General features: G+C 45.3%; 2 protein-coding genes, 1 long non-coding RNA gene and 2 pseudogenes across 5 annotated transcripts; 2 read left to right on the forward strand and 3 right to left on the reverse strand.

Annotated features, from left to right (window-relative positions):
* Positions 1 to 4,369: 4,369 nt before the first annotated feature.
* LOC125516483 (protein H2A.6-like) lies at positions 4,370 to 5,145 on the forward strand (annotated as a pseudogene). Its single transcript, XR_015609397.1, has 2 exons — positions 4,370 to 4,562; positions 4,669 to 5,145. The product of XR_015609397.1 is annotated as a protein H2A.6-like (transcript).
* A 1,106-nt stretch (positions 5,146 to 6,251) lies between these two features.
* Positions 6,252 to 12,719, reverse strand: LOC147963764 (uncharacterized). The gene is made up of 5 exons (XM_087529690.1): positions 11,321 to 12,719; positions 9,765 to 10,274; positions 8,011 to 9,521; positions 6,675 to 6,705; positions 6,252 to 6,304 (listed from the first exon to the last, which is right to left on the reverse strand). Exons 1-5 carry the CDS (start codon positions 12,717 to 12,719, stop codon positions 6,252 to 6,254), a joined length of 3,504 nt encoding a protein of 1,167 aa, XP_087385816.1.
* A 5,344-nt stretch (positions 12,720 to 18,063) lies between these two features.
* LOC125516484 (F-box protein At5g03970-like) lies at positions 18,064 to 24,212 on the reverse strand (annotated as a pseudogene).
* A 1,390-nt stretch (positions 24,213 to 25,602) lies between these two features.
* On the reverse strand, positions 25,603 to 33,065 carry LOC125516113 (uncharacterized). 2 transcript variants are annotated; one of them, XR_015609399.1, is made up of 4 exons: positions 32,693 to 33,065; positions 31,711 to 31,890; positions 26,250 to 27,271; positions 25,603 to 25,993 (listed from the first exon to the last, which is right to left on the reverse strand). It is a non-coding gene; the product is annotated as an uncharacterized LOC125516113 (long non-coding RNA). The 2 variants fall into 2 exon arrangements; XR_007287237.2 differs by lacking the exon at positions 25,603 to 25,993 and having other exon boundaries at positions 26,058 to 27,271.
* On the forward strand, positions 27,278 to 31,329 carry LOC125516112 (wall-associated receptor kinase 5-like). The gene is made up of 3 exons (XM_087531183.1): positions 27,278 to 28,622; positions 28,932 to 29,081; positions 29,452 to 31,329. Exons 1-3 carry the CDS (start codon positions 27,755 to 27,757, stop codon positions 30,618 to 30,620), a joined length of 2,187 nt encoding a protein of 728 aa, XP_087387309.1. The 5' UTR covers positions 27,278 to 27,754; the 3' UTR covers positions 30,621 to 31,329.
* Positions 33,066 to 72,089: the final 39,024 nt, after the last annotated feature.

A 72,089-nucleotide genomic window follows, 5' to 3' on the forward strand; every position in this document is an offset into this window, starting at 1 on the left:
TCACATATTTTAAAAGCATTCTCGTGCATTTTTAAAAATGATAGTGAAATTTAAGCGGGGTGTACTTTAAATTTAAAAAGTTATTCACAAATTTTTTATGCATACAATTTAAAATGTATTCTTCTATGTACCAAAATTGTCCACGTATTTGAAAAAAAATGTTCACAAAGATTATTAATGTTCAAACATTTTTTAGAATACTTTATATCTAAAAAAAGTAAAAAATAAAAATTCTAAGAAAACGAAAGATGGAATAAAAGTTAAATAAAAATATAAGAAATTAACCGGGAAAAATTAAGATAGATTAAACTACAAAATAAAAAAATCTAGAGAGGATATACCGAAAAGAGAAAGCCAAAAAGGAAAATAAAATTAGGACATCATTGCCAAAGAAAAAAAAACATGAAGTGAACAAGTGGCCCGTGTGGTGCCGCTATGAGCATCATAATGCCATTGTCCACAATAATCGGCATGTGCTAGTTACAACCAACATCGATAGGTGAGACACAAAGGGTCGTACACACACCACTCGCGCCGGCCTGCAGTTGGGCACGTGGACTCAACAGTCCTCCACAACTAGGCGTCGCGCAAGACCTCACTAGCGAAGTGGATGGGACATTGCATGAGGAGCTCCTACCAGGAAGGAGCGTGCTCGGGTGCCGCCGCTAGCCTGGTGTCAGCATCCTGCTTGTGGGGCGCATAGAGAGGTCTCGTCGATCTGGGGCGAGATAGGCAAGACCGATGATCTCGACCTGGTCACCTCTTCCCTCTCCACCACAAGGACCACGCTCACGACATGGGGGCGGGTGCGATGTACAACATCATAAGCTCCTTGGGCCTTAGCACTACAAGGATCGGCAGGGAGGACCGATATTGCTTTAGATCTTAAAATGCCTGCTCGGCCTTCGGGGTCCACTTGAAAGGGTCCAATCTCTTGAGGACTTTGAACAAACGGAGACCCTCCTCCCTGAGTTTGGAGATGAATCACCCTAGAGCCACCATGTAGTCCGACAAAACATTGTACTTCCTTGAGACGCATCAGCGAGCGCCTCTGGTTGATGGCGTCACTCTTCTCAAGGTTAGCCTTGATACCCTTGCTTGACACGAGGAATCCGATGAGCTTCCTGGAGGGCATGCAAAAATGCACTTCTCGGGCTTCAACTTCACGCACATTTGTTGGAGGTCGTCGATGATAAAGTATGCTATGGTCAAGGTAGCGGCGTGCATGGGAGCTACGAGTGGTGCGGCGGTGGGAATGTCGGCAGGTGCCCCAAGAGAACCTCTGGCGGGTTGTTGCTCCACATCCCCATCCTCATGATCGACCATATTCTCTTTAGACAGTTAAGCCCAAATAAAGAGACAAAACTCTTACACCAACTGAAAGGATCAAGACGTTGAATAGGGGGGCGGGGGTGAATAGGAGAGTACAAATTTTGAGCTTTCTTGGGCAATGCAACTTCTCTAAATATGCAACTAGGTGAGAACAACATGTATGGAAGGCAAGCACAAATCAAAGTATGGTAGGTAACAATCTAATTAATGAACGGGACAACAAGCATACAAAGCAAGTAAAGGTGTAGGAAAGTATTAACCACAAGTGAATCGAGGACATGAATTTTATCCCAATGTCCACACTCTTTGCACAATGCTAATCTCTATTAGGGAGGTGACAAAACCAAAACTCTGAAGCACCACCAAGTGTCTCACCACGTTCTCCCTTCGAGTCATCCCCAACGAACGGGCCTCAAATTACGCGGGGTTGGTCTGAAAGGCGACCATGACACCTTTACAAACTTCCCGGAGCACATAAGAAGCAAGGAAGCTTTTGGGCCTTGACTCCTAATCGTCTAGGAGCCCAATCACCAAGAGTAACAACTATTGATGAAGAAGAGTGGGGAAGAATTGGTTTTGTGGAAGTGTAGATTGGGGTCTTGCTTTCTCAAATCCTAAAGTACCAACAAGTTTGGATGGAGGGATTAAGAATATTGAGCAAATAAAGGTGTAGCAATGGTGGAAGAAGGGGCTTTACATAGTTGAACCTAAAAATGTAACTGTTGATAGCCAGGAGAGCCCATGTGCACGGGCGATACCCATGTGCCCGGGGCCCTTGTGCACGTACGAACCCATGTGCACGGGCGATACCCATGTGCCCGGGGCCCTTGTGCACGTACGAACCCATGTGCACGGGATGTCCAGAGAATTTCAGACCTAGCCTCGTGTGCACGGAGACAAGAAGCCTGTGTGCACACAAATTTCCCCTAGATCCCCGTGCGCACATGGTAGGCTGTTTTGGACACAAATAAGGTGGACTTTGGCAATAATTTGGTGGATAAACATGAGAAGGCTGGTGTATGTGGTTTTCCATGTTTCCACACTTTTCATCCAAGCATCTCGACCCCTCTTATCAGCACAATTGTCCTATGACTGAAAGAAACCAAGAAAAAACTTTGAGTCGATGGAAAACCACACATTTCCCTTTTTGAAGTGGGGTCCGCCATCTCCTTAAAATAACATCTAAGGACCAATTACCTGAGATAAACTTAATAATTTTCATTAGTCACACTATAATCACATAATCATCACATCAAAATACCATTTAAAGACAAATGCACTTTCACCAAAGACGTGTTGCGTGCCGCACGGTGAGCCGAAGCGTGCAACATTGCCAGCCACACGATTCCGATGGTTTTCCACTCAATTCCAACCAGTACCTACAACCAAACAACAAAATTAGAATTCAAGGTCATTTCAATAAGTGGCGGAGCCAGGAAAGTGTGATGGGGGGGGGGGGGGGGCGAGTGATGCTAAAACATGTTGGGGAGAACCAAATCTTAGAAAAATGAGTGTTTAGCATCAAATAACCAGTAATGATGTAATGTTCATAAGCAAACTAGCATGAAATCCCTGTTATTAGGCTAGTCATAGTGGGAGTAACTTAGCTAGTAACATAGCGCACTTCGAGAAAATTATACTTATGTGACAAGTAATTAATGAGAGATAGTAACATTTACTGTAATATAGCGCTTCTCAAGACAAGATGAGTCTACGAGCTAATAAATAAAGCCATCTATGATACTACTATTATGTTACTTTGCATTATAAAGATAATAACTTAGACTAGTGTCATTTGCATGACACTAGTCTAAGTTACTTCCCACTATGACCAGCCTTAGGCTAGTCATAGTGGGAGTAACTTACCTAGTAACATAACACATCTCGAGACAAGTTTGCTTATGTGGCACCTAGTTAATGAGGAGAGAGGTGTTTGAAGTAACATATTATGTTACCATCACATAGCGCTTCCCAAGAAATGTTGAGTGTATAAGCTAATAAATGCAACCATATATGATACTATTTCTATGACACTTTGCACTATGAAAGTAGTAACATAGACTATGACACTAGTCTAAGTTACTCCCCACTATGACCAGCCTTGCATCTCCAACAGTTGTAAGATAGGTGTTGGTAAATTTGTCACCTAGGACATAGTGATGATGTGTCATGTATTAAATATGGAGAGAGAGCAAAGTTGTATGTAGATTAACCAACAACCTTTGCACAAGCTTCAAGGTGAAATAGAGAGCAGTCACATTTAATTTCTCACCATCTATTGAATAGCTTACATACAACCCATTGGAGTAGTTGTATGAAAGCTTGTTGGTTGATGACATGGACACTTTACCAACAAGACTTACATACAATCTGTTGGAGATGCCCTTAGGGGGGCCTGCTGGTCCCCCTGCCTCCACCACTGATTTCAATACATAGGTCAATTTAATTACAAACCAAATTCAATTCCAAGCCTCAGAGGGTGCTTGGATCCAAGGGACTATTTTTAGTCTGACTAAAAATAGTCTCTTTTAGAGGCTAAAGTTCCAAGCACTCCTGACTAAAGAGAGACTAGGACTAGTCTTGAGGCTAAAATTTTTTAGTCATAGGAAACCTACTAAAATATGTATTAGCCCTCTCTCTCATCATTTAATGCCTTTCCTTTAACACATGCGAGTTCTGAATTGGACGGTTTGGAGGATAATAAATGCTCAATAACTTGATTTTAGTCTTTTTAGTATTTGGATTCAAGCATGTGTGAGGCTAGTAAGTTTTAGTCCCACTACTTTTAGTCATGCGACTCTCATCCCACCCATCAACGACGAAGTTGATGAGGTGTGTTGTATAGCAAATCCCCGCGCTCTGATCGGTCCATCAAGTGCTCCCACGGATCGCTCCCCCTCGAGCGAAGCTCCCGTCTCCAATAAAAGCCGCGCCACCGGCGCCGTTCAAACCCACAAACTCATAGAGCAGCGCGCATCACCCCCGATCCAGCACCCCTGTTCCCCACACCTCGAGAGGGACACCCCGTCGCCGGAGAAGCAGCAAGAAGAAGATGGCCGGAAGGAAAGGGCGGCGAGAGGAAGAAGGCGGTGACCCGCTCTGTGAAGGCCGGGCTCCAGTTCCCCGTGGGCCGCATCGGGCGCTACCTCAAGAAGGGCCGCTACGCCCAGCGCGTCGGCTCCGGCGCCCCCGTCTACCTCGCCGCCGTCCTCGAGTACCTCGCCGCCGAGGTAGCCGCAGATCTTCGCTCGCTGCCCTCGAGCCTCTGTTCTGCTGCTCTGTTCCTCTTGTGCTTGACAGTTAACTGATTCCGTTCTTGGTTGATATGAATCGCAGGTCCTGGAGCTGGCCGGCAACGCGGCCAAGGACAACAAGAAGACGCGCATCATCCCGCGCCACCTGCTGCTCGCCGTCCGCAACGACCAGGAGCTCGGCAGGCTGCTCGCCGGCGTCACCATCGCCCACGGCGGCGTCATCCCCAACATCAACTCCGTGCTGCTCCCCAAGAAGTCCCCCGCCGCCGCCGAGAAGGAGTCCACCAAGTCGCCCAAGAAGAAGACCGCCGCCAAGTCCCCCAAGAAGAAGACCGCAGCCACCAAGGAGTAGCCGTCCCCATCCCCAAGTCTAGCCAGTGCGTACTCTGTTCCATTTCTCATGGACAACATGAGTAGTCTGTAGGTAGTTGCCCTTTCGTCAGATTCGTCGAGCAAGAGCGCCATTGTATCTCTGATTTCATGTGGGAATCTTAGTAATTCTCTTGTTCTACGTATGGCTGTCCGCAATTGATCTTGTGAATGCTTGCCACCTGCTGAACGTTTGCTACTGGTACTAAATAAGTTTCATCTGTACGAAATTCTCTCTTCTATGTCTGAAAATTTCCCTTGCTCTTTGCTCACTGAAACAGGGTACTCAATTTCAGCCACTCGTCTTATGTTCCTATCAAGCCGCAGGAAACTGAATCTCTGCTATATGACGGTGGCGCTAAATTAGACAAGGAAAAGTTGGAAGGTAATGAGCAAGATTCTTCAGAAGTCTTGCAGAAAAACATGTCAAATTATAGCTTGACAATGCTCAAAATATTCTTGCAGACCACAAACCTGAGGAACATTTGGCTGCTATGCAAACAAAAACTAAGCTAACTAGCCAGATGAGGTACTACTTATTTTGGATTCACCTATGGCAGAAACATATGTTAGTAAGGGCAGATTAAACAGAGTTGATTTTGTTTCTGCGGACAATGTTTCTTTCTTCCTCTTCCTCTTTTTTTTTGGGTTGCAAAAGTCATTCAGTTTTGTTTCTGCATCAACACATGCCACATCTTCATAATTAAGGGATTGTTTAGCTATATATAGAGTCGCGGAGGGTAAAACAGTACTACTTCCAGGCAGCTTACAACCTTCTGAATGTAATCCCAGTGAAATAATTCATGTCGAAACAGAACACAAACTTTCCGCATCCTCAGCGACAAACAAAAGTCCAACACAACGCGCATCTTGGGCATTCTGGTAACAACACAAGGGTAATGAGAACAACTGTGTGTGTGTGTGTGTTGATCATGGTACAAACTCAATCCATAATACCATCACTGCAGCATCGCTATCTTTTTGACACACAAATTTATATCTAATAGTACGAACCCAAGCGTATGCACACACACGCAAAAAAAGAAGTGATGCACACACGCAAAAAAAGAAGTAACATCACAGGACAAAGCTTAAGCAGAGATTACAAGTTGCGATCTCGACCAGACACAACATAGGACATAAGACTTCAGCTTGCCTCAGCGTTTGCAAGCATAAATGTAAGGGGAGATTAACAGACAGGCCAATGCAAATCATTAATCCAAATAAGTCATGGTGTCTTCATGCCAGCTGACTAATGTCTATAGAAGACCTGCATAGCATATAAACTGGATGAACCTACAGCAGAAAAGCCATTTCTGCATCTGCCACAGGAATGTAATTCCAGACTCCTGCAGAGCAATCAATTTCATCAGTCAAACCAATTTATACAGGTCATTCATCCGAAAGCTATTAAAGTTACATCACCCAATTTATGTACAACTCAAACAGTAAATGTTGGCTTCATTAGTATTGTGGACTTCTACCAGAACCTCCAAATTTGGATCCTCTCAGCATTAACACAATGCCAACAATACAAACATAGAGAACCAATAGGTGATTTGTAGAACAGTGCGTTGTTTAAAGAACCCCATCAAAGTCCAATTCTGAACAGGCTAGCTTATCAAATCATTTAAAACATTTTTGTTTTGTTTTGATATGCATATGAGGGGTCATGGGGTAGAAAAGGAGAAACGTCTTGTTTCCAGCTCATAGTCATACTTGTCTTATCAGTAGATACACCAGTAGAAACCTGAATAAGGGACCGTGCAACGTGCATCATCTTATTAGTAGACACACTCCAATTTATATTCTATAATATGCCATTTTTTCTAAATCTGTACAGCATCAAAACAATAGTTTGGCCAACACTTTTAATGATAAATCTCTACTTTTAATGGACGAGTTGGTTTTTTTTGTCTGGTTTTTTTTTGTCTCATGTCCCATCACCCTCCCACTAAAAACCAAATCAATTTCCACAACCCTTACTCTGCTTTTTCCATCTTGGCACTTGTATTTCCCCATTATCGTACGATTCTTTCCATCTTGGGGTAAAGATCTCTGTCTTACTGATTTTCATTCAAATAATCAAGCGTGGATGTGGCCTACACTTCCCAAAACACAAAACAATCATGCCAAAAATCTTAACTTTCCTTGCTTAGACCCACACTTTCCAAATCACAAAACAGTCTAAAATCTTTCCTTGCGGTCCGGGCTAGCGTGAGAGACTCATAGATGGCAGGCGGCCACTCGATAACCTCTCATCGCTCGTCCCCGCTCGACGTTGACCCCTTCCCGCTCCTCTTCTCCGTAGCCGAAAAATTGTGACTCATAGATCAGTCTCCCTCCCAGTAACCCTAGCCGCCGCTTATCTCCCCTCCCATGGCCGCAGTTGCACGCCATCCCTTTCCCCTTCGATCGACGTGAGCAGTGCAAGTCCAATGAAGAGTTGCACAGGGGTCAGCTGGAGGTGCTCCTGCCGTTCTGCGTGTCGAAGAACCGGCGGCGGCGGCGTCCTGCATCAATGGTGCGACGAGGAATCAGAGGAGATATGGGAGGAGGAAGGAGGGAACCGAAAAGGGGCTCACCGACGTGGCGGCGTTCGCCGGAGGTTGGCTGGCAGCGGGTTCCCACAGCAATGGCGGCGCGCGCGTGGCGCCCTGCGCCCTCCCTGGTGGCGCTAGCAGCAAGGAGGAGGAGGCGTTAGAGCTGCTGGTCCCTTGGGAGAGCTGACCTCGACGTCAACTTCTACTTCACGTAGTACAACACTCTGTACCAGAGAAGGTGCGTGATGCAAATGCCTTCTCCTTCACTCTGGTTTGTCAGTTTCATCTCATCGTACTGTTGTGATATCCACATTGTGGGTTAGCTTACATCACATTATTAGACGTAGGATTTGTGGGAACTGGCTCAACCCTCTAGGGGTGTCCTATCACATATATTTATAATGATACATGATACATATTACACAGTTGGGCTATGTTACAAAGTCTAACACCCTCCCTCAATCTCAACTCACTCCTGATGCATCTAGGAGGTTGAGATTGCGCCTACAGACCTCAAACATGGGAGAAGGTAGAGGCTTGGTGAAGATGTCGGCAAGTTGATCCTTTGAGGAGATAAACTTGATCTGTAGTAGCTTCTGTGCAACACGTTCCCTCACAAAATGATAGTCAATCTCAATGTGCTTGGTTCGTGCATGGAACACCGGGTTTGTCGAAAGAAACGTAGCACCGATGTTGTCACACCAAAGAACTGGAGGATGTGACTGGGAGATTCCCAGCTCTCGAAGCAAAGACTCAATCCAGATAAGCTCAGCAGTCGCATTGGCAACTGCTTTGTACTCAGCCTCTGTGCTGCTGCGAGAAACAGTGGCTTGCTTGCGCGCACTCCAGGCGATCAAATTAGGACCCAGAAATACAGCATGTCCCCCCGTGGATCGCCTGTCATCTGGACACCCAGCCCAATCAGCATCTGAGAATGCAGAGAGAACAGTAGAGGAACTAGGTCGCAGATGAAGACCATAGGAGACAGTGAGACGCACATAACGAAGAACACGCTTCACAGCAGACCAGTGCACATCTGTAGGAGCATGAAGATACTGACATACCCTGTTAACCGCAAATGAAAGATCATGACGGGTGATAGTCAGATACTGCAAGCCACCAACAATACTCCGATACTCCGTAGCATCCGTAGAAGAAAGAGGAGAACCAGCAGTGGCCGAGAGCTTATCCGTAGAGGACATGGGCGAGGGTGATGGCTTACACTTGAGCATACCAGCACGGCGCAAGAGATCAAGGGAGTACTTTTTCTGGGTGAGAGCCAAGCTGCCACGAGACTGATGTGCAACCTCAATGCCCAGAAAGAAGTGTAGCTGTCCCAAGTCTTTAACCGCAAAATCTCTGCCAAGAGCAGTCACAAGAGCATCAGCAGCCGTGACAGAAGAACTGACCAGAATAATATCGTCCACGTACACAAGCAAATACACAGTCAGACTGGGGCGCTGAAATAAGAACAGCGAACTGTCAGCTGTCGACGGAACGAATCCATGAGTACGAAGAGCCGAAGCAAGACGAGCATGCCAGGCACGAGGTGCCTGTTTCAGTCCGTAGAGCGCCTTCGTCAAACGACAGAGATGATGAGGCTGATCTGGATCAACAAACCCTGGTGGCTGCTGCATGTAAACCTCCTCTTCAAGCAACCCATAGAGAAAAGCATTCTGCACATCAAGCTGTCGAAGAGACCAACCACGAGAGACTGCAAGAGACAAAAGAAGCCGGATGGTAGTAGGTTTAACAACCGGGTTGAACGTGTCCTCGTAGTCCAGACCCTGTCGCTGCTTAAACCCTCTAGCCACGAGACGCGCCTTGTAGCGCTCAATAGACCCGTCCGCATGTCTCTTGACTTTGAAAACCCACTTCGAATCAATAACGTTGACACGAGGCGGAGGAGGAACCAATGTCCATGTCTCATTATGAAGAAGAGCGTTGTACTCTTGCTCCATAGCTGCCCGCCAGTGAGGAATACTCATAGCAACCTCATAGTGGCGTGGTTCATCAGTGGGATCTGCAACAGAATGAGCAAGACAGGTAGCCAAATATGTGACAGTACCATCATGACGCTGCTTGGGCTGGACAATACCGCTGCGGCTTCGAGTATGCGGGCGTTGCGGTGCAACGGGAATGGGAGCCGGCGGCGCCAACATGGGAGAGGATGACGGCAGAGCGGGCGACGGGAGCCTAGGCGAGGACTCAGGCGAGTCGACGGTAGGCCCAGCCGACCCAGGCGAAAGGGGCGGCAGGGACATACGAGCGGTCGACGAAGGCGACGACGGAGGCGAGTCCAGGCGTGGAGGCGGGGACGGAGACCGCTCGAGCCGCCCAGGGGAGAGCGGCGGGGTCATGGGCCACGCCTCAACTGTCGTGGACCGTGCCTCGGATGACACCAGCCCAGTGTCGGAGACCAGCGCCGGTCCAGTTGCATGGACGGGCACGGCGCCAGAGGCGGGGTCGACGACGGGTGCATGCACGTGCACTGACCGGTCAACATGCGCGACAGGAGTTGTATCCGGAAGAAGTTCCAGGCGAGCACCACGTCCAACACCTGCACCATGGTGAGGTAACAACACAGGCGAGTATGCAACATCTTCAAATTGGCCAAGCATAAGAGGAGATGAATGCATAGATGGTGGTGTGGAAGGTTGCTGCGGCATGGAGAAAAAGGGGAAGACGTTCTCATCAAAGACAACATCACGAGATATATAGACACGATTTGTTGGCACATGAAGGCACTTGTAGCCTTTATGAAGAGAGCTATAACCTAGAAACACACATTTCTTAGACCGAAATTCAAGCTTTCTAGAATTATAGGGACGAAGATGAGGCCAACAAGCACACCCGAACACCTTAAAGAAGGTATAATCAGGAATTTCATGTAAAAGGAGCTCAATAGGAGTTTTCATATTAATGATACGCGTAGGTAGACGATTAATAAGAAAACATGCTGTAGCAAAGGCATCACTCCAAAAACGAAAAGGTACAGACGCATGAGCCAGGAGTGTGAGTCCGGTCTCAACTATATGTCGATGCTTGCGCTCAACAGCGCCGTTCTGCTGATGTGTATGAGGACATGATAAACGATGAGAGATCCCAAGCTTATTAAAGAAAGCATTGAGGTTGCGATATTCGCCCCCCCAATCAGACTGGACATGAATAATCTTATGCTTGAGAAGACGTTCTACATGCACTTGAAACTGGATGAATATATCAAACACATCAGATTTTCGCTTAAGAAGATAAAGCCAGGTAAACCGACTATAGGCATCAATAAAGCTAACATAATAGTTGTGACCACTCACAGAAGTTTGAGCGGGACCCCACACATCAGAGAACACAAGTTCAAGAGGACTCATTACTTGACGAGTAGAAGAAACAAATGGTAACTGATGACTTTTGCCTTGTTGACAGGCATCACACACGGACATCTCCTTATTACTAGACTCAATAGGCAGCTCATGACGGTGAAGTATATGACGAACTATGGGAGTGGCAGGGTGACCAAGGCGAGAGTGCCACTGAGACGGCGACACACGAACACCACTGAAGACGCGCGGGGCGGATGAATCCTCCAAGCGGTATAAGCCATGGCTGAGATGACCACTAAGCAGAATTTCCCGGGTGGCTCGATCCTTAACAAAAAGATCAAACGGGTGAATTCACATAGGACATTGTTATCAAGAGTGAGTTTTGGAACAGATAACAGATTAAGAGTCACTGAGGGGACCCGTAAAATATTACGAAGATGAAGCTGCCTAGATGGATGACTAGTTAAGAGAGATGCTTGACCAACATGAGAGATGGGCATACCTACACCGTTGGCGGTGTTAACCTTGTCGGGACCGTAATATGGCTGATGGGTGGACAGCTTGGTGAGCTCGTTCGTCATATGATCCGTGGCGCCAGTGTCCATATACCATGCAGGATCAATCGGATATGATGATTTATAGCCGGGGTCGACGCGTGTATCCTTGCTCTTGGCAGCAACATGAGCAGCAGGAGGGCCAGAGTCCGCCATGGCAAACTGTCGCTCATTACCTTTTCCATCGTTGCCAATACCCAGGAAGCTCCTCTGAAACCTCTTGTGGCACCTGGAGGCGACATGCCCCTCACACCCGCAAAGCTGACAGCGTACAGGGCCTCCGCCCGAGGATGGCGCTGGCGGGTTGGTGACGCGGGCAGGGGGCGAAGACGCAGTGGAGCGCTGGCCACGCGAGGCCCAGAAGGCCGCGGGCTGGTCGGCGATGGAGTTGGTGGAGCGGCGAGCTTCGATGCGTTGCTCAGTGAAGAGCAGCCGGGAGAAGAGCTCGTGCGGCGGAAGTGGCGGCTTGGAGTTGTGGACGGCCTCAGCAAGGTTGTCGTAGTCCGCATCAAGGCCCTTAATCACATAGCCGGCGAACTCCTCATCACTCAATGGTCGACCGATAGAGGTCAATGTATCCGCGAGGACCTTGAGTTTGTTGAAGTATGTTGTGGCCGAGGAGTCCAGTTTCTTGACATCATCAAGCTTGCTGCGAAGAGCCATCGCGTGAGCAGTGGAGGTCTGGGCAAACGCATGTTCCAGAGTCGTCCACACATCCAAGGAGGAGGTAGCAAAGAGACAAAGGCCAGCGACCCCGTATCCAAGGGAACCCTGGATGGCGGAGAGGATCGCTTGGTCCTGTTGCACCCACAGATGGTGCGCCGGGTTGATGGCCGGGCCGTGGATGATGTGAAGGACCTGCGGCGGACACGGCAGAGAGCCGTCGACATAGCCAAGGAGGGAGCGGCTGCGGAGCAGCGGTAGAACCTTGGCGCGCCAAAACATGTAGTTGTCCGGCGTGAGATGAGTCGTGATGAGGTTGTCGAAGTGGAACGGCCCGGAGTTCAGGGCAGCGTCGGTGGCAGCTACCGCGGAGACCGCCGGGGTTGGGGGTGTCACACCCGCACGCTGATCGTCAGAGCCCCCCGAGGCCGCCGGCATGATGGCGAGTGTCGGGGACGAGCCAGCGGTAGCCGCCGGTGGCGCGAACATCGCGGCGGGGGAGGCCGCCACGGTCGACGGCGCAGGAGACGGCGGGATCGGGGCGGAAAACAGCGAACCCACCGCCGCGGTGCCGAAGAAGTGCGGCGTCGGCGAGGCACCAGTGCGGGCAGGAAGATTCAGCAGGACGGCCAGCATTGCGGGTATGGTCCCGGAGCTGGCAGAGTTGGAGGCGGAAGCAGTCATTGCAGCGGCGACGGCGGCGGCCCTAGGGTTTGGGGCGCGGCGGCGGCGGCGGCTGAGACGGAGGTGGAGTAGGTCCTAGGTTTAGGCTGATACCATATTAGACGTAGGATTTGTGGGAACTGGCTCAACCCTCTAGGGGTGGCCTATCACATATATTTATAATGATACATGATACATATTACACAGTTGGGCTACGTTACAAAGTCTAACACACATAATTATGTCATAAGATGATTAGTCACGTGTAATTCTTTCTGTCATAGGAATCTCAAATTCACAGGTTTTTAATTTGTTGCTATGTTCAACTCAGTTATGGTGTTAAAATATTATTTTATTAACCATCATGCACTCGTCCTACTCCAGGACATAATGAGGCAAAGCCCAGACCATAATATTGCACCTGCTGTTGCTCATTTCTTGATTGTTTCTTTGGCAAAGTTTTGGACTGCGGGCTGCCTGCTGGCAAAACCCATCTGTTCCTAAAAGTAGTACTGGCAGCCTGCAGTATGCTATCCAATCACAAGCAATCCTTTGACGTTGCTATGCACTGTGGAACTTTATCTGGAGCTTAGTTTACTACTCCATCTGTTCCTAAATATATGAAGTTTTGGTAGTTCAAATTAAACTACCAAAATATCATACATTTAGGAACAGAGGGAGTATTTTAATCTTTTGTTGGTATACATTTAGAAATCAAGTCAGTCAGCTTCTTCAAGAAAGGGTCAATCTGCATATTCCCGGCTAACATCTGACGGAGTTTGGTCTGATACTCGTGAAACATAAATACCAAGTATGGGCAGTTACTATTTCTTTACGTTTTCAGTTTTTTTATCAAACACTATGGCTAACAGACTTCGTTTTTTTTGTTTGAAGTGTCAGATGATGCGAGGGTTGGGGCTAAAAGAGATACAGTTCTCCACAACCTTTGCCAAAAGGTTTGCTACGTTCAGACTTACATTATAATTATATTTGTCGGGTGATGCTTGGTTTGGTCTTGATAAAGAGAAAATTTTATGTTGTTATGAGTTTCCGTTGCTCTTCTCATCACTTTCTCTTTTACAAAATGTTGGCCTGTTTTTAGAATCATGCTCCACGTAGTATATAGTGCCTCTCAAAATTATGGTGCCATCTTATTTGTTTGACATACCAAATATTCTTCATTTAATAGGTTGGAACCAGATGTTAAGCACTCAGTTCCTACCTGTACTGATGCAAAGAAGCTTATGGAAGCCGGGAAAATCCGGATGGCTGAGGTATATAAATTTCGTATACCGTTTGTTCTAACTGACTTGTATACCTATTTAATATTTCAATGTATGAATTTTGCAAATTCTTGTTCATGCATTTCAAGGAACCCTAAATGAGGCCTATCCGCCTATGCACTATTTTCTTGAAGCTTTTTCCCTACTTCAACAGGTATAATACATCTATCTTAGCATGAGAATCCTCCGAACTTCTGTTATTTACTCCTGATCAATGCGTATTGCAGATCAATGGTCCCATGCACAAGGATGATGCGAACTATTATCGGTAACGTACAAACTTACTCATACATGATTTATTATTTGTATTTTCTTTTACCAGGAAATTTCATATGTTGAGATCCTAAACCCTCTTGAACACAATTTTCAGATTTGTGTTGACCATGCTTACTATAAATGTATTGTTTGAAATGTTTCTTAGATAAACCAGTACGAGAGACATTATTAAGAATATATTGCAATATCATATGTCTGTCTGCAAATATGCGAGTTACTATGAAGATGAGTAGATAAGAAGATTTCCTATGAAACGACATTCCTAATTGAAACAACTTATCTGCTTTGTTACTGTGAACGTATTAACAATTTCTTTTTGCGAACAAACTTCTATTGAAATCCTTCTCTTTATGCGTATTGTTTTGCCTCAAGTACCTTTGCTATGGTTTTGTACCATACGGGCGACCCAGCAAGAGCAATTGTGCAGCAACACAGAGAGCGTAACATAAATGAGCGATGCCTTGGTCTATACCGTCCAGATAGAGGCATGTACTTTGATTAAGTTTATTTGTGCTTGTTCTTTGTAATGGCCGTCGATTCATGTTGCCATTAAATGAACTTATTTTTCAATTTGAAACCAAAAATTGAAAAGCAAGAGTGGAAGGCCCAATTTCTTGGTTAAAAAGCAATAGCCTTTTGAAAATCTAACTTTGGATGTTACATTTATGAGTTGTCTACTTTTTTGTAGCAGTAGTTCTATCATGGGTTCAATCAAACCGAACTTGCGCTGCGACACATGTCCCGTACATTTCTGGTGCTGAGTTTAGCATTAGGTCCTGATCATCTAGATGTTGCAGCACCTCTTATAAATGTGGTGATGATGTACCAGGATGCGAGCAATATGAGTACTGCTCTTAGGTATCTTTAGGAAGCACTTAAGAATGATGAGTTCCTTTTAGGCCCAGGTCATGTTCAAACAACAGTTTGCAATCATGCTCTTGCCATTGTATTCAGCTGTATGGGTGCATACAAGCTTTCAGTTCAAGTAGAATGAAATAGGAGAAGTTTAAGGAAGAGGGCGGCTAATCATGTCTTTGTCTTAGTTTGATTTTCTAATATATATACACATTGTAGGTGTTCTTATTTATGTTTCTTGCTGTCACAAAAAACACTATCTTTGTTGTAGCAAAATAATAAGTTGTTGCATATTTTTTAGCTGTGCTGGTCTCGTCGCATCTAATAGAAAACATACAACTTATACATTCTGTAGGATGCATATCTTTTTCCCGGAAGTCGTACACTTAGAGAGATGATGGTAAGCCGGGGAACATTTATTTTTTTTAATTGCAGGTTTGCTCAGCAGTGTTGGTGACGTATGATATTTCCTAGGGGCAAGTTTAGATAGTATGCCTCTTTTTCAGATAGCTAAAGACAATTTTGCTGGCCCTTATTTCTTGGAGATCATCTCTTTTGTGTTGTGGAATATTTGGAAATAGGTGAATGCTTGGATTTTTTTTAAGGGAAGCAAGCATCTTTGTCTGGATGGCTCTGGTCACATAGAGTTAAACCAAAGTCCATTCTGAGTGCTTGGATTTCCTCTATGTCTTGAGCTCTTGATCCTTATACTATAATTTTCCTTTTTCTTTTAGGGGTATCCTCTACCCCTATGTAATTATGTAACTTTGTACATTCATCCCCTTTTCCCTCCTTCATTTTAGTGAAAATTACACAGTAGGGGGTTCCCCTACTGTTTGCCATCTTTTTTTTTGAAGAAACATCACTAAAAAGTCTTAACTTTTATTTCATTTAATTTCCTTAGTCATGTGTGGAAATGTTGGGAGGTTAAAGTTTATGCTCAGTTTACACACCGTGGAGGGAACCATGGCAGAGTCATAGAGGGGCATCCAGATAATGTGAGACACTCATTGTATATATGGTCACAAAATATATAACCAGGTTTTGTATACAATGCATGATGAGTATTCTATGTTGGACATTCATACATCTTCCACATGAAATTTTCATGCTAATTATATATATTGCTCGTGCAGCATGGTTATGAATTGAGAATGAAAATTTTACTATACTTGTAGAAGTACCATCCGGGCGAAGCAAAAGACAATATTCCCGACGTTTTATAGGAATTTGTCAAGCAACAAGTAGATCTTAGTTTATAGTAGATTCTCCCTCGGCAAAGAAATAAAAGAGAGTGTAGATCACAAAACGTTACGACGGGAGTAATTATTAGTGCTTTCTTTGTATACATCGTCAAATTACATTGTAAGTGGAGTGGATTTCAATTTTTTTTATACATGTGAAATTATATATTTATCACTCAGATGGAATACTATGGCGGGCTTCCACATTTGTAGGTGCAATCATAAAGGGAAAAAGCCCGTGGCAACGTGCGGGCGTTCTACTAGTGTTAGTAAAGATGCAGTTCATGATGAAAGTAAAATTTATGATGAATCTGGCCATTTTGATCATGCATTTAATATGAAGTATTGGACATTTAACATGACCAAATGTGGAGAAAATATACTGCCAACAAAACATAGCTACTACAAATAGTGATAATGCACATGCCAGTTAGACAAACATTGACAGATATTCTGAGAAAATATTTAAGCAAACCAGTTAGCATTAGAACAATCATCCATAAAACTGCAATAACTGCAAGCAAAATGATAAATAGTACTACCTCTGTTCCTAAATGTAAGACGTTTCTGCAGTTCAATTTGAACTGAAAAAAAATCTTACATTTAGGAACAGAGGGTGTAGTATTTACTGAAAGCATGCTCTTCAATTACTGTAGTAGTCATTATTTCACTAGGTACCGCAATGATCGCAAATATCATATCCAATGTGAAATGGGAAAATGGCATAGCTATAAATACATATAAATAAAGAAAGTATAAATCAAATGAGAGGGAACAACATACAAATCAAATTAGGACTTGATATATCCATAACCATGAAAATAACCAAATGCAATGTAGCAAATGGTAGAAGAAAAACAAAAGAGCCTCAATGAAGCACATGAAACATGATGTATTTAGTTATGTTACCACTAAACATGGCATCATTCTCATCTATGAGCAGGCACAAACATATGCACAAAAAGGGGAAGGGTCCTAAGTCATCAGTCAGCAGAGGAGCTAGAAGGAGAACCTGCACTAACAGAAGGAACTAGGAGAGTACTAATGAGAAGGTAACTGAAAGCAAGGCAGGTCGATGAACAAGGAAAGTGAAAGAGCACTAATTTAAGCCTAGTATAAATAGTAAACCGTTATTTTTCTGCTAAAATGGTGTTTTTTGATGGATTGGCCTGCCCCAACAAGGTTTAGCAGTACTCGGCCCCCCTCGTCTGATTTTTCTGGCTCCGCTACTGAGCATATCCAATAGAGAGGGGACAGAACATCATCAAACAAGAGAGAAGGGAGGTGGGTGAAGGCATGATACAGAGAATGGAGAGCTGCTAATGAAGGGATGAGAAAGCATGGTGTCCCGAAAAGATCAAATAAATAGCCTGCCAGGAGAGCGTGGCAGGTGCCCAGTTGAGCAACAGCTAAGCAAAGTGTCATAGAGAAACTCTGGGTCCTCTCTTGTACTCCCTCCGTCCCAAAATTCTTGTCTTAGATTTGTCTAAATACGGATATATCTAGTTACGTTTTAGTGTTAGATACATCCATATCTAGACAAATTTAAGACAAGAATTTAGGGACGGAGAGGGTACTTGAGAAATAGCAGTAAAAAGGAAAGCAAAACATTTTGTTTAAGAAGAGTTCAAGTGCCTGAACCTGCTTGCAGAAAACAAGCTTACCTGCTCAACCCATCACAATATCATATCTAACCGGAAAAAAATCTCATGTCTTGTGCAAAAGATCAGCTCCATCATGTCCACCACCAATGCCTGTTTCTGCAAGCATGCAAAGTCAAACAACCAACGACATTCCAACAAAAAGCCAAACAGATATGAGGACATATCAGGATATTTAGATAAGCTCACAGTTGTAGTTTGGAAGAAAAAAAGAAATCGATTTGAGGCAGCACGAAGAAAAGATAAACAAAACCAGACCTCTTGTCAAATTTAACGAATATTCCAAAAACAAAAGAGCAGAAACTGATTATCACTCAGACTATTATTAGCTTGTCAGAAGAGACAGTTATCCAGAATTACTACGTTCATTCCCCACCATATTGGAAACATAGAAATATAATCTTCCGAGTAAATTTAGCCTAAAACGAAATGAATTTATTAGTTTTCCCTGTGGTAGAAAATGACTTGCTACTTGCAGCAGGGACTCTCATAAAAGTGACAAAAAGGAAAAAATATTTTTATATTTCAAATAAATTCATCATTATGAGTTTAAGATTAGTAGAATGAGAAAACAATATTGAATGAAAAAAGCAGAGCTATCTTTAAGCTTCCAATGTATCTATTGAGCTACCTAGACATGTCAGTTGGTTCAAGCTAGTGGTCATGTAGTTATCTTCAACTTCACAATGTTATGTTGTCTTATTTTGAGAGACAAACTGGACTGCAGCTATGCACTAAAACCATTCAATTCCTGCAGATGTCAATATGCAAGCAATAGTCAAATTTTGTTCAATTATAACACAAATAATTTGCAAATCTTGGTATTCATTGTTTTATTGTATGTATTGGTATTTATATAATAAAGTGATAATTACAGTTTGCTAGCTCTGACTTGAACCACAAACATTACAGAGTGAAGTTAACATTAGGCAATGCCCACTTCCTGGCTACAGAACGTACGTTAAATTACATACCACTAAAAGATATTTTCTAGATCATAATATTACATAAGACCGCGGCATGTAGGCGTCAGAGCAGAACACTGCAGCACAGTATCACCATACGTTGAAAGGTCATCAAGTCACAAAAAACCCCGATATGACACTACTTAAAGTTGATAGCTTAACACGGAAGTGTGTGCACTGTATTACATCAAACAATTATCAAAAATTAACTTGGTTTTAGCATACCCATGACGTAAACCAAGATATTACATGCAGTATAGACACTTTCGAATGAGTGATAGTAAGCGATGATGTTGGTTCCCAAGACTTTCTCAAACTGTAGTGACTCAAGCTGTAACATGACAAGACCGTCAATTGTCCACAAGAAAACCACATTATTGTCCTCAGCAAACCCTAGTATCATTTGAGTCCCCATCTCCTCTGCTTCCAAGTGAAGTAGCTGGTCAATTTCAATGGTTCTTCCCAACACCCATGAAGCAACACCATCACTATTGGTCCTTCTCTTCCAAAATTGGGCACCAAAGCCTGATAAAATGAGGAGACCAATTCCACCGCCATCTGCCCGTATCAGCTACAATTGGAAAAACCTGAGGTCATTTACTGGCATAGGTATCACAGTTAGTCTTTGCCTATCCATATCAAATTCAAGGATCCCATCCGAACCCCCACTAAGCAACCAGTAAAGAGAACCCCCAACCAGCACACCAGGCTGGGTCATAGAAATCGCGATGCTAAAATGGGCAGGATCCTCAGATTATACCGGTTTCCGACGAGTAAAAGCAGGCGACCGCTTGCGTAATTTGTCTCTCACTGTTGCCTACCAAGGCCACATGGAAGTGGTGGGCGTCTCCGGCAGCGCGAAGCACCGCCCCGCTGACTGGGGATCTTTTCATGTCGAACCTCGGGGGGACGGCAATGCGGTGCTGGTCGCCGGTGACGGGGTCCCACACAAGGAGCTGTAGAGGCTTCCCAAGGAAGATGAGTGCGAGGCCATGGCGGCGTCCAAGGGGGGCGAAGCGGTCGCCACGACCTTCGTGTTGCAAGGAGAAGCGCTCGGGCGAGACACGATCCGGGGCCTTGAGGGAAGGTGTGAAGGAGAGCCCATGGTCTACTTGGAAGAAACCGAGGAGGGGAGGGTTGCGGCGGTGGTGGCGGCGGAAGCGGCGGCAGAAGCCTGGATCGGAGACGAGGCCGCGCCAGCGCTTGCAGACGAGGGAGGCGCGGGGGAGGGAGGACGGCTGTGGGGGGAGGCGGAGGAGGATCTCGGAGAGGAGGTTGTCGTCCTCTAGCGGTGGCACCGCCGCCGGCAAGGAGTGGCGGCGGCTATTAGAGTTGTGTCGAATATTGTGTACAAGGTAGGTTACAGTTGGACTAGGAGTTGTATTGTGTTTACATAGGATGTGAAGTTGTGTCCTAATAGGACACTTGTATCCTAGGCCTCTCATATATAGCGGGGGTAGACACACGATGTAACCTATGCCAAAATAATAGCACCGGAATGCAGGGGAAGCCGGCGGCATGTGCCGGTGTCCAGGGCGATCGGGTGCGGTATTGTGACGGTGTCATGGGGAGGAGCGCCCATAGTCAGGCCCCGGGGATGTAGCCATATCGGTGAACCTCGTTAATAAATCTCGGTGTCATGCTCGTGTGATTGCTTGATCCTCGGATGATCGACGGTATGCCTCAGATTTATTCTAACAAGTGGTATCAGAGCAAGATTACGAAGAGGATATGGATTGTTGATCTAGAGGTGAAAATATCGCAAAAGAATTATCGTTGACGAGATCGGAAGAATCGGTGTGGGTCACCATCGCGTGGACGTCGAGTTGAGTACTCGGAGTCGGCGAGATTGGTACGTGGCCCGTGGCAAGGCGGACAAGCCCAAGCGGCGGAAGGACGTGCGCAGGGGCAGTTGAGCGTGGACTCCGGTCACGGGACGTGCAGATTCTAGCGAGATGTGTGGTGCAATTGGAAACAACCATACCTACGAGATTTGTTTTGGATAAAAAAGAAGAGGACCGAGTCCTTGGCTGATGCGAACAGAGGCACACAACAGATCAATTTGAGCGGAGGAAAATCCATCAAGAAATACACATCCCTTGGAATAGCATGGCATTGGCAGAAAAGGCAAGAGCTACGCATTGGGAAGTTGTGCCTGGACATGAGCCTTCACGTGAAGATCAACTAGTTGGCTACTAGCAGTACCCACGATTGTGTACTTGGGCATTGCGTGGGAAGCTCGGATGATTTTTCACAGGGTCAGCCATATGAAGAACCATGGCGCTATCGGGTACCAAGTTTGAGGTGAAGAAGTTCATCGGAACTGAAAACCTTGGGTTATGGCAGACATAGGTGAAAGATTGTTGGCACAACAAAGATGCTTGAAGGCATTGCGGGAAGTCATGACAGCTAAGATGGAATTATCATGTGATGGATGAAAATTCGCGGAAGACGATTTGGGAGCCTCGAGCGTGTCATGCAGTCGGAGAAGTTCGGCTTGGTTGGACTAGATAGTCTGACGGATCGACGTGAGTCGGTTGGTACAGAAGACGGTGGTGAGATCGGCGACAGCGACATATGAGCGTGGTGCTGATGGTGACCGACTTCTGGGGCGTGGAAACACGTGGCACAGGTCTAAGGACTTGTATGGCTTCGACAAGACTATGGCGCGGGGTTGATTCAAGGTGATGTACACACGGAGCTTGAAGTCGACGAGGCGCGAGGGTGGACTGATCATCTACCATGGAGTCATGTTGAAGGTGGAGCTGGATTGAGGGGCTACGGTGTAAGGATCCAGAGAATCGAAGCCTATTCAACAAGAGGAAAAAAGCGAGTGACACGCAGTTCGGACTGGAGCCCAATGGTCTGATGGAAGTGTGAAATTCGTCATCGGTCGGTGATGATCGGTGGTACTCTGCAGTGGGGGTTGAGTGGTGTGGTTTCGTTATCTTTGAGACTCGACTGGGACAGCGGAGGCTCGACGCGATAATAGCGACGAGGCATGCGGTATGCACGGGACATGGAGACGGGCCAGGGCTCTGGTGCTCATACATGTGGTGAGACAACTGCGAATTTGACTCGGGATGACTATAAGCAACGGTGAAATTCCTTTAAGTTTCAGACAGGCGGTCAAGAAAGGAGCGGTGATGTTGAATTCAGGTAACTCTATGTGTGACACCCAATATGTGAGTTGTTCACTTTCATGCAGGTCAGTGATCAGTGTGTGATAATGTTGACGGATACTCTGAAAGTTGGGAGCACAGACTAGAGTAAAGAGGAACTTAATTTTGCTCGAGTGTTGACTGTGGTTAGGAAAAGGAGGGACTACAAGTTGCAGGTGGAGTCACATGAAGTCTTTGAAGTAGCAGCGGTACTCATGGGATAAACTCAAGTCCAATGTACATGGAAATTTGACGCATGGATGAATTCAAGGTGGTGGAGAATATTCGCCAAGGTGAAGTTTGTTAGAGTTGTGTCGAATATTGTGTACAAGGTAGTTTACAGTTGGACTAGGAGTTGTATTGTGTGTACATAGGATGTGAAGTTGTGTCCTAATAGGACACTTGTATGCTAGGTCTCTCATATATAGCGCGGGTAGACACACGATGTAACCTATGCCAATATAATAGCACCGGAACACAGGGAAAGCCGGTGGCATGTGCCGGTGTTCAGGGCGACCGGGTGCGGTATTGTGACGGTGTTATGGGGAGGAGCGCCCATAATCAGGCCCCGATGATGTAGCCATATCGGTGAACCTCGTTAACAAATCTCGGTGTTATGCTCGTGTGATTGCTTGGTCCTTGGATGATCGATGGTATGCCTCGGATTTATTCTAACAGCGGCGTAGGCTGCTCATCTCGCCATACTCGCCGATGCGACGCCGGATTTATTTTTTCTTGTAGATGCGGGATGTGGCAGACTCGATCTGAGGAAAGTGGGAGTGAAAGTGGGAGTGAAATGGAGTGCAGGCCGTGAAAGTACTACCTTTACTACGGAGAGTACAATATTTATCTACGGAGTGAAATGGAAAGTCCAATTCTTATCCACGTATTTGATTCTTTTTGTGTAGCCCACAGATAAAAATCAAAATATGATGATAGTTCACATACATATGTTTTGAGGTGAAAAATCAAAATAAATTCTTTTTATGATTCCTTTGGTAAGTTGTTATGTCAAAGTCTAGCCTCATTTGTTGAGTGAAGTGCATTGTTGGTCCTTAATCTATTTCAGTGGTGTCATATAGGAACTTAAACTATGAAAATCAGCATCTAGGTCTTAAAAGTGCAGTAAGTGTGTCATTCAGGTCCAAAATCTATTCGACCACGCCAGACCGGCCAGCTGGCGCCGTTGACCCATGACACGTCAGACATGGGCCCCACAAGGTAACGGCCAGTGACAAAAATATGAAAATAAATTCAAATAAATTCCAAGGAACACATTTTCAAAATTCTCGGTTGAGAACATTTTTTTAAAGTTGTGACCATTTTTTTCACTATTTGTGAACATTTTTTGAAACCTCAAACATTTAAATTACTGAACATTTTGTAAAATCATAAACGTATTATCAAATTCATGAACAGTTTTTTAACTCTAACATTTTTGTAAATCCGTGAACATTTTTAAATTCACAAAAAAATAAAAATCACTATTGTTTTAGAAAATAATGAACATTTATGAAATTTGTGGAATCTTTTTTTCAAATTCATCATTCGCGAACATTTTTTGTGGTTAGTGAACATATTTTGAAATTTATTGTTCGCAAACAATATTGGTGGTCTGCGAACATATTTTCTTTTCTTTTAAAATTTATCATTCACAAACATTTTTTTTAAATCATGAACATCGATGAGGAACCTGCAGACCTCGGTCTGGCCCTCTCGCGCGGCGAAGTGCAGCGCAGTGCGCTTGTTGGCGTCCCGCACGCCGGCGGCCACTGCGGCCGCGCCCTTCCCCTCCTCGTCGAGCGTGGAGCCAAACTCTGCACCAAGGCCAACACCAGCAACAAAACAAAAGCAAGCAGGTGAGCAAGCTGTGCCCGGAGTAAACAAGGAGGGAGCGGGGGACCTACTCCGGAGGGCCTCGAGGTCGCCGAAGCACGCGGCCTCCAGGAAGCCCCGCACCTTGCTCCGAGCCGCAGCGGCGGGCCAGATTGAAATTAAGAGGGAAATCCTTGCTTACGAGGGAGAGGAGATGAGAGGTAGGCGCGCGTACCTGGGAGGGCGTCGGCCATGGGATCCAGAGCAGAGCGGAGCAGGAGCGAGTGGCGGGGGGAGGGGGAGAAGGTTCTAGAAGCTTATGGAGGCGACGGGGTTCAGAGCTTGAGAGAAACCTATATGACGATGACGAGGGTGTCGCCCTTTGCCTGCAGGTCGCCGCGGCAGCCGGGGAAGCTCACCTATGCACCCGCATGCCTCTGATCCACGGGATATGACGGGGTTTGGAAGAGAAGCAGTGACAGAAATATGAAAATAAATTCAAATAAATTCCAATGAACACATTTTCAAAATTCTCGGTTGAGAACATTTTTTTTAAAGCCGTGACCATTTTTTTCACAATTTGTGAACATTTTTTGAAACCTCGAACATTTAAATTAATGAACATTTTGTAAATTCATAAACATATTATCAAATTCATGAACAGTTTTTTAACTCAATCATTTCTGTAAATCCGTGAACATTTTTAAATTCACAAAAATTTGAAAATCACTATTGTTTTAGAAAATAATGAACATTTATGAAATTTGTGGAATCTTTTTTTCAAATTCATCATTCGCGAACATTTTCCCCATATTTGCGAACATTTTTTGTGGTTCGTGAACATATTTTGAAATTTATTGTTGCAAACAATATTGGTGGTTTGCGAGCATATTTTCTTTTCTTTTAAAATTTATCATTCACAAACATTTTTTTAAATCATGAATATTGTATTTCAAATTCATTATTTGCATTTTTTTAAATTCTTCATTCATGAACATTTTTTCGATATTCGCAAACAATATTTGTGGTTCGCTTACGTATTTTTAAAATTATTGTTCGTGAAACTTTTTAAAAGTTGCGAACATTTATTTCATATTCACGATTTTTTTTGTCCGCAAACATATTTTCAAATATATTGTTCATGAAAATATTTTCTTCTCTAATAAAATTTATCATTCGCAAACATTTTCTTAAAGCCACGAACATTATTTTTCCATATTCATTGTTCACAAACTTTTTTTTTTCAAATTCATCGTCCGTGAACATTTTCTTAAAGTCGCGAACATTTTTATAAACTAATGAACATTTTGTTAAAGTTGTGAACATTTTTCCATATTCACAAACATTTTTTTGAAACCATGAATTTCAATTTATTTACATATTTCCGTCATCGACCCGAGCATAGGTTTTGGCAGTGCGTATATGCTATGTGATTTCTGTTACATCATCCTTCTGCAAATGTAATATAATTGAATGATGAATTGGATCAATTATTTTAAGATGTATGACAATCTGGATTTCCCCCTAAATGAAACATTCGTCGTATGATCTATTATGATGTCCTAATTGAGAGGATGTAGCACAGAAATACTCCCTCCGTTTCTAACTATAAGTCTTTTTAGAGATTTCAATGCGGACTATATATGAAACAAAATGAGTGAATCTATAAATTATGTCTATATACATCCATAAAAGTCTTATATTGAGAAACAGAGGGAGTAGTATATAAATAAGACAAACAACGGATGACTGCGACCAACTGCTGTACAAAGGTGGAGAAGATCTGGAGAACCAAATCCGGCACCACAAAGCCCCGCCGGCACGAGGAAAAGGTCGAGGGCACCTTATTCTGTATGGCGACACAATCACCGCGAAATGTTGTTGACATACGCCTAACCTATGAACTATCTCCCCACTCACGGGCGAGGAGCCGTGTCCACCACACCTCCCGCATCTACAAGGGCCACCGGAGGCAGGGCGGACCGATGAGCTCACCGGCGTTGCAAGGTTGTTGACCCGGTAACCCATCATTCGCCTAAGGTTAAAAAAATGCTTCATATCCGGATCTTTCCAGAGAGAAAAAAAATGCAAAAAGAAGCTTGATTACTAATCTTGCATCAGCAACAGCATTCATAGTGTCGATAGTGTTGGGAGTCCCGTGTTTATGATGTAGTATATGTGTTTGGAGTGTAGCTACCACTGACATGTTTATATTCAAGTGTTGATAGAGTTGTCGCCAGCAGATGAGCACACTCCACTGCCATTATACAAGTCATAATTTCGGTCGTTACCTCCATGGAGACAAGTCAGGGGAGCTGTTGCCATTTGGCCGCCCGGCAAACGAAACGGGCGGATGCAGTTTGGCTAAGTCTCCACTCTGAAGAGGCCAGTAGAAAAATGGCCCTATTCCTTTCTCTTTTTCTTTCCTAGGGGAAACAAAAGAGAGTTGAAACACGGCCATTCTGTTGAAGATGAGTTCATGAGCAGAGTTGTTGCCTACCGCCGCGGCCCTCTTCAGTTGGAAGCGCGCTGGATCGCTACATACACAGGTACTTTTTGCTCGAAACTGATCGATTCTGGATTTTCACCGTTCCCCTTTCTCGACGACGCTGCTAGTCAAGTCTGCTAGTAGTGTAAGCTGTTTGCAGTTAGCTAACGAAACCTGCCAAGACGACCGCAACTACCTCCTCCTCTTTCGCTCTTTCCACAGCTGCCAGGCAGTGTATGCCTACAGAGTAATCTCTCCTCCTCGCCTCGGCGAGCCGAGCAAATCCTCCTCCACCATCCCCCGATTGGGGAAGCCAAGGAAACAATTGAGCACACTCTAGCGTTGGAGTTCTGAAATCGAGCCCCTGGCGTTGGTCAGCCTCATCGCATGGAGTCTGGGTGCCCTTCCATGGTCTCTTTGGTCATCAGCTCCCCAGAGAAAATTCCTTCTGAGCCTGTCCATCTTTTTCATCATCCATTTGTTCCTCTAGGAAGGCAGATAGAAAATAGGTAGCAGTTGCAGTGACCACCGAGCTAATAAGCACCAGTCTCCCAGCCCTGATGAGAAGGCACCCTTTCCATGGCGAGAGCTTGCCAGCAGCCTTGTCAAGCACAATCAGCTGTAGCTCGGTTCTCCTCGGCTTTCTGAACCTTAGAGGCATACCCAGATACCAGCAAGGCAAATAGCTTGTACTCCACCAAAATCACTCTGCATAGGAGATAGGATAAGCCACACTCTTCGCGATGTTAAGTTAACAGACCAGATGCATCACCAAAGTCTTCAAGATGGCCTGGACAGCAGCAAAATCTTCCCGCGAAGGATTGTCTGTATTTAAGAAGTAAAAAATTTAGACTGTTTACTGTGCAAACATCCAAGACCTTACAACTAAGAAACACGGCCTTCATATTTGCGCAAGGCACATACAGTCATGCATGTTAATTTAGTTCCAGAAATCCAAAGGCAAGATTTTTTTTTTGCACAATTCGAATCTAGACATGCATACAGTTAAACAAAAGATGAAAAGGCCATCTAGCATTAATATATATTTTTGTCATTTATATATTACGACTGCAAGCTCAACTCAAATTTTCAGAGCATTTACAAATCATTGTTAAAATTTGTTCAGCAATGCTAAAATTTTCAGGAATATTTTGACAACAGAAAAATGAAAAGTACACAGGAAGTGTTGCCTACAACTTTCAGAGTTGAATTGAATGGCCATTAGTTTGCTCACTGATTTTTTTTACTCTTTTCCTGTAGTGCTGTGCAGCAGAATCTTCTTGCCAACTCCAGTTTCAGGCAAGTAACATGGAGCTCGAGCTACTGGTAGTTGTTGCAGTCATGTTGCACCTAGCCTCTACATCAGCGCAGCCTGGCCCCGGATGCCAAACGCGATGTGGTGACGTCGACATCCCTTACCCATTCGGCATTGGTGCTGGCTGTGCTATGGAAGGCTTCGAGATCATTTGCCCGAGGACTGCCGATGGAATCGCCAAGCCGTTCATGGTCATTGAGAACGTGGAGGTTCTGGACATCTCGGTGCCCCATGGTCAAATCCGAGTTTCCACGCCCGTCTCAACGTACTGCTACAATACAAGTACAAGATCAATGGAACAGAATGCTTGGTCCCTTGACTTCTCGGGAAGTCCGTACCGCTTCTCCCATGTACACAACATGCTCATAGTTATTGGCTGCAACACACTTGCATACATCAATGACTTCAGAAGCACTACAAGATACACGACAGCGTGCGCAGCGGTGTGTGAGAGCCCGGCAGCCCTGACAAACGGTTCTTGTGTTGGTGCAGGCTGCTGCCAAAATGATATACCAAAGGGTTTAAGGAGCTATAGATTCAGTTTCTTTGATGTTTATGATGATTCCAATACTACGCTTTTCAACCAATGCAGCTATGCTGCCGTGGTGGAGACACAGATATTTAGTTTCAGCTCGGAGTACATAACCACTACAAGGTTCAATGATACCGAAAAGGGGCAGAAGCCGCTGGTGCTGGACTGGGCGATTGGAAATGCAACGTGTGAAATGGCGAGAGACATGCCTTCTTACGCGTGCCATAGCAGGAATAGCATGTGTGTGGACTCAACCAACGACCCAGGTTATATATGCAACTGCGCCGACGGATATGAAGGGAACCCTTACCTCTTTGACGGATGCAGAGGCAAGTTCAGTTCTTTGCTCCCTGTGCATCTTTAGATCATGCACAATCGTTTTATGAGGAGTAATACAGGGTGCACATCATCCTTTCATATTGATAGTTTGTAAGGAAAACATCGTTACTTACTTGAGTTTACAATCTGTTTTGCTTCTTTTTCCCCCATCAATGTAATTTATGTTCACTTTGGTGGAAGAATGGCACACGTTACACTCATTATGGCATTTCAAAATTAGTATTTGTTGGTACTCCGTACTCATATGCCTATTCAATCAATCACTTGGTCCCAAATAATTTGGTTCTTTGTTGTTGCAGATGCCAGTGAATGTGAGAAGAATTCAAGTATATGCCCAAAGTCTACAACATGCCACAACACTATAGGAGGGTATCGCTGTTCATGTCCTCCAGGCAGAAAGTTCGTAATGGAAACAAAATCTTGTAACCCAGACATCACCCTAATCATAGGTAAACCACTAGATGTTTCCAGCATTTGCTTAATTCTTGTGTAGAAAACAATGGCCAACTGGTATATATATTAATCACCTTTAGTAAAAGAGGGCTCAACGAGCAAAGCACACAGTGGTGTGTTTCCTTGTGTTAGGCACGCAACAAGTCTATCTGAGGAAGCTTTAAAATAAAGAAATGAAATGGTGAAACTTGAAAAAAAAGTAAGTCCAGAAACAAGCATCCGTGCATTTTTTAGAAGGTATAAGCATATCTCATCACGGTCCTTTAGCCAATTTTACCACATCAAGTAAACTTTACCATGCTTTTAGTATATACACTGTGGGATCAATTTGACTAACATAAACACCTTTCATGTTGATTTTTGCAGGCATTAGCATTGGCGCTGTCGTTCTGGTGATTATCATCTACTGCATACATGTAATATTTGAGAGAAGAAAGCTTGCGAACGTCAAAAATCAGTATTTTCAGCAGCACGGAGGGATGCTATTGTTTGAGAAGATGAAATCAGATCAGGGACTTTCATTTACAGTGTTTAGTGAAGCAGAACTGGAACAAGCAACAAATAAATTTGACAAAAGCCAGATTCTTGGACATGGAGGCCATGGCACTGTGTACAAGGGAATAATTAAGGATATCACTCCAGTGGCAATTAAAAGGTGTGCATTGGTTGATGATAGGCAGAAGAAGGAATTCGGCAAAGAAATACTGATTCTTTCCCAGATCAATCACAAGAACATTGTCAAGCTATTGGGGTGTTGCCTTGAGGTGGAAGTCCCCATGCTAGTATATGAGTTCATCCCAAAAGGAACATTTTTCGATCTTATTCATGGCAAGAGCCGGAAACTGCACCTCTCTTTCAGTTCTCTTCTAAGGATCGTCAATGAGGCAGCTGAGGGGCTTGCATTTTTACATACCTATGCAAACCCACCAATTTTACATGGTGATGTGAAAACCTCTAACATCCTTCTTGATGAGAATTACATGGCAAAGGTATCAGATTTTGGGGCATCTATATTAGCACCAACTGACAACGCTCAGTTCGTCACAATGGTTCAAGGGACATGTGGTTATCTGGACCCTGAGTATATGCAGACATGTTGCTTGACAGATAAAAGCGATGTTTATAGCTTTGGCGTTGTTCTTCTGGAGATCTTAACTGGGCAGGTACCACTGAAACTCGATGGTCCTGAGGTACACCGGAGCCTGTCGTCAAGTTTCCTACTGGCTATGAAGGGGAACAATCTTGATAATATGCTCGACAATCAAATAAAAGGTCATGAGGACATGGAGTTGGTTGTAGGGGTAGCAGAGCTAGCTAAGCAATGCTTGGAAATGTGCGGTGACAATAGGCCCTCGATGAAAGAGGTGTCTGAGGAGCTTAGCAGATTAAGGAAACTTTCGAAACATCCTCCGATACAGCGTGATACCAAGACGGATAGCTTTCTCAGTGTAATTGAAAGAGAACAAAGTTCTGAGTACACAGAGAAGGATGAAAGAATGCACATAAATCCAAGCAGTTTTTATTTTATGAGGTGAACAAAAACAGTGTGATTTTTACGCTTTGGCACTTTCTTTGGTCATTTAACTTTCTCCTCCTTTGGTTATATGTAGCATTTTATTGTAAGACTCTCTTGGACCCTTGGGTACTACAGAGACACACTATAATTTAGCAAGATGTATTGTAAGACTCTCCTCCTTTATGTAGCATTTTGCGATGTTGTGCATGATGTATCCCTATCGTGTGCATTCCCTTTTTTTAAGGAAAAAAACGAACGTACACGATATGAACAATAATGTGCGTTCCTGACAATAATGGTAGGCCAACTCGTGATTATTTCTGAAGGATAGTAAGGGCCTGTTTGGTTCCAATAAGTCACTTGACTTATAAGTCAGGTGACTTAAAACCAGTGACTTATAAGTCAGGTAACTTAAAACCAGTGACTTATAAGTCACGCCCGTTTGGTTGTCACCTGACTTATAAGTCACCTGACCACACCTTTTCATCTAGTTTTTTAATGTAAAAGTGATGGGACCCATGCAAAAGGGGGTGACTTAGGCCCTGTTTGGTTCCAAATAAGTCACCAACTTATAAGTCGAAAAGTGCAAAAAGTGACTTATTTTGCCAAACGGACCCAACTTATAAGTCACCCCAACTTATAAGTCATAAGTTGCTTCACCCCAACTTAAAACTTATAAGTCACCCCCTTTTACGTGGGTCCCATCACCTTTACATTAAAAAACAAGGTGGGAAGGTGTGGTCAGGTGACTTATAAGTCAGATGACAACCAAACAGGCATGACTGATTTTAAGTCACCTGACTTATAAGTCAGGTGACCTATTGGAACCAAACATGCCCTTATAAGTTTTAAGTTGGGGTGGAGCAACTTATGACTTATAAGTTGGGGTGACTTATAAGTTGGGTCTGTTTGGTAAAATAAGTCACTTTTTCACTTTTCGACTTATAAGTTGGTGACTTATTTGGAACCAAACAGGGCCTAACTATAACCTACAACTACAACTTTGATGGCAACCGCACAGGATGTATTCTATGTCCCTGACCTATGTTTGAATTGTAAGAACATAACAAAATAAGAAAAGAGATAGAATAACAGAATCAGGTACATACTTCAGTTGTGTCATAAACACGCACGCATTTCCGCCTGTTGGAAGCTCCGTCGCTTGCTTGCTGATGCAGGGAGCAGGCGGTGGCCAGGTTCTTTGCGTCACCATACTTCTGCCGGCCAAGGATGTCTATTGTAATAAGGATGATGGCATGTCCATGAGTTCAAGTCCCTGCATGGATGTCCTGATGAACAAAAGAAAATTGGAAGGATGCTATGAAATTACACAGAATATTACCATACAACAATGTACTATATGAACACCATCGAATAAGTGAAAGTAATACTTGAGACCGGCAAAGTCATGCCTTACAGAAAGTAGGTGTGACCTTGCATAAGACAACATGTGCACAAAGGAAGCCGAATCTGTTGGTTTGCATGCAGTCACCTTAACAACATGTTTCTTTGTTATAGTCTAGTTTTTACCTCTCTAACTCGCAATATGACTAGGATCAGACCGATTTCTGATATCTGATTGGAATAACATTTTCTGATGTGGCTGAATTCCATGTCTACTGGGAGTTGAACCCAGGCGAGTGCGGGTACGCGCATACGACCGGGTTATCGCTCGGTCCTCAATTTTCATCAGTGAATCACTGTACGTTTCATAAGTTGACAAAAAACCATGTAATGACCAACTGAATGGCCCATAGCCCAATACTAAGAGTGAATCCACTGCTTGACCAGTTACAGGAAAGGAACAAATACAAATCAAGATCGCGTTGAAGAGATTCTAAACTGAACGGCCCATACTAGGAACATATACCAACAGAATCAGAGTGTATGCAAAAATATCGCGCTTTGCTTGACTTTAACTGCCAGCCAGAAATTTCCATGGATCTGGTTGAAGAACCATTACGTGGTCTAGCGGACACAATCGTACAATGATGTAACAAAATACAGTTCAGTAACCTGAGTATGACCGCAGGGATCCAATTGGACGGAATTAGAATAAGGGGAAAGGAAAGTTGTGGCTGGGTTGCTGACCGCGGTGCATGGAGGGGAGGGGAGGGGGGCCGCCGAGCCCGTCGGCCATGGCTGGGGCTACTCCGGCTGAACGGCAGGTGGGTACTGATCGAAACGCCTCCGCGTACTGCAGCCCGCCCATCCGCGCGCGCCGCGGAGAAACGCACCGGCGTTGAAGGAGGGCGGCGGAGGATGCCGGTCCCACGGGGTATGCCGGCTGGAGGAGGTCCGGGTGGTTGAAGAGGGGGTGGCCGGAGCAGTCGGACAGATCCCGCAGGATTGGGGCGGATTGCGGCGGCGCACGCCGTCGCCGCCGTAGAGTGCCTCGGCCGGTTGATTCAGTTGCAGCACGGGAATCTTATGAGCTGTTCGTTATCCAGAGCCGTTGGATCTGCATCGCACCGTGGAAAACAGAAGAGCATGTGAGAGGAATCTTGGATTCTAGTTCTAGAAGCAAAATTAGACCAGGAAAAAGGAACAAGAGGTGACTGAATCCTAAGTCTAGAATCATCATTTTTAGAACATATTACTAGCCCTTTTGTTTAAAAAAAAGCAGTCTATTATTAATAATACAATAGCGCTACGAAAGTCCCTAGAAGAGCGAGTACAAGGGATACCATTGTCATCAACCCTGAAAACTTTGTTCTGTTCTAGTAGACAAACCACGAATCGGAACAATAACCGTCACTGGCAAAGAGAAGCGTAGATTAAAAGAGTCATACCTTTCTTTTTTTGAGACAATCAAAAGAGTCATACCTACAAACACACCAACAAAAACAAAGGTGGGCCGAATCCATACGAATCTGCCAATAGACAAATGCCGACTGAATCTAAACAGATTACCACTCAACTAAAGTATCATATCCCTTATCCAAGCACAATTAAATTAGCACTCAACTAAAGTAAGATTCTAAATATTTTTATCGAGCAAAATAGTATCTATATATCTAGTAATAAAGGAGATATTGCTTCTGACGGTACGTCATGAAAATTGCCCCAAAGTTGCAAAATAATACCCACCAATGCCACCTATAACTTTTTTTGAGAAACACATGGCACCTATAAGTAATAAAAACGTTTCACACAGGGGAATCCCTCACCTGGTCCGGCCCATGCAGTAGGGACCTCCTATAATACGCTTTGCGTGCCGGGAGAATACACGACACACCCTTTTTGGTCGATGCATGTTTGGGCGGCATGTTTATATTTTTTTCCTTTTACTTTCTTGTTTTTATTCTTTATACTTCAAATAATTTCAGACTTAAAAAATGTTCTGACAATTAAAAATATGAGAATTTTGAAATAAATTTTTCATAAATCATAAAATGTTTGTGGATTCCAAACAATGGCCGCGAATTTATAAAAAATGTTTGCTTATTCAAAAAAGTTCAGAATTCTGAAAACAAATGTTCTGGAAATAAAAAATGTTCATACTTTAAAAAAATGTTATTGTATTAAAAAATTTGATGAAATTGAACAAAATTTAACCAATTCCAAAAATGTTGATCAATGGGAAAATATCCTAAAAATTAAAAAAAGGTTCGCAATTTATAGAATAGTTTATTCATTCATAAAATGTTCGCCAATGATCATGCATTAAAAAATGTTTGTAAAATAGAAAAATGTTTGAGAATTTCAAAAAAAAATCCACCTATTTACAAAAAAAATGTTCGCGATTGAAGAATTTTTTAGAAAAAATGGATCAATTAAAATGTACATGAATTCAAAAAATGTTCTTGATTTTATAAAATGTTCGAAAAATTTAAAAGTGTTCACGAATTCGAAAAATGTTCAGTATTTCAATTATGTTCATGAGTTTAAAAAACTGTTCATGATTTCAAAAATTGTTAATGATTTCATGAAATTAAGAGTGATAGTGTATCTCGATGATGTAGCATCATATGGTCATGGCCATTGGAGATTATGATTTTTTTCACAGTGCAACGCACGGGCCCTTTTGCACGCTCATTTAGACCGGCCCATGTTATTATATTGTTTTGATTTTTTTCCTTTATCTTTTCCATTTTTTCCACTTTAAATAATTTGGGGTTTCAAAAAAGTTCTGACAGAAAATGATAATTTCGAAATAAAATGTTTAATAAATCATAAAATGTTTTTGGATTCAAAAAATGTTTGTGAATTTGCATAAAAATGATTGCTTATTCAAAAAAGTTCAAAATTTGGAAAACAAATGTTTGAGAAATCAAACAATGTTCTTGGTTTTTTCAAAATTTCATGTATTAAATAATTTTAATTAAATTTAACAAGTTTGTCCAATTCAAAAAATGTTCATGAATGGAAAAATATTATAAAATTTTTAAAACTGCTTGTGACTTACAAAATGGCTTATTCCTTCATAAAATGTTCGCTTATTCAAAAAATGATAATGCAATTCAAAAAATGTTAGTTAAATCAAAAAAATGTTCATGAATTTCATAAAATTTTCCATTAATTTAAAAAAAGCGCTGATTTAAGAAAATTATTTAAAAAATGTTCACAATTTAAAAAATGTTTGCAAATAGTTTAAAATGTTAGTGAATTCAAAAAATGTTCTTGATTTAAAAAATGTTCGAAAATTTGTTACAGTGTCCACAAATTTGAAAAAAATTCACGATTTCAAATATGTGCATGAGTTTAAAAAAATGTTCATGATTTCAAATTGTTCATGATTTTACGAAATTGAGAGTAATAGTGTATCTCGGTGATGCAGCAAAATGCGGTCATGGCCATTGCAGATTTTTTTCTCTCCCTTTGCAACGCACGGGGCCTTTTACTATCTACACTACATATGTACATTGTGCATAACAGATTCAAGACCAGGGTACATTCTCACGAAAGAAGGTCAGTTGGAGGCAGATGAACAGCCTAAATTTCAGAATTTTGTGAAATAAAATAAGATAACAAAACCAAGATTATAGCTCATTAACAAAACCTGAATTTAGCTTATGTGTAGAAATAAGATTCATTTAATTATAATTGTTGGAACCTGAATTTTGTTCAGAGTTATTCGACGCAAGTGAAATGGGCTAAATCAGACGGACATCACCATCTTCTATGTTAAGGCCAAAAGAAGATAAAACAACTGATTTGGAGTTTTTAGTTCCATAATGATTCATTCCCGCAATAACATATCTTCTTTTACTTATCTACATGATTAAAACAGTTGCAGACAATTCCCAGTACCTATCAGTTTCATACTAAAACAATTTCAGTTAACTATTTTCCAGACTAGAACAATTTCAGTAAACTGTTTCTGCGATTATAACAGTTTCAGTAAACTGTTCCAAGCACAAGTAGATTAGCAGCAAAATAAACCCTAAAAGATCATTGTCATGCAGAAAATAGCATCTACGCCAAAATCTGAACATTGCGCATGACAAATGTAATCAAAGACCACCAGTTTCCACTTGTTACCACCAGTATATCACCTCAGAGTCTAACTTGGTGCCGTATAGCACCAACGAACGAAGGAAGTATTTGCATCCCAAAATCTACTACAAGTACAGCAGGAATTTAGTTGGCTTGAATCCCGAACTATTGCAATTACCTTAGCCTTTCTGCAGAACAATACCATCATCAGGCTCCAGGTTGGGGAACCAGGCCGTCGCAACACCGACACTTGATGTCGCGCTTGTAGTATGGGCGGCACAGGAAGACGTGGCCGCAGGGAAACGGCAGCGCCGGCGGCCAGGTCTGGCATTCCCAACACGGGCCGCCGATGTGGCTAATAGGAGGCCAAGGAGGATGCGTGTAGTAGCCCTGCAAGGCCGCACCCTGCGGGTGGAAGGAGAAGCAGAGCTGTCGCAGCGTAGTCGTACCCCTACTCAAATGTTGCACGTGGGTCCGGAAAATGCGGGGGGCTGGCACGTGTCATGCGATGGCCTCCTTTGAGAGCACGAGAAGTTTCAAGGTCAATGGAGCAAAAGGACCCGCATTTCTTTTACAAACCGGACATTTTCCTTCTCGATACCTAGAGACTTAGCTCAGGGATGTTGTAGTTTACAAGAGGCCTCAAGTGAGTCCTATACAAAACGTGCCCAAATTTTACCACACCCTATAGGGGCTATGTGATGATGTCGTGCCAGATCCCAAGGATTTCCAGCGTCGTACGATTTTTCGAGGATTTAAACGGTTGGATCAGGCATGCCGATAAGGTAATCTTGCCCCGCGTGGCGGGGCCTGCCCCTCCCTCATATGCACAAGGCTTATGCATGTCGCAAAGGCATCAAATAGGATTTTCATTTAGCTTGGGCATGATTTCATGTGCCGCCTTGCAGATGTGTAATTTCCGGCGCTGAAACCCTAGGAGTGCAATATATGTCTTAAATATTGCATGCGGGTCCGGAAAATGTGACGCCTGGCGCGTGTCATGCGATGAACTCCTTTGAGAGCATGCGAAGTTTCGAGGCCAACAGAGCAAAAGATCCTGCACTTCCTTCACAAACCAGACATGTTCTCTCTCGATACCCAGAGACTAGCTTAAAGATGTTGTGCTTTATAAGCGGCCTCAGGTGAGGCCTATCCGAAACGCGCACAAAATTTTACCACACCCTACATGGCTATGTGATGACGCAGTGCCAGATCCCGAGATTTTCGGCATCATACAATTTTTTGATGATTTAAACGGTTGGATCAGGCATGCCGACGAGGTAATTCTGCCCCTCCCCCTCTGGCAGGGCTGCCCCTTCCTTGTCTGCACAAGGCCTACGCATGTCGCAAAAACATCGAATAGGATTTTCCATTCAACTTCTAGGCATGATTTCATGTGCCGCCTTATAGATTTGTAATTTTCGACGTTGAAACCCTAACAGTGCAATAAATGTCTCAAATATTGCATGCGGGTCCGAAAATGTGGGAGCCTAGCACGTGTCATGTGATAACCTTCTTTGGAAGCACGAGAAGTTTCGAGGCCAACGCAGCAGCACCCGCACTTTCTTCACAAACGGTTGGGTCATTGCTCTCACATAGTCGAAAAAGCAGGGCTAGGGCCCATAAATTTTACGGGCCCCAAATTTTTATATAGGCTTATCAAAAACAAAACAAAATCACTAGTTGAGGAGTACTCGTTGCAAAGATCACTCCAACTCCCCTGGTTGCGACAAGTGGCGCACATGCAGCGCGCCACTTGTGGCAACCTCGGAGTTTTCCTTTTTTCCGTAGGTCCATTTATTCAAAGCGTTTTATCTCTCCAACCGTGCGTCCAAATCTCAAACCGCTTTCACCGTTGGATTCCTCGCGTCGAGATCTTTAAAACTAGATCCCATGTTGATAGGTTTGATGAACTTTTTTTATAAAAAACCAGACGAAAAAACCAAACCCGGAGCACGGGTTTTTTCCCTTTCTGAAAGAGACACGGCCGTGACTCTCGCGAAAGCAGAACCGTGCCTCTCGCGGAAGCAAAACCATGAATCTCGTGAAACAAAAAATAGATAACACGTTTTTTCATTTTCGAGAGGCACGGTCGTGACTCTCGCTAAAGCACAACCGTGCCTCTCGTGGAAGCAAAACCGTGACTCTCGCGAAAGAAAAAAAACAAAAAACATATTTTTTTCATTTCCGAGAGGCCCGGCCCTGACTCTCGTGAAAGCACACCCGTGCCTCTCGTGGAAGCAAAACCGTGACTCTCACGTTTTTTTCGTTTTCGAGAGGCACGACCGTGACTCTCGCTAAAGCACAACCGTGCCGCTCGTGGATGCAAAACTGTGACTCTCGTGAAAGAAAAAAAACAGAAAACGTGTTTTTTCGTTTTCGAGAGGCACGACCGTGACTCTCGCGAAAGCACACCCGTGCCCCTCACGAAAGGAAAAAAACAGAAACCACATTTTTTTCGTTTCCGAGAGGCATGGCCGTGACTCTCCCGAAAGCAAAACCGTGGCTCTCGCGAAAGGAAAAAAACACGTTTCTTCGCGCAAAAAAATTGTTTTTTTTTCGAAAAGCTAAGGAAGACCGGTGGAAAACCAACACGTCGGAAAAACCCAGGAAAACCGTTTAAAAAGCCGAAACGCGTGCAAAAAAAACAAAATCCGGAGAAAGCGCCCAAAGCGCGACGCGTGGCGAATGGCTGAGAGTGCACCAAGTGGCGCTGATCGATGCGAGGCTCCCGAAGGAGCGCTCATTAACTAGTTGCTCTCTTAACAAAATGCTCTTCCTAGGCGCCGGGCCTCGGCCTCGCATGGCATTGGGCCGCTGGCGTCCATGTGAGTCGAGGCGCGAGCCAGGCCGCCGCAACGCTGAATCAATCGATTAGAAACTGGATCGCGAGGTACTGTGATGATCATCATTATTAGAGCATTGTCCCATGTGAGGAAAGGATGATGGAAGCTATGATTCACTCACAAGTTGAGATGAGTCTCCGAACTTTACAAAAAATAAAAGAGGCCAAAGAAGCCCACCATAAAAAAAAGAAAAAGGAAACAAAGAGAGAAAAGAGAGAAGGGGCAATGTTAATATCCTTTTTCCACACTTGTGCTTCAAAGTAGCACCATAATTTTCATGATAGAGAGTCTTCTATGTTGTCACATTCATATACTAGTGGGAATTTTTCATTATAAAACTTGGCTTGTATATTCCAATGATGAGCTTCCTCAAATTGCCCTAGGTCTTCATGAGCAAGCGAGTTGGATGCACACCCACTTAGTTTCTTTTTGAGCTTTCATAAACTTATAGCTCTAGTGCATCCGTTGCATGACAATCCCTATTCACTCGCATTGATATCTATTGATGGACATCTACATAGCCCGTTGATACGTCTAGTTGATGTGAGACTATTTCCTTCTTTTTGTCTTCTCCACAACCACCATATTTTATTCCACCTATAGTGCTATATACATCTATTGATGGGCATCTACATAGCCCGTTGATACGCCTAGTTGATATGAGACTGTCTCCTTCCTTTTGTCTTCTCCACAACCACCATATTTTATTCCACCTATAATGCTATATCCATGGCTCATGCTCATGTATTGCGTGAAGATTGAAAAAGTTTGAGAACGTCAAAAGTATGAAACAATTGCTTGGCTTGTCATCGGGGTTGTGCATGATTTAATACTTTGTGTGATGAAGATGGAGCATAGCCAGACTATATGACTTTGTAGGGATAACTTTCTTTGGAGCATAGCCAAACATGATTGCTTTATTAGTATGCTTGAAGTATTATTGTTTTTATGCCAATATTAAACTTTTGTTTTGAATCTTATGGATCTGAACATTCATGCCACAATGAATAAAATTACATGGATACATGGATAAATATGTTAGGTAGCATTCCACATCAAAAATTATGTATTTATCATTTACCGACTCAAGGACGAGCAGGAATTAAGCTTGGGGATGCTTGATACGTCTCCAACGTATCTATAATTTTTGATTGTTCCATGCTATTATATTATCTATTTTGGATGTTTTATATGCATGATTATGCTATTTTATATTATTTTGGGGACTAATTTATTAACCTAGAGCCCAATGTCAGTTTCTGTTTTCCCTTGTTTTTGAGTTTCGCAGAAAATGAGTTATTTACCCAAAACTATCACACTTGGGGCTAGGGTAACAACTTGGTACGACATTCAAGCCAGGGCACAAAAAACCACCAGAAATGCACCTAATGCGTAACACGGGGCACTTATTGTCTTATTTGCCTGCGAAAATAGCAAAACTGACAAGTTAGTCCCACTCGTCGGGCTGATGTGGCCTACCTATGTGGATAATTCGCTGAGGTGGCCCAAGGCCCCACCTGTCAGATGGATCTCTTCTTCCCCTCTCTCTTCCTCCTGTAAAACCGCCCGACCATAGCCATATCATGTGCCGCTGCCAAAGCCCAACCCCGGCGAGCCACCCCACCACAGGCGAGGCGCCCGGCCGCCACAACCACCTATAATTCATGCTGAGCCGCCGCGCTGGAGCTCAATCTGCCTCCATCAAGGCAGATGCAGCGTTGAGCTTAGTGGCGGGCGGTCGACCAGGGCACGGCCAGTGGTTGGCGGTGTGGCCAGCGGTGTGACTAGTGGTTGGCATCGGAAGAAGCATCAGGCCGCGCCTCGAGTCGTCTCCTGCGCAAGGCATCCTGCTCGGGCTAATGGAGGTGAGTGCACGTCAGGCCCCGTGGTCTCCCCAGTGGAGCACACATGAGCGGTGCTAGAGCTGTTGCACGACGTTCGTCGGCAACGTGATGGTGTGCAGGGATGCTCTGGTTGGGCCTGTGCCGGCGTGCACCATGGAGGGCATCTCCGGCCGCGAGGACGAGTCCACCATCGGCTTCCTGGCACCACATCGGCGTCCTCTGCGCTCAAGCCCGCCGCCGCCTTGAAAACCATAGAAGACCACCATGGCCGTCGTCTGAGCGTCTCCTTGCTGCGGTTGTATCGGCCGGCTCCTCAGTGCGCCGCCGTGGGGCCTTGCCTGGTCATGGTGCTACTGACATACATGCCCATAATCTGTTTGTTGAAATGCCTATGATAAATTGGAGAGAGAAATAAAAGAAAAAATAGAAGAAAAGATAAACACAGAAGTCATTGACTGGTGGGACCCCCGTCCAACTCAGCAAATTTTCCACATAGGCACTCCACGTCTGCCCGACAGGCGAGCCCCACTTGTCGGTTTCGCTGTTTTCATGACCAAATTCCAACATCAGTGCTCTGTGGTATGCATTAGGTGCATTTCTGGTGGTTTTTTGTGCCTTGCCTTGAATGTGGTACCAAGTTGTGACCCTAGCCCCAAATGTGGTGGTTTTGGGTAAATAACTCGCAGAAAAGGAATACCAAATGGATTCCAAACGGAATAAAACTTCACAATGATTTTTCTTGGACTAGAAGACACCCAGAGGACTTGGAGTCCAAGCCAGAAGAGCCACGAGGCGGCGGCAATGGTGGAGGGCGCACCCTAGGGGGGGGGTGAAGGAAATATGCCCTAGAGGCAATAATAAAGTTGTTATTTATATTTCCTTATATCATGATAAATGTTTATTATTCATGCTAGAATTGTATTAACCGGAAACTTAGTACATGTGTGAATACATAGACAAACAGAGTGTCCCTAGTATGCCTCTACTTGACTAGCTCGTCAATCAAAGATGGTTAAGTTTCCTAGCCATAGACATGTGTTGTCATTTGATGAACGGGATCACATCATTAGAGAATGATGTGATGGACAAGACCCATCTGTTATCTTAGCATAATGATCATTTATTTTTTCTACTATTGCTTTCTTCATGACTTATACATGTTCCTCATACTATGAGATTATGCAACTCTCGAATACCGGAGGAACACCTGCTATCAAACGTCACAACGTAACTGGGTGATTATAAAGATGCTCTACAGGTGTCTCCATTGGTGTTTGTTGAGTTGGCATAGATCGAGATTAGGATTTGTCACTCTGTGTATCGGAGAGGTATCTCTGGGCCCTCTCGGTAATGCACATCACTATGAGCCTTGCAAGCAATGTGACTAATGAGTTATTCACGGGATGATGCATTACGGAACGAGTAAAGAGACTTGCCAGTAACGAGATTGAACTAGGTATGAGGATGCCGACAATCGAATCTCGGGCAAGTAACATGCCGATGACAAAGGGAACAATGTATGTTGTTATGCGGTTTGACCGATAAAGATCTTCGTAGAATATGCAGGAGCCAATATGAGCATCCAGGTTCCGCTATTGGTTATTGACCGGAGATGTGTCTCGGTCATGTCTACATAGTTCTCGAATCCGTAGGGTCCGCACGCTTAACGTTCGACGACTATTTGTATTATGAGTTATGTGATTTGATGACCGAAGTTTGCTCGGAGTCCCGGATAAGATCACAGACATGATGAGGAGTCTCGAAATGGTTGAGACATAAAGATTGATATATTGGACGATGTTATTCGGACACCGGATGAGTTCTGAGAGGTACCAGGTAACTATCGGAGTGTCGAAGGGTTATCGGAACCCCCCGTGGGAACTAATGGGCCTTGATGGGCCTTAGTGGGGAGAGAGAAGGGCCACAAGGGGTTGTCCGCCCCCCTTGGGTCCGAATTAGACTAGGGGAAGGGGGCGGCACCCCCCTTTCCTTCCCTTCTCCCTCTCCCTTCCTTCTCCCCCTTCCTCCAAGTGGAATCCTACTAGGACTTGGAGTCCTAGTAGGACTCCTCTCTCCCGGCGCGCCCTACAGGGGCCGGCTGGCCTCCCCTCCCCTCCTTTGTATACGGGGCACCCTAGAACACACAAGATCAATTGTCTTAGCCGTGTGTGGTGCCCCCTCCACAGTTACACACCTCCGTCATATCATCGTAGTGCTTAGGCGAAGCCCTGCGCCGGTGACTTCATCATCACCGTCGCCATGCCGTCATGCTGACGAAACTCTCCCTCGGCCTCAACTGGATCAAGAGTTCGAGGGACGTCATTGAGCTGAACGTGTGCTGAACGCGGAGGTGCCGTATGTTCGGTGCTTGGATCGCTTGGATCGCGAAGATGTTCGACTACATCAATCGCGTTACTAAACACTTCCGCTTTCGGTCTATGAGGGTACGTGGACACACTCTCCCCGCTCGTTGCTATGCAAATCCCAGATAGATCTTGCGTGATCGTAGGTAAATTTTTGAAATACTGCATTCCCCAACAGTGGCATCCGAGCCAGGTCTATGTGTAGATATTACATGCACGAGTAGAACACAATGAGTTGTGGATGATAATAGTCATACTGCTTACCAGCAACGTCTTACTTTGATTCAGCGGTATTGTTGGATGAAGCGGCCCGGACCGACATTACATGACCGCGTTCATGAGACCGGTTCTACCGACGTGCTTCACACACAGGTGGCTAGCGGCTGTCTGTTTCTCCAACTTTAGTTGAATCAAGTTTGACTACGCCCGGTCCTATTTGAAGGTTAAAACAGCAAACTTGACGAAAAATCATTGTGGTTTTGATGCGTAGGTAAGAACGGTTCTTTCTAGAAGCCCGTAGCAGCCACGTAAAACTTGCAACAACAAAGTAGAGGACGTCTAACTTGTTTTTGCAGGGCATGTTGTGATGTGATATGGTCAAGACGTGATGAGATATAAATTGTTGTATGAGATGATCATGTTTTGTAACAGTTATCGACAATTGGAAGGAGCCTTATGGTTGTCGCTTTATTGTATGAAATGCAATCGCCATGTAATTGCTTTACTTTATCACTAAGCAGTAGCGATAGTCGTAGAAGCAATAGTTGGCAAGACGACAACGATGCTACGATAGAGATCAAGGTGTCAAGCCGGTGACGATGGTGATCATGGCGGTGCTTTGGAGATGGAGATCAAAGGCACAAGATGATGATGGCCATATCATATCACTTATTTTTATTGCATGTGATGTTTATCCTTTATGCCTCTTATTTTGCTTAGTACGACGGTAGCACTATAAGATGATCCCTCACTAAATTTCAAGGTACAAGTGTTCTCCCTGAGTATGCACCGTTGCTATAGTTCGTCGTGCCAAGAAACCACATGATGATCGGGTGTGATAAGCTCTATGTTCACATACAACGGGTGCAAGCCAGTTTTGCACACGTAGAATACTCACGTTAAACTTGACGAGCCTAGCATATGCAGATATGGCCTCAGAACACTGAGACCGAAAGGTCGAACGTGAAATCATATAGTAGATATGATCAACATAGTGATGTTCACCATTGAAAGCTACTCCATCTCACGTGATGATCGGACATGGTTTAGTTGATATGGATCACATGATCATTTAGATGACTAGAGGGATGTCTATATAAGTGGGAGTTCTTAAGTAATATGATTAATTAAAATTTATTTTATCATGAACTTAGTACCTGATAGTATTTTGCATGTCTATGTTGTTGTAGATCAACGGCCCGTGCTACCGTTCCCTTGAATTTTAATGCGTTCTAGAGAAAGCTAAGTTGAAAGATGATGGTAGAAACTACACAGGCTGGGTCCATAACTTGAGGATTATCCTCATTGCTGCATAGAAGAATTACATCCTGGAAGCACCGCTAGGTGCAAGACCCGCTGCAGGAGCAACACCAGATGTTATGAACGTCTGGCAGAGCAAAGCTGATGACTACTCGATAGTTAAGTGTGCCATGCTTTACGGCTTAGAATCAGGACTTTAATGACGTTTTGAACGTCATGGAGCATATGAGATGTTCCAGGAGTTGAAGTTAATATTTCAAGTAAATGCCCGAATTGAGAGATATGAAGTCTCCAATAAGTTCTATAGCTGCAAGATGGAGGAGAATAGTTATGTCAGTGAACATATACTCAAAATTTCTGGGTACCACAACAACTTGACTCAACCGAGAGTTAATCTTCCTGATGATAGTGTCATTGACAAAGTTCTCTAATCACTGCCACCAAGCTACAAAAGCTTCGTGATGAACTATAATATGCAAGGGATGGATAAGACAATTCCCGAGCTATTTGCGATGCTAAAGGCTGCGGAGGTAGAAATCAAGAAGGAGCATCAAGTTTTGATGGTTAACAAGACCACTAGTTTAAAGAAGAAGGGCAAAGGGAAGAAGGGGACTTCAAGAAGAACGACAAACAAGTTGCTGCTCAAGTGAAGAAGCCCAAGTCTGGACCTAAGCCGGAGACTAAGTGCTTCTACTGCAAAGGGACTGGTCACTGGAAGCGGAACTACCCCAAGTATTTGGAGGATAAGAAAGATGGCAAAGTGAAAGGTATATTTGATATACATGTTATTGATGTGTACCTTACTAATGCTCATAGTAGCGCCTGGGTATTTGATACTGGTTATGTTGCTCATATTTGCAACTCGAAACAGGGGCTATGGATTAAACGAAGATTGGTTAAGGGCGAGGTGGCGATGCACGTGGGAAATGGTTCCAAAGTCGATGTGATCGCGGTCGGCACGCTACCTCTACATCTACCGTCGGGATTAGTTTTAGACCTGAATAATTGTTATTTGGTGCCAGCGTTAAGCATGAACAATATATGTGGATCTTGTTTGATGCGAGACATTTATTTATTTAAATCAGAGAATAATGGTTGTTCTATTTATATGAGTAATATCTTTTATGGTCATGCACCCTTGATGAGTGGTTTATTTTTGTTGAATCTCAATTGTAGTGATACACATATTCATAATATTGAAGCCAAAAAGATGCAAGGTTAATAATGATAGTGCAACTTATTTGTGGCACTGTCGTTTAGGTCATATTGGTGTAAAGCGCATGAAGAAACTCCATGCTGATGGGCTTTTGGAATCACTTGATTATGAATCAGTTGATGCTTGCGAACCATGCCTCATGGGCAAGATGACTGATGACCCACAAGTGTAGGGGATCTATCATAGCCTTTTCGATAAGTAAGAGAGTCGAACCCAACGAGGAGCAGAAGGAAATGATAAGCGGTTTTCAGCAAGGTATTCTCTGCAAGCACTGGAATTATCGGTAACAGATAGTTTTGTGATAAGGTAATTTGTAACGAGTAACAAGTAATAAAAGTAAATAAGGTGCAGCAAGATGGCCCAATCCTTTTTGCAGCAAAGGACAAGCCTGGACAAACTCTTATATAAAGGAAAGCGCTCTCGAGGACACATGTGAATTATCGTCAAACTAGTTTTCATCACGTTCATATGATTCGCGTTTGGTACTTTGATAATTTGATATTTGGGTGGACCAGTGCTTGGGTACTGTCCTTCCTTGGACAAGCATCACACTTATGATTAACCCCTATTGCAAGCATCCGCAACTACAAAAGAAGTATTAAGGTGAACCTAACCATAGCATAGAACATATGGATCCAAATCAGCCCCTTACAAAGCAACACATAAACTAGGGTTTAAGCTTCTATCACTCTAGCAACCCGTCATCTACTTATTACTTCCCAATGCCTTCCTATAGGCCCAAACAATGGTGAAGTGTCATGTAGTCGAAGTTCACATGACACCACTAGAGGAAAGACAACATACATCTCATCAAAAATATCGAACGAATACCAAGTTCACATGACTACTTATAGCAAGACTTCTCCCATGTCCTTAGGAACAAACGTAACTACTCACAAATCATATTCATGTTCATAATCAGAGGGGTATTAATATGCATAAAGGATCTGAACATATGATCTTCCACCGAATAAACCAACTAGCATCAACTACAAGGAGTAATCAACACTACTAGTAACCCACAGGTACCAATCTGAGGTTTTGGGACAAAGATTGGATACAAGAGATGAACTAGGGTTTGAGGTGAGATGGTGGTGGTGAAGTTGTTGATGGAGATTGACCCCCTCCCGATGAGAGGATCGTTGGTGATGACGATGGTGATGATTTCCCCCTCCCGGAGGGAAGTTTCCCTGGCAGAACAGCTCCGCTGGAGCCCTAGATTGGTTCCGCCAAGGTTCCGCCTCATGGTGGCGGAGTTTAGTCCCGTGAGCTAGCTTATGATTTTTTTCTCGACGAAAGGCTCCATATAGCCAAAGATGGGCATCAGAGGGCTGCCAGGGGGCCCACGAGGCAGGGGCGCGCCCCTACCCTCGTGGATGGTGGGTGGCCCCCCTCTGGTACATCTTAGATGTTTGCCGTGTGCCTGGGAAAAGCTCAATCAAAAACTCAATATCTCTATCCGGTGGCATGCCTGGCAACTCCTCTGGAAATACGTCAGGGAAATCCTTCACCACTGGTACTTCCTCCTGCACAACTCCTGATAAGGAATTTACTTGAGTCCTCTTTGGCACATGCCGGGATACATACTTGATCCTTCTTCCTTCTGGCGTCGTAAGTAAAATTGACTTACTGGCGCATACAATGTTCCCTTCATACTTCGATAACCAATCCATGCCTAATATCACATCCAATCCTTGAGATTCCAATACTATTAGGTCCGAGGGAAATACATAGTTACCAATCCTTAATGGTAACCGATCACACCATAGACTAGCCGTATACTCTTCTCTAGGCGAGGTTACTAACATGGGTGACCTAAGGGCTTGGGTTGGCAGTTTATACTTATCCACAAATCCCCTTGAGATGTATGAATGCGATGCACCCGTATCAAAAAGAACGAGTGCAGTAAATGACTTAACCAAAAACTTACTTATTACTGCATCTGGCTGAGCTTCAACCTCCTCCACGTTAACGTGGTTCACCTGTCCCCTATTGAAAGGGTTCGGCTTCTTCCCAGAGCTTCTATTGCCATTTCCATGCTGGGATTCAGGACATTCATTGGCATAATGTCCGGTCTTCTGGCACTTAAAGCAAGTGACTTGGCTCAGGTCTCTCTTGGCTGGGGTTGACGGGTTGGTACGGTTCTGGCCGTTGCTTCCTCCATTCCCATTACCATTATTGGGGCCATTATGATTATGCGAACTTCCTCCTCCATGGGTATGCTGAAAATGTCCTCCCGATTTTGGGGTAAAACGTGGCTTTTGCTGAGCTCCTGAATTGTACTTCCCTTGTCCATACTTCCTCTTGCGGCTCTCAATATGATGCTGCTTCCCTTCAATCATAAGAGCACGATCTACCAACTCCTGTTAGTTGTTGAAAGTTGCTACCATCAACTGCATGCTCAACTCATCATTCAGTCATTCCAGAAACTTTTCCTGCTTAGCTGCATCCGTAGCAACGTCATCTGGGGCATAACGTGCTAGCTTACTAAAGTCATCCACATACTGGCCAACTGTCCATCCTCCTTGGCGCAAGTTACGAATCTCACGCTTCTTCATGGCCATAGCTCCTGCTGAAACATGGGCAGTACGGAAAGCCTGCTGAAATTGGTCCCATGTCACCGTGGCTATAGGGTAGGTGATAGTGTAATTCTCCCACCATGATGCTGCTGGTCCATCCAACTGATGTGCGGCAAAGCGCACCTTCTCAGCATCAGTACATCCTGTAGTGGTTAACTCCCTTCCAATCTTGTGGAGCCAATCATCTGCTACAATCGGCTCGGTGCTACTGGAGAACACCGGTGGATTCAGCCTAAGAAAACGGGTTAAGTGATCAACATGTGGTGGCGGTGGTGGGTTGTTGTTCCCCTGATTCTGATTCTGGACTAGCAACTGCATCAACGTATTCTGCTGCTGGATCAACTGAGTGAGCTCCGGTGGGAAAGCAAATCCATTGTCACGTCTCGGAGGCATCTGAGGGTTTAGAAAAGATGAGAATATAGAATAGAATGAGGTCTAGAGAGAAAACACTACCCAAATGCACATGAGGCAAAATGCACACAGAATCACTTCATTCAATTTAAACAAGGGCATACAATCGGTCTAGAACTATCGTTGTAAAGTGCTTGGACTATGCTATATACATGGTGGAACACTACTACTATTATGGTGGTCGACTAGAAAAACTGCTCCGACGAAGACTCCATGATATCCGCTCCAGCTTCATCAACATAGTCATCATCGCTATCGTCTGGGTCCGAGTCGGTGTCGTCGATGATGATGTAGTTATCTGGGCAAGTGCAATCTTCGTCTTCTCCTCCAGTCGCGGGAAATCCCATGAATACTTTTAGCTTCTTCTTTAGATCATCGTTCTTCTCCAAGAGTGTTGCTATTTCCTCCTCATATCCATCGTGTGTAGACTCGAGTTCTTCTTCCAGCTCCGTGATTCTCGTCATCGCCTTCTTCAGATCTAACATGCCTGCGCACATCTGGTTCTCCTGGCGTCGAATGTGCAGGTTTAACTCCTGGATGAAAGCTGCAATCGATCTATCCTTCCTGGTGCTGATCATCTCCCATTGCTCATCTCGGCGCCCACATATCTGGTAGATAGTATCCTTGAGATCATTGCGGTAAACTTCTCCAATGCGTCCCATAGTGATGGGGGCTGCCATGCTCTTTCCTAGACTCCAGGTTGGTGCATCAAAGGAAAACTCTATGGCTCAGTGACTGGCATGAACGTCCTTCCTGGAACTTGTACTTGAATCATCCAGCGCTCCTCTTCAGGTAAAGTGGCGTTGTAGGTTCCGGTGAAGCTTGGTACTCCGATGTTCAGATATCTAATGACTTCCTTTAAGTGACGTCCAAAGGGTGTATCTTCATCCGGTTGTGTGAACTTGTACCTTGCATCCGCCATCCTAAAAGAGTAGAAAAGATGAGGAGTCAGAAGTGAGAAGAGTGAGTAGTGATCTAGAGCTTTAGCTTAGTGGTCGTGTCCTACAGTCAGCTTGTGCTCTGATACCATCTTGTAGCGACCAGACCTCAACCAGTCTGATCTCTGTGCATCAGTGTCATCCTTGGATCAGTAATACTGACACGCACAGTACTTGAAGGATTTATAACAGAGTAGCAATCACACACTTATTACATCGAATGTCTCAAAAGAGAACTTATTACAATAAATATGGCTTAAGGCCATCTAATAACGATAACAACGGAAGGCTTGGAAGATAAGTGAGTCCATCAACTCCAACGGCATCGCCGAGTATAGAACCACGACCTAAAGGCACCTTACTCGTTGTCTGAAAAGTCTGCAACATGAATGTTGCAGCCCGAAACGGGTCAGCACATGGAATATGCTGGCAAAGTAACACATAGAGAGTAATGAAGGAATAAGGCTATACTACATGCATATATGGCTGGTGAAAAGCTCTATGGTTACAGTTTTTGCATAAAGCCAATTTGTCCTTACTGTAAAGGAATAGATTTTATTTAACTATCATGGTGGTTGTTAAACATTGAGAGTGTAGACACCCTCTCAATCCCAATTAAGCATCAACATTTAAAACCCAACAAATTAATTAAGGGACAATTCCATTTCTCCTCCTAACTTGAGCCACCACCTGGCATTTGCCCCTAATTTTCAGGTATGCTTAAAAATACCCCTCTTCCATCAAGTCACTTTATAGAAATGCCCTTGCCGTCCGGTCAAAGGGCTTTGACCGTCTAGTGAATAGTAACATGGTGAATAGTAAATTTGAAAAAATAACAAAAAAAAATCAAAAAAATCTAAAATTTTGTGGGATCGAAGATACTCAAGGGCGCAAGGTGCGTGCAAATTTTCACGCTGTTTGGACATTCCAGGAACTCGTGGGAAAGGAAAAATGTAAATCTATATGCTGTGAACAGTAAATTAAAAAAATAGCAAGAAAATTTTAAGAAGTATGAATTTTTCTGGCATCAAAGAGGCTTGGGTGCGCATGGCGCTTGCAATTTTTTTGATCAAATGACATGCGAGGTGCTCTAGCAAAAAAAACACAAAATAGTGCATTTTTAGAGTTTTTTCTGCGCCAAATATAGTTTTTTTCTCCACGAGCTCCTACAGTGTCGAAGCACAACAAAAATTTGCACGCACCTTGCGCACCCTAGCCTCTTTGATGCCAAATTTTTTCATATTTTTTTTGAATTTTCTTACTATTTTTTTGAATTTACTATTCACAGCGTACATTTTAAAGTTTTTCCTTTGACATGAGCTCCTTGAATGTCCAAACTGTGCCAAAATTTGTACGCACCTTGCTCCCTTGAGTATCTTCGATCCCACAAAATTTCAGATTTTTTTACTATTTTTTCGAATTTACTGTTCACCATGTTACTGTTCACCAGACGGTCAAACCCGTTTGACCGGACGGTAACGACACAAAAGGGCATTTCTGTAAGGTTACTTAATGGAAGAGGGGTATTTTTGAGCATACTGAAAATTAGGGGCAAACGCCAGGTGGTGGCTCAAGTTAGGGGGAGAAATGGAATTGTCCCATTAATTAAAGTAACATGATGAGATTCACATGATAATCCAAATATTAGATACTCAAGATGTCCATAACAGGGGACATGGCTAATCATGATTAGTTTATACACTCTGTAGAGGTTTGCGCACTTTTTCCCACAAGACTCGATCTCCTCCGTTGGGATTCTCGCACTACATGATGTTTGAGAAACGGATGACCGAGACATAGTCTTTCAGAAGCGCTAGCACCTTAAGATCGGGTAGACAGTACCAACCTACATCCCCTACATCTGCTAGTCTACCACTGTAAGAGTTCGCACGACTTAGTCAGCTATGCTAGAGCCTATAGTAGCTTGTGGCTGCACACGGAAGTTTCTAGCATGAAAAATCTCATGATCCATAAAGAAAAACAGGCAATCGCTGGAATACCCAGGTGCCTCAATCCACCTAGATGTGTGTTTAAGTTTCCACCTTAAATAAACCATTAATTTAACAATCTCACATCTGTCATGGATACACTCACCCAATCCACGTCTACTAGCATAGCATGGCAATATAAGCAAACGTAGAAGTAACTCCCAAAGGTTTGATAGTAAAACAGGTAATAGGTACTACCTCATCTACTTCCCAAAACCCACAATTTAATTAGATCCTAATCATGCAATGTTTGAGGATTGATATAATGCAATAAAACTGGGTAGTAAAAAGGTATGATCAAAGTGTTACTTGCCTTGCTGATGATCCGCGAAACCTAGAGATTCGAAGTAGCAAGCGGCGCAATCCGGGTACTCTATCGCAAACAAACAAGCATACAATAAGTACTCATCTAATGCATAGGTAAAACTCAAATAAGAGAACTAACCAGAAAGTTCAACTTAAGAACTCCGGTTTGCAAAAAGAATCAAATCGAACGAAGCAACGAAAGTCAAACGGTGAAAGAAACAAACTTCATTTACTAACCTGGATCTAGGTTAATTTTTATAGAAGCAAAAACTTGTTTGAGTTGGTTAAACGGAAAGAGGGTTTCGAGACGAAACTCCAGGCGCTTGAGTCGCCTGATTCCGACAAACGAGCGAAAAGTTATACTAGAACGAAAATCGGATCAGAAATCACGATCAGAAATAATCGCGAAAAATCCGAGAAAAAGAAAAACGACGAACAGATTAACGAACGAACGTTCGTTTTCTGGAACTAAACGGTGAACGCGTCCGTTAAAACAAACGAACGAGCGAACGCTCGCTAAATAAACTAAACCGGAAATAAACCGATCTAAAAACGGATCTAAAAAAACCGAACGAAACCAACGAAAAAACCAAACGGTTTTCTCACGAAAACCGAGGCGACTACCTCGGGTCCGGCGGGTCAGCGGTGCAGCGGCACGGCGCGGCGGCGCGGGCGGCGGGGCGATGCGGCGGCGCGACAGCAGGGCGGCGGTGCGGCGGCACGACGCGCGAGGCGAGGCAGCGGCGGTGGATCGGGCGGCGGTGGCTCGGGCGGCGGCACAGCTAGGGTTGGGGTTCGGGTGGGCTGGCGGCGCTGGGGCTCGGGGTCACGGGCTTTTAAAGGCCGGCCCGAAAGAGTCCTGGCCGAAACCGGCCCTAATTCGGTTGCATGTTTTTTTAAAATAATTACGCGCAGCAAAACAAATAAAAGAAATACTAAATGGACTACAAAAATGCTGAAATAAATTTTTCCCGACTTCTAAAATTAAGCCGGACAAGATGAACATTTATTTGGGGCCTAAATGCAATTTTGAAAAACACACATTTTTCCTAAATTCAAATATAATAGCAAATAACTCCAAAATAAAATCTTATTTGATTTTATTATTAAATCCTCAATATTTCTTTATTTTGGGAAAGTCATTTTATTCCCTCTCTCATATTTTTATAATAGAAATAATTGAAGATAAAATAATTAAAATCAAATGATCATACTTTCAAAATTTGAGAAAACTCAAATATGAAAATAACGAAATCCCCAACTCTCTGCGAGGGTCCTTGAGTTGCGTAGAATTTTTAGGATCAACCAAAAGCAAATAAAATATGATATGCAGTGATGATCTAATGTATAACATTAAAAATTGAAAATTTGGGATGTTACACTTGTCCTCAAGCAAAAGCCGATATCGATAAATATGTCCACATGTTTAGAGATAGAGGTGTCGATAAAAATAAAATACGGACATGAGGGCATCATGATCATTCTTAGAACAACAACATATACATATATAGTCATATGATCTCTTATGTTAAAGTAACAATTCAATCACAATTTCAAGTATGGATCAGAAACTTTATTGAGAACCAACAAACTATAATCTCAGTCATTGAAGCAATTGCAATTTATCATAACATCAGAAATAGTCAATATAAGAGCTTTTCAGCAAGTCCACATACTCAACCATCATTTAGTCTTTCACAATTGCTAACACTCACGCAATATTTATGGTTATGAAGTTTTAACCAGACACAAAAAGATAGGGGCTTACAGTTTTGCCTCCCAACCTTTTACCTCAAGGGTAATGTCAACAATAATAGTTCATGAAAACTTACATCCAATTAGCTATATATATCAGGATAACACATTGTGCTTGCCAAAGGATAAAATGTAAAAAGGAAAGGTGAAGATCACCGTGACTCTTTGCATGAAGTATAAGACAAGAATAAAAGATAGGCCCTTCATAGAGGGAAGCAGAGGTTGTCATGTGATTTTATGGCTGGATGCATGAAGTATTAATGCAAAAGAACGTCACTTTATATTGCCACTTGTGATATGGACCTTTATTATGCATTCCGTTGCTTTTATTTCTTCCACATCACAAGATTATATAAAGCTTATTTTCTCCGCACTAATAAATCATACATATTTAGAGAGCAATTTTTATTGCTTGCAACGATGACAACTTACTTGAAGGATCTTACTCAATCCATAGGTAGATACGGTGGACTCTCATGGCAAAACTGGGTTTAAGGATATTTGGAAGCACAAGTAGTATCTCTACTTGGTGCAAAGAATTTGGCTAGCATGAGAGGGAAAGGCAAGCTCAACATGTTGGATGATCCATCACAATATAATTTATCTCAGATGTAAGAAAACATAACCCATTACGTTGTCTTCCTTGTCCAACCTCAACTCTTTAGCATGTCATATTTTAATGAGTGCTCACAATCATAAAAGATGTCCAAGATAGTATATTTATATGTGTAAACCTCTCTTTCTTTATTACTTCCTATTAATTGCAACGATGACCAAAACTATGTTTGTCAACTCTCAACAACTTTTATTCATCATACTCTTTATATGTGAAGTCATTACTCTCCATAAGATCCATATGATCCCTTTATTTCTTTTTATTCTTTCTCTTTTATTTTATTCCCTCAAGATCATAGTAAGATAATCAAGCCCTTGACTCAACACTAATCTTTATTATATATATCTCACGAACTCGATTACATAGAAGGATCGTAAGGCAAAACTCAAAACTAGATCATACTAAAACTTTATCCTACTAGATCAAGATATTACAAAAAGGATCGAACTAAGAAAAATGGTAAAGATAAAAGTGTGATGGTGATATGATACCGGGGCACTCCCACAAGCTTGGCAGTTGCCAAGGGGAGTGCCCATACCCATGTGTTTATGTTTCCTTCCTCGAAGGTGGTGATGATGGAGTTGTTGATGATGTGGGCTTGTCGTCCATCTTCCAAGGCATAGGCTCACCATCATAGAAGGATGACCGAGTCTCCGGGATCCTCAAATCTGCAGCCAAACTCATCCTCTTGAATCTATATTCAAACTCACAGTTTTGGTTTTGCAGGTCATAGATCTGGGCTTGGAGGCGCTCAATTTTCTCGTGAAGCTTGAAGATGGCCTCCCCAATGTTCTTGTCATCCAGCTTGTGGTTGTTGGTGAACTCCGTGATCATTATATGATTGGAGTCGAGTCCATGTTCCACCATCTCCTGGAACTTGAAAACTTGTTGCTCCATTGCCTCGAGCCTTGTCTCCACGCTTTCGGTCCTCCTTGGTCCCTCCACATCGCGGATGTGCAGCAACCCCTCACGCATCTCAATGGTTTGAGGGTGTTGCATCACCTCCGTGAGGTAGGGGTTGATGACCTTCTCGAAGAACTTGTCCTTGGGGGCACTTGAAGACGCCATGGCGATCTAGATCTGTCAGAAAAACAACTCGAAACAAGAACATGAGATATATGCGTGGCACGGTGGTCAAAATCTTCGGGAGATTATATAATGAATTTTTACCGACCAAAAGAAGTATCGTGCAAGAAAACAGAGTTCGGAGAGCACACGAGGTGCCCACGAGGCAGTGGGGCGCGCCCAGGGGGTAGGGCGCTCCCTCCACCCTCGTGGACGCCCCGTGTCCTTCCCGGACTACTTCTTATTTTCCTATTTTCTTAAATATTCCAAAACGGAGAAAAATTGCTATTAGAACTGTTTTGGAGTCGGTTTACTTACCATACCACATACCCATTCCTTTTCGGAGTCTGAAACGTTTCGGAAAGTGTCCCTTATATATTCCTCCAGGGTTATGGTTTCAATAAAATTTGTTTCAACATTTATGGGATTACCTGAGATATAATGTTTGATTCTTTGACCGTTCACCACCCTCGGATTTGTGCCTTCGAAGTTGTTGATTTTTATGGCACCGGAACGATAGACATCCTCGATAATGTAAGGGCCTTCCCATTTAGAGAGGAGTTTTCATGCAAAAAATCTTAAACGAGAGTTGTATAACAATACATAATCACCTACATTAAACTCACGTTTTTGTATCCTTTTATCATGCCATCTTTTAACTTTTTCTTTAAACAGTTTGGCATTCTCATAGGCCTGGGTTCTCCATTCATCAGGTGAGTTAATGTCAAAAAGCCTCTTCTCACCGGCAAGTTTGAAATCATAGTTGAGCTCTTTAATGGCCCAATATGCCTTATGTTCCAGTTCGAGAGGTAAGTGACAAGCTTTACCATAAACCATTTTATTTGGAGACATACCCATAGGATTTTTATATGCAGTTCTATAAGCCCATAATGCATCATCAAGTTTATTGGACCAATTCTTTCTAGATCTATTAATAGTCTTTTGCAAAATTAATTTGAGCTCTCTATTGCTCAGTTCTACTTGACCACTAGACTGTGGATGATATGGAGATGCAATTCTATGATTAACATCATACTTAGCTAGCATTTTACGAAAGACACCATGAATAAAGTGTGAACCACCATCAGTCATTAAGTATCTAGGGACTCCAAACCTTGGAAAAATAACTTCTTTAAGCATCTTAATAGAGGTGTTATGATCAACACTACTAGTTGGAATAGCTTCTACCCACTTAGTAACGTAATCAACAACAACAAAAATATGTGTATACCCATTAGAGGAAGGAAAAGGTCCCATATAATCAAAGCCCCAAACATCAAATGGTTCAATAACAAGTGAATGATTCATAGGCATTTCTTGACGTCTACTAATATTACCAATTCTTTGACATTCATCATAAGACAAAACAAACTTACAGGCATCTTTGAAGAGAGTAAGCCAATAAAAACCGGATTGCAATACCTTGTGTGCAGTTCTATCTCCAGCAAGGTGTCCTCCATAAGCCTCGGAGTGACACTCGCGTAGGATCTGTTCCTGTTCATGCTCAGGTACACATCGTCTAATAACACCATCTACTCCTTCTTTATAAAGCTGTGGGTCATCCCAGAAGTAATGTCTTAAATCATAGAAAAACTTTTTCTTTTGTTGGTATGTGAAACTAGGTGGTATAAATTTAGCAACAATGTAATTAGCATAATGAGCATACCATGGAGCAGTACGAGAAGCATTTATGACAGCTAATTGTTCATCAAGAAAGCTGTCGGTGTCAAAACTGGCGGATCTCGGGTAGGGGGTCCCGAACTGTGCGTCTAGGCCGGATGGTAACAGGAGGCAGGGGACACGATGTTTTACCCAGGTTCGGGCCCTCTTGATGGAGGTAAAACCCTACGTCCTGCTTGATTAATATTGACGATATGGGTAGTACAAGAGTAGATCTACCACGAGATCGGAGAGGCTAAACCCTAGAAGCTAGCCTATGGTATGATTGTATGTTATGGTTGTTGTCCTACGGACTAAAACCCTTCGGTTTATATAGACACCGGAGAGGGTTAGGGTTACACAAGGTCGGTTACAAAGGAGGAGATATCCATATCCGTATTGCCTAGCTTGTCTTCCACGCCAAGTAGAGTCCCATCCGGACACGAGACGGAGTCTTCAATCTTGTATCTTCATAGTCTAGCAGTCCGGCCAAAGGATATAGTCCGGCTGTCCGGAGACCCCCTAATCCAGGACTCCCTTAGTAGCCCCTGAACCAGGCTTCAATGATGATGAGTCCGACACGCAGTATTGTCTTCGGTATTGCAAGGCAGGTTCCTCTCCAAATTCCGTGTACCTGTCGAAATAGTGTCCAGCCTCTTGTGAATGTTGCACTCCTTGGCTTCCACGCCCAATAATGGCCACTTTCCACGTGTCGAGCGAATGTGAAGAGCTAGGGTGTTTTTACATATACCCCCCTAGCTGTGTGAATGAGCTACCTATTAAAAAGACGAGGATTCAGATCCAAATCACACCATCCTCCCTTGGCGAGCCTTCATCAGAGCGCATTTGGCAGAGATCCATTCCATCATGGCCGGTCGATGCAGCTCCTCCTCTCGCTCCCCTAGCCCCAAGACTGGAGATTGGGAGAGATGTTCCGTCCCGCACAGCAAATTAGTGATGCTTCAGACCAAGGGATTTCTTCCCCCAGCGTACATGGTCCCGGTTCGAGCCGGGCTTGCCACCTATAATGGCGGAGAGCAAGCGGAGAGCCTTCCCAATCCCTCCAAGGGAGAGCGGGTATGCCTTGTCCCTTATTTGGTAAGAGGGCTAGGATTTCCAATTTATCCGTTTCTCCGGGGCTCCTGGAGTTCTATGGCCTCCAATTGCATAACCTTACGCCTGCCTCCATGCTGCATATCGCGGGATTCGTAGCCCTTTGCGAGTTGTTTTTGGGCTGTGAGGCTCATTTCGCTCTGTGGAGGAAGCTGTTCTGCCTTTGTGCCCCGTTCTCAGAAGGGGTCAATATATCAAGTGGGCGGAGCCGAAGTGTGGCGTATTGCCGGGACCGGATACCTATCTAGAACCCCAAAGAAGACGTCCGAAGACTGGCCTTCAGAATGGTTTTATATAGAAGACGTCCCCCTCCCGGATCCTATTAGAATCGGCCTTCCTGAGTTCGACAACGCCCCTTTGAAGAAGTGCCGGAGCTAGCGTCCATGGAGCTCCCTGGAGGAACATGACAGGGACGTTCTTTACCTAATGAGCCGGATAAGTTTTTTAGCTCGATCCGGATTGACCATGATTGAGGTCATGGCCATATGTATTATGCGGGGGTGCAGCCGCTTCAATATAGAGGCCACCCCATGTGGGATTTCAACGGGGAGGATGACGCCACCCGCCACGGCCGCAAAGGGCCGGGATCGGCTGCTGATCTAATAAAGATCTTATCCACTTTGTATAAGGGAGAAGAGGAGGAATTCGTTCGTGTCAACCCGCAGGGCGGATTTTCTATGTACAATCCTCCGAGCTGGGTAAGCGGAGACTTTTTCTCGCCCATCCGTTTCGTATTCCCGTAGTTAAGTATTCAGTCTAGCGATTTCATCGCAGGAGCTACGCCAGGCTGTAAAGGAGATAAACAGCCCTCCTCCACAACCCGAGGACCCTGGACGGTCCCTTGACCCGGCCTCCCAGGAGGATCGGGACATATCTGTGGAGCTGATCGATGGGGTATTTTACCAATCGAGTAATGCCAACGCTTTGGTGGCCATTACGGCCGATTACCCTGGGCTACTTCCAGCCTCACAGGTGACTGAGACCGAAGTCCCAACACTTCGAAAGGGGATCCGTCCTTGCGTTTGTTTGATTGTCGTATACCAGCCGTGTTTTGCAGGGGAGGTCCTCAAGGCGGAAGGCGAGCCTTCGGTGACTAGCCAACAAGGGGCCACGAGGCCAGGCAGGCTGAAAAGACCCGCAGTCCGGATTGAGACACCGGCGCAGCGGTACGGCACGCCGTCTTTATTGCAAGACATTATTCTCAGAGGCATATTAACGCCCATGCCTTCTTTTCAGGAAAAGAGCGCTCGCCGGATTATACCCGGAGAGGCTACCAATCGCGCCTCCACCAGCCAGGCTCCAAGGCCGGATTCGGAGGCGGGAACAAATACGAGGCATGTGCCGGGTGCTCCTCCGACAGAGGGTGCGGATAAACTGTCCGCCACCAATTCCGAGGTGGAAAGTGCCATGAACCACAGGCGTCGCCGGACTGTTCTTCGTGACGCTTGTTTCTCCCAAGAGGCATTGGATGCCTTCAACTCGGGAGACGCGTACCTCCGTGCCGCTCAAAATGGTCTAGCCAGAGCCACAGAGCAGTATGTAAAAGACACACGGGTGAGAAAATTTGGTGATTATATATATCAGTAGCCCCTGAGACTTGAAATAGTTAGGATAACTGATTTAAGGATCATTTGTTATGCAGGTTCTTACAGAAAAGAATACTCAACTGTTCCCAGGAGCTGGAAGAGTGCAAAGCCCAACTTCAGGCCGCACTGGCCGCATCAGGGGAGCCCAAAGAGACCCCCTCTGGTAACATATCCTTCGAATGATAAGTATCATATAGAATGCAGCGTATATGCAGATCTGACGATAAAATTGCAGATGACGCTGGAGTAAATCCGGGTAAGCAACAGCTCCTATGCCAGCTGAAGGCCGGTGAGAGTGTGCTTACGAGGGTGAGGCAGGAGAAGAATGATCTCCTAGATGCCAACACCAAGCTGGGCGTGGAACTAAAAGATGTTCGTGCCCAACTGTTGGACTCTGTTAAGGAGAATCGGCGGCTTCGACGCGGCATATTTAGTAAGTGCTTGAACGAACTTTGAAAAAGAGTTCGGCGAGGAAGATGGCTGACAGAGTTATGTCTGTAGGTATGCTAAGAGGTCGTCCTGCCGAGGAAATGCCCGGCTCAATGGGTGACCTTCTTCCCGAGCTCTCGCAGCTGCACGAATGAGTTCGGCAGGTGATGCAAGGCGTCGCCAAGGCCTTGTTGCCATCCGTCTCCATACCCGAAGGCCATGGAGAGCTTGCAGAAAAGCTGAAGGGAGCGCGGCGACGCTTCCTATTATGGAAGATATCGGCCTACCGCCAGGGCGCCAGGGAAGCCTGGGCAATGGTGAAGACACGGTACACGAAGGCTGACCCGAACCACATGGCCGAAGTCGGACCTGTGGGGCCCGATGGGAAGGAGATCCCTGTGAGCTTAGTGTACGACCAAGTAGAATTGGCCGCAAAGTATTCCCAACAGGACTGTAGACTAGACAACCTATTGGATGGTATTGAAGAGGAATTCAACCAGTCAAATTGACTATGTAATTTTAAAGTGACATGTATAATGCCTTCTAGCCGGATTGTAGATCGTTTGTCATGGCGGACCTTTTCGCTTCAACCTCGGGACCCGACGGTCCGGAGTGTATCCGAATACCCTCTCGGTTATGTAAGAACCGGGGCATGCGTGGAGACTAGGCGTAGGGGTCATTAGTGCTTTATCAGACAAGTGCCCAACTAGTTATGTTATATTACATGGGTAGTAAGAAACATCTTCCAGGGAGAATAGTTCCGTTAAGGGTTCCTTTCCCTGGGTAAGCATGCCCTAAAGTGCATGTCCGGACTGCGATAAGAAGCGCAGAAAAAGCATCTGGGGGCAAATATGGATAATAAATAAAAGTCATCTTTTGTTCACCGACCAAATATTCCCTTAAGAACGCTAGCTTTCGGCTTCACCCAGTCTGAGGTACACGTCCGGCTGACCTGGCAGTAACAATCGCAGAGGTGCTCCCCTTATGCCCTAGCCGAATTAACGGGAACGTAGGGCATAAATACAAGAGCCAGGCAACCCAGCTTGGCCAAAACTTAAGTCATATCGATGCATATAATGGTGAAAAAAGGTACATGCGGAAGTATAACACATGTGTTGGGCGTGAGGCCGAGGTAAATAATTTAAGCTTCTGTGAAAGAAGCCCCCAGGTATGAAGAGTGCGGCTAGCGCATCTGTAATGTACGAGTGAGGCACAAGGTGACCCTTGAAGGCCTAGAGAAATAAAAGAAAGAAAGGGAAACAAGACAGATGATGCATATGCAGAAAATGGACAAAGGGAGGGGACTAACATAGATTCCGGTGCTAGGCATAGAATCTTCGAAGCCTGGCTGCGCTCCATGGGTTCGGCTCGAGTCGACTAGTCGATGCATCCCGCAGTCGGTACGCTCCACCGGTCAGAACTTGGTCGATAATGAAGGGACCTTCCCATTTGGGCTCGAGCTTGTTCTTTTTATTATTCGGAAGTCGTAGAACTAGTTCGCCAACGTTATAAGTTTTGGCCCATACTTCTCTGCTTTGGTATCTGCGAGCCTGTTGCTGGTAAAATGTGGAACGGGCTTTGGCTACATCGCGCTCTTCCTCCAAGGTGTCCAGACTGTCCTGCCGATCGAGCTCGGCTTCTCTTTCTTCGTACATGCACACTCGAGGTGAGTCATGACTTATGTCACAGGGCAGGACTGCCTCTGCGCCGTACACCATAAAAAACGGTGTATATCCGGTACTACGATTCGGCGTGGTCCGCAGCCCCCAGAGTACGGAGTCGAGCTCCTCTACCCAGTGTGTGTCAGACTCCGTTAAGGAGCGCACTAATCTGGGTTTAATGCCGCTCATTATAAGACCATTTGCTCGTTCGACTTGACCGTTGGTTTGTGGGTGATAGACTGAAGCATAATCGAGCTTGATGCCCATTTTGCTGCACCAGAGTTTTACCTCGTCGGCCATGAAGTTCGTGCCGTTATCAGTGATGATGCTATGGGGGACACCGTAACGGTGTACAACCCCGGATATGAAATCTATCACCGGTCCGGATTCGGCTGTTTTAACCGATTTAGCCTCTATCCGTTTGGTGAATTTATCCACCATGACCAATAAGTATTTTTTCTTGTGGGTTCCCCCTTTAAGGGGTCCAACCATGTCAAGCCCCCAGACCGCGAAGGGCCATGCAATTGGGATTGTTTGGAGGGCGGTGGGTGGCATGTGGCTTTGATTTGCAAAGAGCTGGCAACCGGCGCAACGTTGGACCAAGTCCTGTGCATCTGCCCGGGCCGTTGGCCAATAGAATCCTGTACGGAAGGCCTTGCTTACAAGAGCCCGGGCTGCGGCATGATGACCGCCAAGTCCGGCATGAATTTCTACCAAAAGGTTCCGCCCTTCCTCTTCCGAGATGCACCTTTGAAGGACTCCGGTAGCGCTTTTTTTGTACAATTCTCCCTCATGGACCCTGTAGGCCTTGGATCGCCGCACTATGCAGCGTGCCTCATTTTGGTCCTCCGGAAGTTCCTGTCTAGTTAGGTAGGCCAGGAATGGTTCTGTCCACGGGGCAATAATGGCCATTATTTCATGGGCTGAATGTGTTATTTTGGTGGCGGAGCCTCCGATTGTGTCAGAGAGTTCGGTATCGGGTATTTTGGCCGGGTCCAGACTGTTGTTACTGGTGTCCCCTTCCCATGCTACGGATGGCTTGAAGAGCCTTTCCAGGAATATGTTGGGAGGGACCACGTCGCGTTTTGCGCCGATGCGAGCAAGGATATCCGCTGCCTGATTGTTTTCCCGAGCCACATGGTGAAATTCGAGCCCCTCGAACCGAGCTGTCATCTTTAGGACGACATTGCGATAAGCTGCCATTTTCAGATCCTTGGCATCAATGTCTCCATTTATTTGGGATATCGTGAGGTTCGAATCCCCGCGCACCTCTAGGCGTTGAATGCCCATGGATACTGCCATCCGGAGACCATGTAGAAGGGCCTCATATCCGGCTGCGTTGTTGGAGTCCGTATACATTATCTGTAGTACGTATTGAACTGAATCTCCTGTTGGGGACGTCAAAACGACGCCAGCCCCCAGACCAGCCAACATTTTGGAGCCGTCGAAGTGCATGATCCAGTTTGAATATGTGCCGTACTCCTTAGGGAGTTCGGCTTCCGTCCACTCGGCGACGAAGTCAACCAAAACTTGCGATTTAATAGCTCGCTGTGGCTTGTAAGTTATGTCGAACGGGAGGAGCTCAATGGCCCATTTGGCAATCCGGCCCGTCGCGTCGCGGTTGTTTATAATATCATTAAGTGGTACTTCCGAGGCTACCGTTATCGAACACTCTTGAAAGTAGTGTCGCAGCTTCCGGGATGCCATAAATACCGCGTACTCTATCTTTTGATAATGCGGGTACCGTGATTTTCATGGAGTAAGTATAGTGGACACATAGTAAACCGGCTTTTGAAGGGGGAATTTGTGTCCGTCCGCTTCTCGTTCGACGACGAGCACTGCGCTTACTACCTGATGAGTTGCCGCAATGTATAATAGCATTGGTTCGCCAATGTTTGGCGCGGCCAGGACTGGGTTTTATGCCAATATGGCTTTTATTTCGTTGAGTCCGGCCGTGGCGGCATCCATCCACTCGAAGTGTTCGGTGGGTCGGAGGAGGTGATAAAGGGGTAATGCCTTTTCTCCCAAGCGGGAGATAAAGCGGCTTAGAGCCGCCACGCATCCAGTCAATTTTTGTATTTGTTTGAGGTCTGTTGGGGTAGCCAACTATGACAACGCTCGGATTTTGGCCGGATTAGCTTCAATACCTCTACTGGAGACAATGAATCCCAGGAGCTTTCCGGCTGGTACGCCAAAAACGCATTTTTCCGGATTGAGCTTGATGTCATATGTTCGGAGGTTATCGAATGTGACCCTCAAGTCGTCTACTAGAGTTTCGACATGCTTGGTTTTAACGACCACGTCATCTACGTATGCCTCCACTGTTTTGCCGATCTGGTTTGCCAGACATGTCTGAATCATGCGCTGATATGTTGCGCCGGCATTTTTGAGCCCGAAGGGCATTGTGTTGAAGCAGAATGGGCCGTATGGTGTGATGAATGCCGTTGCGGCTTGGTTTGGCTCTTCCATTTTAATTTAATGGTAGCCGGAGTATGCGTCGAGGAAACACAATGAATCGTGTCCTGCGGTGGCGTCGATGATTTGATCGATGCGGGGGAGGGGGAAAGGATCCTTTGGGCAGGCCTTGTTAAGGTCCTTAAAATCGACGCACAAGCGCCAGGATTTGTCCTTCTTTGGTACCATCTCCAGGTTTGCTAGCCAGTCCGGATGTTTTATGTCTCTGATGAATCCGGCCTCCAATAGCTTGGCTAGTTCCTCTCCCATGGCTTGTCTCTTAGGTTCAGAGAAACGCCAAAGAGCCTGCTTGACTGGCTTGAATCCTTTTAGGATATTTAGGCTGTGCTCGGCCAGCCTACGTGGGATTCCTGGCATGTCTGAAGGGTGCCAGGCAAAAATGTCCCAGTTCTCGCGTAGGAACTCTCGAAGTGCGGCGTCGACATCAGGGTTTAATTGTGCCCCGATGGAAGCTGTTTTTGTAGGGTCCATTGGATGGACTTGGAATTTGACTATATCGTCCACCGATTTAAAGGAGGTGGACTTGGATCTTTTATCGAGTATCACATCGTCCCTATTCACCGTGGAGCGCAGCGCAGTTAGTTCCTCGACCGCTAGGGCTTCGGATAGTGCCTCGAGGGCCAGTGCGGCTGTCCCAGCACAGCGTGCTTCCCGACTGGGGATGATTCCTCTAAAGGTTGTGCTACTTTGCTCAATGCGGCTCCAGTCTATTTCCATCTTTTGAAGAGTTTCCTCATAGATGAGGTTTAATCCGCTGCCGCCGTCCATGAGTACCTTGGTCAGTCGAAAGCCGTCCACGATTGGACTGAGGACCAGTGCGGCTGGTGCTCGGGCTGTTCGGAATTTGGGTTCGTCACTGGCATTGAAGGTAATAGCCGTGTCACTCCAAGGATTTATTTCTGCTACGTGGCAGATTTCAGCCATGCTGCGGAGTGTTCGCTTGCGTCTATTATTTGACGCGAAGGTCTCAAAGACCGTTAACACCGTATTGTTGTCCATGGGATGGTGCTCTGTGGTATTTGGGAGGAGTAGATCCTCACCACTTTTGGCCACCTGCCGGAGTATCCAACATGCTCTAAGGCTGTGCGTTGGTATTGCATCCGCTGTACTATGAATTTTGCAGGGTCTGTTGAGCCATCCCTCCAGTACGGTTCCTTGCCCCGTAGAGGGCTTTTGCTTTTTGGTAGTTAACCCAGGTGTATTGTGATAATGCACCCTTTTATTTCGGACTGGGTTTGTATTCAGGGCCGGATTATCCCAAAATTTTATTTCGGTTTTCCAGGCGCTTTCCATCGCACAGTACTTTCATACTATGGACACCAAGTCGGCAAAGCGTGTAATTTCGCGGCGACTTATGGCGTTGAGGATTCCTTTGTCCGTGCAATTATTGCAGAAGAATGAAATTGCGTCTTCCTCGCAGCAGTCCTTTATCCTATTCATGACCAGGAGGAATCTGGCCCAGTAATGGTGTACTATTTCTTCGGGCTCTTGCCTAATTTGGGATAGATCGCTTATGTTTGGGTGGGTGGGTGGAATTGAACCCGAATCCTCACCCAATCTAAGACTCAGGGGCCAAGGAGTTTCCGAACTCGGAAGTTTGGATTCTTGGATGTTTTCTGATAAATCTAGCCCGCTGCCTGACTCTAGGTTCAGGCCTTGAGTGACGTCCTCCTCTCCGCGGGTATCCGGCCTGGAGGGAACGGGAATCCGGACATAGCTAGTCCTTAAGATAGATGAAGGGTTGCCGTATTGTTCCTCCACCACTGCAACGTGATGGGTGACCTGGGAGAGTTGATCTCTCTCAGATCGGGTTTAGGCCCAATCTGATCATAGTCTGTAGCGACTCCCAGGGCGGTGATGCGATCCAAGAGCTCGTTCAGGGAAGAGAGCTCCATTGGATCTAACTGCTCGGCGAGTTCCAAGTTGACGTGAAGATTGCTTTCGATGACCCGAGAAGTCATCGTCGGCGCTGCGGCCGAACAGGCGGTCACAAGAAAACCAACTAGCCGGAGAGTTTGGCCGATAGCCAAAGCTCCCTCAGCAACAGTGCCGTCTTTAAAGACGGGATGAGACATCCTTCCTGGTGGCGACGGCACAGCGGAACTCTCAATGAAAGCACCAATGTCGGTGTCAAAACCGGCGGATCTCGGGTAGGGGGTCTCGAACTATGCGTCTAGGCCGGATGGTAACAGGAGGCAGGGGACACGATGTTTTACCCAGGTTCAGGCCCTCTTGATGGAGGTAAAACCCTACGTCCTGCTTGATTAATATTGATGATATGGGTAGTACAAGAGTAGATCTACCACGAGATCGGAGAGGCTAAACCCTAGAAGCTAGCCTATGGTATGATTGTATGTTATGGTTGTTGTCCTACGGACTAAAACCCTTTGGTTTATATAGACACCGGAGAGGGTTAGTGTCGGTGTCAAAACCGACGGATCTCAGGTAGGGGGTCCCGAACTGTGCGTCTAGGCCGGATGGTAACAGGAGGCAAGGGACACGAAGTTTTACCCAGGTTCGGGCCCTCTCAATGGAGGTAAAACCCTACGTCCCGCTTGATTAATATTGATGATATGGGTAGTACAAGAGTAGATCTACCGCGAGATCGAGGAGGCTAAACCCTAGAAGCTAGCCTATGGTATGATTGTTAATGTGTATGATGTCCCACGGACTAAAACCCTCTGGTTTATATAGACACCGGATAGGGTTAGGGTTACATAGAGTCGGTTACAATGGTAGGAGATCTAAATATCCGTATCGCCAAGCTTTCCTTCCACGCCAAGGAAAGTCCCTTCCATACATGGGATGAAGTCTTCAATCTTGTATCTTCATAGTCCAGGAGTCCGGCTGAAGGTATAGTCCGGCCATTCGAACACCCCTAATCTAGGACTCCCTCAGTAGCCCCTGAACCAGGCTTCAATGACGACGAGTCCGGCGCGCAGAATGTCTTCGGCATTGCAAGGCGGGTTCCTCCTCCAAGTACTTCATAGAAGATTTTGAACACAAAGATAGTGTCCGGCTCTACAAAATAAGTTTCCACATATTGCCATAGAGAGAATAATATTTACACCAATCTAATCTGCTGACGTATTCCGTAGTGTGTCACACCACGGCCAAGCCTTTATCCGAGTCGTTTCATTATCTCACCTCAGCGCGTTATGCGAGGCGGTTTCCTTGGCAAGTCTTGTTAAAGAAGAGATCGTGTCGCCTTATTCCGGGATTCTCATCAATACGGGCGTGGGTAACCCAACCGCGCCTTTGATTACGGCGCTTGGGAGATAAGCGAGTTTTACCAGGCTGGTGGGGACATGTAGTTGCGTCCACCCATATAAGGGGATAAGGATCCACCTTTTCACCTACGCCTTCTTCCTCCTCCGCCTATCCATTCTTGCACACTCGAGCTCCAGCGCCCAAGTCCGCACTCCATACCTCAACCTTCTCCAGCCATGTCCGGAGCGGGAGGCAAGTGGATGGTCTCCTCCATCACGGAGGGACATATCAAAAAGCTGAGGAAGGCTGGATACCTGTCTAACGACATCGCGTACCGGCTCCCCGAAAAGGGGCAGCTCATCCCCACTCCTAGGCCCCATGAGAGGGTGGTGTTCCTCCCCCATTTCCTCCGCGGACTGGGCTTCCCTCTCCACCCATTTGTCCAGGGGCTCATGTTCTACTACGGCCTGGATTTCCACAATCTGGCCCCGAATTTTTTCCTCAACATCTCGGCGTTTATCATCGTGTGCGAGGCTTTCCTCCGCATCCGCCCCCATTTTGGCCTATGGCTCAAGATTTTCAACGTCAAGCCGAAGGTGGTGCGCGGCAACCAGGCGGAGTGCGGAGGAGCCATGGTGGGCAAGATGGCCAACGTCCTATGGCTCGAGGGCTCCTTTGTGGAGACCCTGAAGGGGTGGCAATCGGGGTGGTTTTACATCACCGAGCCGTGCGACCCTAAGTGGGTCGGAGCCCCCGAGTTCCGGTCCGGACCCCAACGCGACTCACGTCCTGGAAAGAGATGGGCCTGTCGTGGGGCAGCCAAAAGGAGGTGACCGGACTACAAACATGCATCCAATCCCTGGTGAACAAGCAGCTCAGGCTTGTCAACGTAGTCTAGGTTATGCTCATCCGCTTGATCCTCCCGTGTCAACAACGGGCTTTCAACCTGTGGGAGTTTGATCCAGCGCGGCACCAAACTCTGAGCAGGCTCTTCGACACGACGTAAGAAGATGCCTGGAAGGTGCTTTTCAAAGGCGCCGAGGCTCCCGCATCCGCTACCGAGGATCGCGGATTCAGCGCGCAGCGTCACGCTAGCGCGGTAAGCTTTTTCTACTTTTTACAGGGCACTAGTTTTTCATAGTTTAACTCTGTGCGGGATCTAAGCTCCCTTACCTTTGACAGGATTGGCAGGCGAAGTCCGGACGGATCGACTGTCCGGCACCTTTGCCCGAAGACCCAACCGATGCCCACTTGGCAAAGCTGCTGGTTCCGGCACCCTATGTGGTGCTGGAGAAGAAGGCCACAAAAAAGGCCGCGGGGACTCGAAAGAGTGCCCGGCGCCTGGAGGTGTCGGATTCACCATCCGACGAATCCAAGACGCACTCCTCCCACGAAGATGAGGAGGAGGAAGAAGAGACCCCTCCCCCTCCAGCGGGGGAAGGAAAGAAAAGGAAGGCCGCCCTGACTGGGGAGGCCGAAGGGTCCAAGAAGGGGAGAACCCATCCTACGGACTACTCCACCAACATCGACGACGGCGAAGAGGAGTGGCCACCCAGGGCCAAGCCTCTGGCGAAATCGTAAGTATCCGGGTACCAGAGTAATGCATAGTATTCGTTTATTGTACAACTTTCCCTTATGTCGAATATGTTTATGCAGCCCACCCAAAGACCGCCTCGACGTGTCGTCAAGTGGCTCACTGGACTCGTCGGACGTGAACTCGCTGCCGACGGCTTCCTCCCCCCGCCCTACGGACGACACCGAAGTGTTGTCCCAACAGGTTCCAATCTGGGAGGAGGTGGTCCTGGAGGCGCCGCGAGGCGACCTCCTGGACTCCAGGAGTAAAGGGGACGAAACCCCCCAGGTCTCCAAGTCCGTCCCTAGTCCGGACACCGCTCCAGAACCCTCAAAGGTTCCAGAGTCCGGCGGGCGACCTCCTTCCAAGAGGAGCAAGCCCGCCGTGCCGGTGACCTCCGTCCAACCGGAGGCGCCGGACAATATGTTGGAGGCGCTCCAAGGCGCTTCCATCGACGAGGGGTACCGCACTATTATGAGTGCGGTGATCCAGAAGGTTCAGTCCACCAAAAGCGGACTGACTGAAGCTTGTACTAGCCTTTTAACAGGCTTTGAGGTAAGTAAAGAATGTGTAAATAATATTATCGCATAGATAGTAGCCCCTGATGCTCTGTTTGGCGTTCGGGAATAAAAGCCGAATAGAGGATCAATTAAAATTCGCAGGAGTCTAACAAAAAGGAGTCAATATGCGTGTGCAGGCTTCCCTGCTGGCGTCTGCCGCACTGACTGCGGAAGTGGACACGCTAAAGCAGGACCTCGAGCGGTCCGAGCAAGAGCTCGGGCGTGCCAAGAAGCAGCTCGAGGACAATGAAGGTAAGAAATACCTTGTTTAAATATAAAAAAGGTGCAATTGCGAAAAATGACAGGATTATCGTGGCTATTGTAGGGGCCACGTCTGAGGTGGCGACCCTTAAGCAAGCGCTGGACGAGGCCGAGAAGAGGGCAGCCTCGGAGCGCACCGAGCGGGAGAAGTATGAGGCCGAGGTTGGCAAGGTGCGGCAAGAGCTCCAGGCTCTCATGGAAAAACATGAGAGTTTGGAGCGTGACTCAAGGACGCGAGCGTCCGAGCTCGCGGCGGCTATTGAAAGTGCCAAGTCTGCCAAGGTCGAATCCCAGAAGACCCTCCAGGAGTTGGATGAGGTGAAGAAGATAGCGGCGGGTAAGCCATTCTTTATGCAAAGCAAACACATAAGCGTGAGTTACTTGTTACTTACCCAAATCCGGAGTTCTCCAGGCGAGTTCGCAGATCTTCCCCGGAGTATGTCCGACGCCGCCGCCTTCTATCGAGCCGAGGAGGGTAGCTCGACAGAGAAGGTGTTCTGGTCTCAGTATGCTGAGGCCGGACACCCCGTGCCCCTGAGCGACCAGCTGAAGCAACTGATCGAGCTCCACAAGGCAGCCGAATAGGCCATGAAGGGCCTCATAGTTCGGCTGTGGCCTGGAGAGGCTCAGCCTGGGAGCTATTTCGGGCTGGTGTGGCGGCTGGTGGAGGCCCGTCCAAGGCTCGAAGTCATCAAGCGCTCCGTCTGCATTGAAGGTGCCCGTAGGGCCCTTGCCCGTGCTAAGGTGCACTGGGGCAAGCTGGATGCTGAGAAGCTTGTGAAGGACGGGCCACCGTCGAGGAAAGAGCATCGCAAGCCCGAGAATTATTATAAGGGTGTTCTGAAGGGTGCCCGCCTTGTGGCGGATGAATGTACTATGGATGTAATTTTTGAGTAAAAACTCGCTCGTTTTGTCCTGTGCGCTGAAAACTTGTTCATATGCGCTAAGCGATGCTGTTTGAATTTAAAATATTACCTTCTGTGCGGCTGTTTATCAATTCTGAGAGATGGCGAGTCGTCGGCTTCTGCCCCCGTGCCGCTAGTGCTGGGGTGTTCGGGGATAAATCTGAGCGCTCTTTTTCCCATGTTTGGGTCCTTCGAGGGAGGCGCTCAGCCCAACGAACAAGGCAATCGGACTATAATGCGTGAACACTCTCACTTAGCCATAGAATTCTATAATTTTAAATTTCGGCGAAGCACCTGGTATTCGGAAGACCGAGTTCGGGGCGCTATCCACGCCTTGGCCGGACAGAGTTGGCTCCTCGCCCTAAGCGGCATAAGTCTTTAGGGACTCGAAAAAACCTCTCGAACAGCGACCAGCTCTCGCTTCATCATGACAGTTAGTTTTAGCTTTCTCCACTGAGGTGCTCGACCCAGCTCAACCGGGGCACAATCGCAGTGGTTCTCCTAGTGCTACCTTAGCCGATATAGCGGAACGTAAGGCACCAAAACATAGGAGCCGGGCAAACCCAACTATTGACCCAAGACATGATTCGGAGCCGATGCATATAATGCTATAAGTTCGGGGTGCCGCACTTGTTAAAGTGTTCGGACTTCTCACACCATATTGAGGGGTGTTAAAGCCCCTGGCGTATTTTGGCCGTACCAAAGTGTATGGGTGCAACATGTCGTTAAGGAACATATATAAATATAAAAAAAAGAGTAATGCAAAAATAGACAAAAGCTATGCATTGTTTATTAAAGAGGGCTGCGATCAAAGCAGAATGATACAATTAATGCGATAAGCAAAAGGCTGGACTATGTGACATGTCCGTTCCAGGGGAAAGCTGCGGAATAGTATGCGAAACAGGTATACTGCTCGTGATAGAGACCACCTGGGAGTTCCGTAATGTGGCGTGGCTTGTCTGCTTCCCTGGTTCTTGCATCGTTTGTGCGGCAATTGGACTGCCGAACAGGCCTTCTGAAGAGTGGAGTCTTGAAAGTAAGAGAAAATTAAAAAATCGGCAGCCCCTGGTGCGGTTTAAGCCGTGTTTCGGGCGTGCCGTGATGGTGCCCCTCCCCCTGTGCCCATGGTATCTCTAGAGCGTAATTATGTACGCGAAGTACTGGCGTCGCCTTTTTGCGAGGGTTGGGGTTGGGGCCGCATTGCTACGCCT

Source organism: Triticum urartu, chromosome 6A (assembly GCF_056163025.1).
Source record: "Triticum urartu cultivar PI428250 chromosome 6A, HENAU_Tu73, whole genome shotgun sequence".
In the NCBI taxonomy this organism is placed as follows: Eukaryota; Viridiplantae; Streptophyta; class Magnoliopsida; order Poales; family Poaceae; genus Triticum; species Triticum urartu.

Coding starts and splice junctions, on each gene's coding strand:
- LOC147963764 (XM_087529690.1), bottom strand. CDS start 12,719: ATGACTGCTTCCGCCTCCAACTCTGCCAGCTCCGGGACCATACCCGCA. Junction 10,275..11,320: donor TAACACCGCCAACGGTGTAG/GTATGCCCATCT, acceptor GTGTGTTTCTAG/GTTATAGCTCTCTTCATAAA. Junction 6,706..8,010: donor TACCTTCTCCCATGTTTGAG/GTCTGTAGGCGC, acceptor TCCCTTATTCAG/GTTTCTACTGGTGTATCTAC.
- LOC125516112 (XM_087531183.1), top strand. CDS start 27,755: ATGGAGCTCGAGCTACTGGTAGTTGTTGCAGTCATGTTGCACCTAGCC. Junction 28,623..28,931: donor CCTCTTTGACGGATGCAGAG/GCAAGTTCAGTT, acceptor TTGTTGTTGCAG/ATGCCAGTGAATGTGAGAAG. Junction 29,082..29,451: donor AGACATCACCCTAATCATAG/GTAAACCACTAG, acceptor TGATTTTTGCAG/GCATTAGCATTGGCGCTGTC.